Genomic DNA, 72089 nt, shown 5'->3' with positions numbered 1-72089 from the left:
CACGTGAATATCCCATTGTCACCACAGATAAGCACGGCAAGACATACATCAAGTGTTCTCAAATCCTTAAAGACTCAATCCGATAAGATAACTTCAAAGGGAAAACTCAATCCATTACAAGAGAGTAGAGGGGGAGAAACATCATAAGATCCAACTATAATAGAAAATCTCGCGATACATCAAGATCGTGCCAAATCAAGAACATGAGAGAGAGAGAGAGAGATCAAACACATAGCTACTGGTACATACCCTCAGCCCCGAGGGTGAACTACTCCCTCCTCGTCATGGAGAGCGACGGGATGATGAAGATGGCCATCGGTGAGGGATACCCCCTCTGGCAGGGTGCCGGAACAGGGTCCCGGATGGTTTTTGGTGGCTATAGAGGATTGTTGTGGCGGAACTCCCGATCTATTGTGCTCCCCGGTGTTTTTAGGGTATATGGACATATAAAGGTGAAAGAAGTCGGTCAGGGGATCCATCAGGGGCCCACGAGGATGGGCGGCGCGCCCAGGGGGTTGGGCGCGTCTCCCTGCCTCGTGGCCACCTCGAAGCTTCCCTGACTTCAATTCCAATTCTCCTGGATTGCTTCCGTTCCAAAAATAACTCTCCCGAAGGTTTCATTCTGTTTGGAATCCGTTTGATATTCCTTTTCTTTGAAACACTGAAATAGGCAAAAACAGCAACTTGGACTAGGCCCCCGGTTAATAGGTTAGTCCCAAAAATAATATACAAGTGTATAACAAAGCCCATTAAACATCCAAAACAAATAATATAATAGCATGAATGCTTCATAAATTATAGATACGTTGGAGACGTATCAGCATCCCCAAGCTTAATTCCTACTCGTCCTCGAGTAGGTAAATGATAAAAGAAAGAATTTATGAAGTGTGAATGCTAGCAGGTGCACAAGTTTGATCAATGATAATTTCAATCACCTTTTCTAGCATCATTATATGTCATAACAGTAGCTCATCTCATAAAACTTTTCATGATCAAGTAACAAGCTATTCACATGTTAAAGTATAGACCATAAACTTTCTTGAAAACTAGCAAACTACTTTCTCAATCATCAAACAATTGCAATTCATCTTATTTTCAGGAAGGGTCTATGTCAGAGCTTTGATTTAGCAAACTCCACATACTCAACTATCATTTAGTCTTTCACAATTGCTAACACTCACGTGTTATTTATGGGTCCAAAGTTTTAATCGAACACAGAGAAAGATAGGGGCTTATAATTTCGCCTCCCAACCTTTTACCTCAAGGGTAATGTCAACAATAATTTATGAATGCCTACATCCAAGTGGATATATATATCCGGATCACACCAACACAAAGTGCTTGCCAAAGAAAAAAGTATAAAAAGGAAAGGTTTTGATCACCATGACTCTTGTATAAGGGTAGAAGATAAAATCAAAAGATAGGCCCTTCGCAGAGGGAAGCAGAGGTTATCATGCGCTTTTATGGTTGGATGCACAAAATCTTAATGCAAAAGAACGTCACTTTATATTGCCGTTGGTGATAAAGACCTTTATTATGCGCTCCGTCACTCTTGTTTCTTCCCTATCACAAGTTCGTATAAAGCTTATTTTCTTCGCACTAATAGATCATACATATTTAGAGAGCAATTTTTATTGCATGCACCGATGACAACTTACTTGAAGGATCTTACTCAATCCATAGGTAGGTATGGTGGACTCTCATGGTAAAACTGGTTTAAAGGATGTTTGGAAGCACAAGTAGTATTTCTACTTGGTGCAAATAATTTGGCTAGCATGAGAGGGAAAGGCAAGCTCAACATGTTGGATGATCCAAGACAATATAACTTTTCAGATATAGGAAAACATAACACATTACGTTGTCTTCCTTGTCCAACATCAACTTTTTAGCATGTCAAATTTTAATGAGTGCTCACAATTACAAAAGATGTCCATGATAATATAGTTATATGTGAAATCTCTCTTCCTTCAATATTCTTTCATGAATTGTTCAAGTGACCAATACAATGTTTCTAACCTTCAATAAATTTACAACCTCTACTTCTTATATGTGAAGTCATTACTCCCCATGGGATAAGCATATGAAACATATATAATTTCAGGTTTATGACATTCAACTCATTCAACCATTTACTCATAGGATATAAATGAAGCACACGAGTAAATGACAAACTACTCCAAAAAGATATAAGTGAAGATCAATGAGTAGTTAAATAATTATGTAACTATGTGAAGACTCTCTCTCATTTAAGTATTTCAGATCTTATTTTATTCAAACAGCAAGCAAAACAAAACAAATGACATTTCAAGGATAGCACACATCATGTGAAGAAGCAAAAACTTAGGTTCAACTGATACTAACCGATAATTGTTGAAGAAGAAAGGTGGGATGCCTACCGGGGCATCCCCAAGCTTAGATGCTTGAGACTTGTTAGAATATTATCTTGGGGTGCCTTGGGCATCCCCAAGCTTGAGCTTTTGTGTCTCCTTAATTCCTTTAATATCTCGGTTTCCTAAATCTCAAAAACTTCATCCACACAGAACTCAACAAGAACTCATGAGATAAGTTAGTATAAAACATTGCAAAACCTTATCATTTTCTACTGTAACAAATTACTAACATTATTATTCAACATTGCATACTAACTTCCTCTACATATTTAATACTCCTATCCTCAAATAGAATCATTAAGCAAGCAAAAATATGCAAACAATGCAAACATAATAGCAATCTGCCTAAACAGTATAATCTGTAAAGAATGCAAGATTCATCATATTCCCTAACTCCAAAAATTATAAGAAAAATAATAAGCTGCCTAGTTGCCTCTTCACTCATAACATAACCTTCTGGTACCTTAGGCAATTCATATCTAGGAGGGTTAGGTCAAGAAGGTGTTTCAGGAGTTTTAGTTTCAAGCTCATCATCAGACTCAACAACATCATGTTGTATTACTCTAGCAATTTGTTCATCAAGAAATTCACCAAGTGGCACATCATCATTATCAAGCATGGTACTAGCATCATCATAACCATCATTCATAGTAGAAGTAGCATCATCAATAACTTGTGACATATCAGAATTAATAGCATGTGGTGGTGTTGCAAGTTTACTCATAACAGAAGGTGAATCTAAAGCAGAACTTGATGGTAGTTCCTTACCTCCCCTCGTCTTTTAGGAAAATATCTTAGTCTTAGGATCCTTCAGATTCTTCATAGTGATAAATTGATAATGATCCCAAGTGAGTCAACAAATATAGCTATGCTCCCCGGCAACGACGCCAGAAAAAGGTCTTGATAACCCACAAGTATAGGGGATCGTAAGAGTTTTCGAGGGTAGAGTATTCAACCCAAATTTATAGATTCGACACAAGGGGAGCCACAAAATATTTGAAGGTATTAGCAACTGAGTTGTCAATTCAACCACACCTGGAGATTAATTATCTGCAGCAAAGTGATTAGTAGCACAGTAGTATGATAGTTTTCATGATAGTAGCAGCAACAATAGTAACGGTAACGGTGATAGCAGTGATGTTGTAGTAGTAGCAACAGTAGTAACTTAGCAAGAACAATATAGGATAAATTCGTAGGCATTGGATCAGTGACTTGATGGATGATATTCATCATGTGACAGTTATAATTAACCTAGGGCGATACGACACTAGCTCCAGTTCATCGATATAATGTAGGCATGTATGCCGTAAATCGTCGTACGTGCTTTATTAAAAGAACTTGCATGACATCTTTTTTCCTACCCTCCAGTGGCAGCGGGGTCCATATTGGAAACTAAGGGATATTAAGGCCTCATTTTAATAGAGAACTGGAACAAAGCATTAACACATAGTGAATACATGAACTCCTCAAACTACAGTCATCACCGAGAGTGGGCCCGGTTGTTGTCACTCCCGGGTTGTTGGATCATAACCGTAATAGGTGACTATAACTTGCAAGATCGGATCTAGATCATGGATATAAAGGTGATAACATAAACGGTTCCAATCTAAAAGCATGGCACCCGGGCCCAAAGTGACAAGCATTAAGCATAGCAAAGTCATAGCAACATCAATCTTAAAACATAGTGGATACTAGGGATCTAGCCCTAACAAAACTAACTCGATTACATGATGAATCTCATCCAACTCCTCACCGACCAGTGAGCCTACAAAGGAATTAGTCACTCCCTGTGGGATGCGTCACGGAATTGGCCATGGAAATGGGTTGGTCATGACGAAGAACAAAGATACCCCTCTCCGGAGCCCCAAACGGACTCCATATCTGCCCTCCCGAGGAAGGATAGGGGCGGCTCTGTCTCGTGGATCGCGATAATTCTTTCTCCCTGATTTTTTCTGGAAATATGTGATTTTATAGTATCAGGCGGTCGTCTGCGGGGCCACTAGGTGGGTACAACCCACCTGAGCACGCCAGGAGAGGGGGCGTGCCCTGGTGGGTTGTGCCCACCCAGGTGCCCCTCTCCCGAAGGTCTTGGCTCCAGAAATTCTTATTATTGATATAAAAAATCCTCGCAAAGTTTCATTCCATTCCGAGAACTTTTATTTCCGCACAAAAATAACACCATGGTAGTTCTGTTGAAAATAGCGTCAGACCGGGGTAAGTTTCATTCAAATCATGCAAATAGAGTCCAAAACAAGAGGAAAAGCATGAGAAAAAGTCGATACATTGGAGACGTATCACGCCCCGTCCCGTCGACGGCCGCCTCGCCTTCCACCCCCCGCCACCCCGTCCCGAGGCGCCGACATTAATGAGAAGTAATGTCGGTGCCGGCCCGGCCACCCGCCTCCCATCGCCAGAACAACTATTAAGACCCCGCCCTGGCGCTGTCACCCCACACCCGATCTCACACCCCGCCCTCCTGTCGCCGACCAGAACCATCATAGTGCCGGCGATGTCCTACCACCACGGGAGCAGCAGCATCGGCGGCAACGACAACGCCCCGAGCTCATGGCCGTCTAGCCTCGGCAAACCGGAGATAGCGGAGCTGTGCCGGTACGGCCTGCTCGTGTCGCCGGGCTGTCGTCTTCCCCGACAATGGAAGATAAGCGCCGACGGCTATTCGACGCTTGGCCTGGGCGCGACGGCGGAGGAGCTCCGGACCTACCACGATGACCGGAACAACATCGTCGGCCGTCACGCCTTTTGGAAGGGCAAAGCGCACGACGAGGTCATCGCCGCCTTTCGGCTGGCGGAGGCCGGCGTCACCCCCGACCTCACGGGTGTGAGCGGCCGCCTTCACGCCCCAGCACCAGCGCATGGCCCGGCCATGTGGGAGCGCCATCGTGGAGCTGCCTGCCGCCAGCCAGCACCCCCTGCGGCGGCACTAGCACCCGCACCCCCCCCCCTTGAGGGAGTCCTAGATTAAGGGGTCCTCTGACAGCCGAACTATATACTTTAGCTGGACTGTTGGACTATGAAGATAAAAGATAGAAGACTTCGTCCCGTGTCCGGGTGGGACTCTCCTTTGCGTGGAAGGCAAGCTTGGCGATTCGGATATGTAGATTTCCTTCTCTATAACTGACTCAGTGTAACCCTAGCCCCCTCCGATGTCTATATAAACCGAAGGGTTTAGTCCGTAGGATGAGGACAACAATCATAATCATAGGCTAGCTTCTAGGGCTAGCCTCATCGATCTTGTGGTAGATCAACTCTTGTAATACTCATATCATTAAGATCAATCAAGCAGGAAGTAGGGTATTACCTCGATAGAGAGGGCCCGAACCTGGGTAAACATCGTGTCCCCCGCCTCCTGTTACCATTAGCCTTAGACGCACAGTTCGGGACCCCCTACCCGAGATCCGCCGGTTTTGACACCGACATTGGTGCTTTCATTGAGAGTTCCACTGTGTCGTCATCATTAGGCTTGATGGCTCCCTCAATCATCTACAACAACGCGGCCCAGGGTGAGACTTTTCTCCTCGGACAGATCTTCGTGTTCGCGGCTTTGCACTGCGGGCCAACTCGCTTGGCCATCTGGAGCAGATCGATAGATATGCCCCTGGCCATTGGGTAAGGTTTGGAAGTTTGAATTACATCACCGACATCCGTGGAGACTTGATCTTCGACGGATTCGAACCCACGACAGCCGCTCCCTGCAGCCACGATGAACATGACTTAAATCTATCATCGGACTACGCTCAAGAGACCGCGCCTGTGACTGCCCTAGCCCTAGATCCAGAACAGATCACGTCATCCGTGGATGGGGGGCTGGACCCCACCATGGAGGCTGCATACTCTACGGCCTTGGAGCCGAACACAGATTCAGCCTCTATCGAGGCATGTGTCGTCGGACCCCCGGACTCGTCTTCGGATACGGGTTCCGAACCACGTGTGTCCGCGCCCGTCGAAACGGATTGGGCGCCGATCTTGGAGTTTACGTGCGCGGACATCTTTCAGCACTCGCCCTTGGGCGACGTGTTAAATTCATTAAGATTTCTCTCCTTGTCCAGAGATTCTTGGCTGAACTATGTCCGGCTTGAGTGGGAAACGGACGACGAAGAACTTCGCTGCCCACCCATCACCCACTTGATAGCCACTGTCGACGACTTAACCGACATGCTCAACTTTGACTCCAAAGACATTGACGGTATGGACGATGATGCGGGAGAAGAAAAGGAACCACCGCCCACAAGGTGATGGACAGCCACCTCGTCATATGACATTTACATGGTGGATACCCCCAAAGAAGATAATGGAGAGGACAAAAAGGATACAGGTGAGGATAACCCTCCCAAGAAGCAGCCAAAGCACCGACGTCAGCGGCGCCGCTCTAAACCATGCCATGGTAAAAACAGCAATACCGGCATAGGAGAAAATAGCGCTCTAGACGATGCCGAAGATAATGAAGACGACCCCGCCTAGCCAGGATTTGAACAGGCCGGACGGGGGGACGGGCAAGCCAGCCCTGATGAACAAGACATGAATGAAAACTCAGAGGAGGACAACTACATGCCCCCCTCCGAGGATGAGGTGAGCCTTGTCTATGACGAATTTACCATGCCTGAGGATCCCGCCGAGCAGGAACGTTTCAAGCAACGGCTTGCGAAAATCCTGAAGAAGAAGTAGCAGCAGCTTCAAGCTGATCAAGATCTGCTAGCTAAAAGATGGACTGAAGTCCTAGCTGCCGAGGAATACGGACTCGAACGCCCAAGCAAAAGCTACCCGAGGCAGAAGTTGTTACCTCAATTCGAGGACGAGGCACTAGCATAGGATGCGGCTGAGTGGCCACCCCGTGGCCAAGATAAAGTGACGTATCAGCCCGAGCACTAGCCCGCACCACGTTGCCGAACAACTAAAAACACCAAGGCCCGGGGCTACTCACATGACCTGCATGACGAACTGGAAGACAAAGCAGGACATCCAAGATCGATCTATGGATCACGGGGGCGCGCCTCAACACGCGATGATGACCGTCGTGCCGAATACAATACATACAAAACCACTAGGGCTGAATACATACAAAACCACTGCGTCGCGAAGTGGCTCGGCACAGAGGCGCCGCACACCCCCTATGCTTCACGGATGAAGTGATGGAACATGAATTCCCAGAAGGGATTAAACCCGTGAACATTGAATCATATGATGGGACAATCGACCCCGCGGTTCGGATTGAAGACTTCCTTCTCCATATTCACATGGCCCGCGGTGATGATCTTCATGCCATCAAGTACCTCCCGCTAAAACTCAAGGGACCAGCTCGACACTGGTTAAACAGACTGCCAGAAAACTCCATTGGCAGTTGGGAGAACCTGGAAGATGCATTTCTCAACAACTTTCAGGGCACTTATGTACGACCACCGGACGCTGATGACTTCAGTCATATCACCCAACAGCCCGGAGAGTCAACCAAATTGTCAACTGTCTAGATGTCTAAGCCCTAGCGGCCTTCAAGCATAACATCCGCGCCGAGTGGCTAGCCCGACACCTCGCCCAAGAGAAGCCGAAATCCATGGCAGCCCTTACGACACTTATGACCCGCTTTTGCACGGGCAAGGATAGTTGGTTAGCCCATAGCAGCAGCACATCAGGAAAGGCTGGTGCTTCAGACACCAGAGACAGCAACGGCAAACCCCGACGCAACAGATTCAAGCGTCGAAATAATGGCGATAACGCCGAAGACACGGCCGTCAATGCCGGACTCAGTGGCTCCAAGTCCGGTCAGCGGAAGAAGCCATTTAAAAGAAACAATCCGGGTCCGTCTAGTTTGGACCGCACCCTAGATCGTCCATGTCAAATCCATGGCACCCCCGATAAACCAGCCAACCACACCAACAGAGAGTGCTAGGTATTCAAACAGGCCGGCAAGTTAAATGCCGAAAATAAGGAAAAGGGGCTGCACAGCGATGACGATGAGGAGCCCCAGCTACCGAACACAATGGGGGAGAAGAAATTTCCTCCCCAAATCAAAATGGTGAATATGATATACGCCACCTATTGGGGATATAACTATTGGTATGACCCGCCCAGGAGGGGCCGGGTTATACTTGCAAGTATTCTTGAAGCCCAAGACCCAGGATGGAGATGGCGGTTCAAGAATAGGCCCAAAGCCCAGAGGCGACTTAAGGACCGTAGTGATAAACCGCCATATGTATGTGACTTGTATTGTAAAGAAAGAATAGTTAAGAGACCAAGCCGGACACTGTTTACGAGCCGGCCGGGACTCTGTGAGCCGCTGGGCGTCGACCTCTGTATATAAAGGGATGACCCGGCGGCGGTTCAAGGCAAGTAACATCAGATCAAGAAATAGGTCAAGAGCTTTCGCTCCCTGGTTATCGATTCATAAGCAATCCCACCCAAAACTGGATCATAGGCTTTTACCTTCACCGTAAGGGGCCGAACCAGTATAAACCTCGTGTCCTTTGTCCCGTTTAACCCCTTTAAACTTCTTAGTTTCGATGGCTCCACGACTAAGTCATTACGCTAGGACATCTGACGTGACAATTCCACGACAGTTGGCGGCCACCATGGGGCCAGCGCACGGTGGATTTGAGTTCTTAAAGGGCAGCTTCGAGGGGCTCAAGGGATATGCTGTGGGCCGGATGACCAAGAGTCATCGCGGCAAGCTCTACATCAACGATGCAGGCTGGGGCCCCGATGCCGGCTCAATTGAATACGGGTATCGGGTCCCCTTCGGCGGAATCCACGTCTTCATCGGTAAGATCGGAGAGCCGAGCCCTGAGCCGGACATCTGCACCGACATCATCGAGACGGCTTAGCGTGTGAGACCCGCCCGGGCTCAACCCACCGTGAGGCGTGCCTTCGTGGGATGCATCCATGGAGGAGAATTTTCTGAAGGATCTGACTCCGGTTGTGAGACGGCCATCTACTCCGATGGTGAATCGTCCATAGGTGAGACAGATTTGTTGTATCAACTGCAAGACGGCGGGCTTGGGGTTTTTTCCGATGGCAGTAGTATTCCGGACCCCTTTGAGCCGCCAAGCAGAGTTGGAATCTTCATGGCATGTACTCAACCTGCATTAACTTCATCAACTGCGGCACCCATTACCTCCGGGACAGCAGCAGCCGGGGCAGGAGGCCCTGTGCGCTCGCCGGCTCAGGTGTTGATGGATCTCACTAATAAGTTGATGACCCTATTAACCGCCATGGTCAACTCGGCGGATCAAGCTCAGCACGATGCAGAAGTGGCACAGTTGAAGCTTGATATAGCACGGGCTAAAGAAAACCTGGCGGCAGAAGACATCAGGATTACTGCTGATCGGGCAGCTCTGGATGTCCGAGCACAGCATATTCAATCACAGGCTTTTCAGCTCACGATGGAGCAGAATGCATCCAATGAGATTATGAGGAGAAGGTATCAGAAGGCTCAATCTCGTCTGCCTCCGGTTTATGATCCTAGGAACCTTTTCCAGACACCCGAAGCGGGACCCAGTAACCCGCCGGGAGTAAATCAGGTCATAGCACCCGAGATCAACACGCCGATTCAACCACAGGTTATGGGACCCCCACGTCTAAATACTGCTCCGCCCCTTTATGTGCCGACACCAGCGGGTCATTACTCTAACCCGCTGGAGAACATGATCGCGGCGGCAGCACGACTAGCGGCTCTCCCAGCTGATGGCGACTCACCAGCGGCGGTTGAAATGCGAAGAGTCAGAGATCTTCTTCAAACGGCCTTGGCACCGCAGGAGGCATACTCTTACAGTAGAGACATGATTCATTCTACCCCATGTCCGAGCCGGAGCAAGAGTTACAGCAGGCATTTGGATCCGCCAGCCGTGTCAAGCAATGCCCAGCGCCGTAACCAGCCACGTGGGTACGTCCCGGCTCAGGGTGGGGCTCCTAATGTGCATAATCAGGAGCGTCAGTAGATTGAGCAGGCGGCTCAACAGGCAGCGGAAATAGCAGCTCAACAGGCGGCACAGCAGGCGGCTTATCAGCCCCTGTCGGTTTATCCAGCAGTGTCAGTTGAGGCAGGAATAGTCATAAGAACCGGGGGCGTTCCTTGTTTGGTGCCGGCTCTGTGCAACGAGCGGTTGCCCAAGGATTTTAAGGGGCCTCGTAAAGTACTGAATTACACAGCCGATTTACAGCCCGGAGCATGGATTTAAAGTTACGAGATGGCCATGGAGTTACTAGAGGTGAGCGATGCTGCGATGGCCAAGTACTTCACCATGATGTTGGATGGAACGGCCCGTAACTGGTTGAAGGCGTTGCCACCTAATTCCATTGGTTCATGGGCAGAGTTAAAGGAGAAGTTTATCCAGAACTTTAAAGATACGTGCAAGCAACCCATGTCGATTGTGGATCTGACTGGTTGCAAACAATAGCAGGGTGAGTCCACGACCCATTGGGTGCGCCGAGTGAAAGAAATAATACACTCCTGTGATAAGATGGATGCCGGTTCTGCAGTATTGATGTTGGAGCAAAATTGCCGTTTTGAGCCTCTAAAGATGAAGCTGGGGTGGCTCAAGCGTGAAGGTCCTGACATGGGTCAGTTGATGGCGGCTCTGGTTAAATATGCCGACTCGGATAGTACCAAGGATCCCGAGTCTAACGATGATAAGGCAGGGAAGGGAAAGAAGAGCGGCAACTCTAAGGGCACGCAGCATAACCCGGCAAATCAAGGCGGCAACAATAAACGTAAGGCGGATGGTAACTTAGAGTTTGTGTCCAACCCCAATACACAGGGAAAAAATCAGCGGCATAAGGGGAGGCCACCTCCATGATCTGGCGGGTCAGGCCCTACTCTCGAGCAGTTGTTGAATGAGCCTCGCCCGAAGCATGGCACGGAACGAAGGTCGGCTACACACCTGTGGAAGGATTGCACTATCATGAAGGCCTTCAAAAATTCCAATATGTTCAATGGAAATCACAGGTCGAGCGGCGGGTCAGGAGGCGGCGGCTTTCAAGGCCCGAACAATGGAAGTGGCGGTTCTGGTTCCGGTTTCCAGGGTCACCAGAATAATCAAAGCAATTTCAATCAAGGTGGTTACAATCGGCAATCTGGCTAGGGGCGTCAGCAGCAGCAACAACAGTCTGGTTATCAGAGCAATCCAAAGCAGTTAAATAGTGGACAGTATCATGTTTTCACCACGAGCTTATGTAAGCGGGACCAGAAGCTTCATAAGAGGGCAGTTAACACCGTTGAGCCGGCAGTTCCTCGCTACTTACGATGGTCTGAGTAGGCCATCATGTGGAGTCGGGAGGATCACCCGCCCCAGGTCGATAATCCGGGTGACTTCGCTTTGGTGGTAGCACCTCAAGTTGGGGGGTACAAGTTCACTAAGGTGCTCATGGATGGAGGTAGCAGCATCAATATCCTCTATTATGAGACCTTCCGTCGTATGGGGTTAACAGATAAAAACCTTAAGCAGTCCAATACTGTTTTTCACAGTGTGGTTCCTGGTAAGTCGGCATAGCCAGTTGGTAAGATTGAGCTGGAGGTAGCCTTTGGAGATGAATATGATTCTAGGGCCGAGAAGTTAACCATTGAGGTGGTCAAGATCAGGAGCCCATATCATGCTCTATTTGGGTGGCCGGCGTACGCCAAGTTCATGGCGCGGCCGTGTTATGTATATCTGCAGCTGAAGATGCCGGGTCATAAAGGGACCATTACGGTTCATGGCAGTTGGAAGGTGGCTCTGGAATGCGAGGAAGGTGATGTGGCTTATGTTGAGTCGGTTTGTGCCGCAGAAGAATTAAAATACTATAAAAACAATGCTGACCCGACAGATATGACATCTTTGAAGAAGCCCACCATAGAGCGTGAGCCGGAGATAAAGTTTAAATCGGCGGAGGATACCAAGATGGTCGATTTTGTTCCTGGCGATTCATCTAAGAAGTTCATTATCAGTTCCAATCTAGATACCAAATAGGAAAGCGTGCTCATCGAGTTCATCCGTGAGAATCGGGACATCTTTGCATGGAAACCTTCTGACATGTCGGGTGTACCGAGAGAACTCGCTGAGCACACTCTCAACATTGATCCAAAGTTTAAGCCGGTCAAGTAGTTCCTTTGGAAGTTTAACAATGAGAGGCACGAGGCAATTGGACAGGAGGTGGCCCGGCTCTTGGCGGCCAGGTTTATCATTGAGGTATTTCATCCGGAGTGGTTGGCTAATCCAGTCCTAGTACTCAAGAAGAAGGCCACTTGGCGCATGTGCGTGGACTACACGGACTTAAACAAAGCCTGTCCGGCTGATCCTTTTGTTCTCCCACGTATTGATCAAATTATTGATGCTACGGCGGGATTTGAGCGTTTGAGTTTTTTGGATGCTTACTCTGGATATCATCAGATCAAGATGGCAGTTAAGGACCAAGAGAAGACAACGTTCATTACTCCTTTTGGAGCCTTCTGCTATGTTTCTATGCCTTTTGGACTTAAGAGTGCCCAAGCAACTTATCAATGTTGCGTGCAGAATTGCCTTCATACTCAGATTGGCCGTAATGTGCATGCTTACGTGGATGATATTGTGGTGAAGTCCAGAGAGAAGGAAACACTGATAGATGATCTCAAGGAGACCTTTGATAATCTCCGGGTGTACACCATGATGCTTAACCCGACAAAGTGCGTCTTTGGTGTGCCGGCAGGTAAGCTTTTATTTTTTTTGTTTCTAACAGAGGCATTGAGGCTAACCCAGAGAAGATCAAGGCTATCACCTCTCTGGCAATACCCAAGTGCATCAATGATGTTCAGAGATTGGCGGGTCGTATTGCTGCTTTAAGCCGGTTCATAAGCCGGTTAGGTGAGAAGGCCATACCACTGTATCAAATGTTGAAGAAGACAGATAACTTCGTCTGGAGTGATGTTGCTGACGTTGCCTTTGAGAATTTGAAGAGACAATTGGCTAAGCCCCCGGTCCTTGTTGCTCCCATTGACAAAGAATCGTTGTTGTTGTATGTGGCTGCTAATGCACATGCTGTCAGTGTAGCTATTGTGGTGGAGCGAAGTGAATCTGATAAAGAATATCCGGTTCAACGTCTGGTTTATTGCATCAGTGAGGTGCTCATCGAGTCCAAACAAAGGTATCCACATTGGCAGAAGCTTGTTTATGGGGTGTTCATGGCCAGCCGGAAGCTTAAGCAGTATTTTCTGGGTCATCCCATCACTATGGTCAGTTCTGATCCTTTGGGGGATATCATCCAGAACACAGAGGCTACAGGACGAGTCGCCAAGTGGGCTATTGAGCTTGGGCCTCATGGCTTAAAGTATGTGCCTCGCACTGCTATCAAATCTCAAGCACTGGTGGATTTCATCAAGGATTGGACAGAGTTACAGGCCCCTGAAGAGAAGCCGGATAACACATACTGGACAATTCACTTTGATGGATCCAGGCAATTGGAAGGCTCGGGGGCTGGAGTTGTTTTGGCTTCCCCTCGAGGTGATAAATTCTGTAATGTGCTAAGATTGTTGTTTCCCTGTACTAATAATGCAGCTGAGTATGAGGCCTTACTCCATGGTCTTTGGATGGCTAAAGAGATGAACTTAAGCTGGGTAAGGTGCTTTGGCGACTCAGATTTGGTAGCTCAACAGGTTTCAGGCAAGTGGGATTCCAAAGATCCTCTCATGGCGGCTTCTCGCCGTGAAGTTGATGTTGTGGCTGGACATTTCAAGGGTTATCAAGTGGAACACATAGATCGCAGGAAGAACAAGGCGGCCGATGCTCTAAGCCGGCTTGGGTCTCAGCGTAAACCGGTACCCTCGAATACCTTTTTGAATGTTTTGCATAATCCGCCTGTCCAGTTACCTATAGAGGAAGACTTGGCTGTGCCTGACCCGGAGGCACAGTTGGTGGCGGCTCTTCACATCATCCCAGACTGGACGGTGCCATATTTGGCTTACATGACCCGGGGAGAACTGCCTGAGGATGAAACCTTGGCTTGACAGATAACCCGGCGGTCTAAGTCAATGACGATTACCAATGGCGAGTTACATCACCGTAGTGTCACTAGGGCGTTTCAATGTTGTGTATCCCCTAAAGAAGGCCAAGAGATTCTTCGTGAGATCCATGAAGGGGATTGCAGCCATCACGCCGGTTCAAAGTCCCTCGTGGACAAAGCTTTCTGTCACGGATTTTATTGGCTAACGACTCATGCAGATGCAGAAGATCTGGTCAATAATTGTGACGGGTGTCAAAAAATTTCACGGCGAGCTCATGTGCCGGCTCAAGAATTGAGGATGATACCAATTACTTGGTTGTTTGCTGTATGGGGCCTTGATATGGTTGGGCCTTTCAAAAGATCCAAGGACAAAAAGACTCACCCTTTGGTGGCAGTGGATAAATTCACAAAGTGGGTGGAAGCTGAGCCAGTCAGTAAGTGTGATGCAGCAACAGCGGTTAAATTCATGAAAAAGGTGATTTTTCATTTTGGCTTCCTCCCAAGCATCATAACTGATAATGGCACTAACTTGTCCAAGGGGGCTATGGAGGAGTTCTGTGAACGTGAGCATATCCGTCTTGATGTCTCATCAGTAGCTCACCCTCAATCCAATGGTCAAGCAGAAAGAGCCAATCAGGAGATTTTAAAGGGTATCAAACCCTGGCTTTTAGTTCCTTTGCAACGAACGCCGGGTTGTTGGGTGGAAGAGTTACCATCAGTGTTGTGGAGCATCAACACTACCCCCAACAGATCTATGGGTTTTACCCCTTTCTTTATGGTTTATGGAGCAGAGGCGGTTCTTCCTAGTGACATCCGCCATGACTCGCCCCGAGTGGCGGCTTATGTGGAAGCTAACAATGAACAAGCATGACAAGAGGCACTTGACTGCTTTGATGAAAAGCGTGACTTAGCAGCAGCTCGCTTGGTGATTTACCAACCGGGCTTGCGGCGTTATCACAGCCGCCGGGTTAAATCAAGAACCTTTCAAGAAGGCGACTTGGTGCTCCAGCTCATCCAGGATCAGACTGATGCACACAAGTTATCCCCACCTTGGGAAGGGCCCTTTGTGGTCAGCAAGAATTTGAATAACGGGTCATACTATCTTATCGACGTTCGAGAGCGCAAAGACTCACGTGAGTCAGAGGAGGAGACCCGCCGGCCGTGGAACATAGCTCATCTTCGGCCTTACTACAGTTTAGCCACCGGCTCACATGATGTACATATCTTGGTGATGTATATATATTATCAGTAATAAAGCAAGACCTCTGTCCTTTTCATCCCCACAGATCATATGTCTTCATTTTTCATATTTGCACAAAGACCATTGGGGGCTGATCGTATTCGAATCTAGCTTAACCCATTGTTGGTCCGACCCAGATCGTATTCGAATCAGAGTCATTAAATATTCTCATGGTCACTTAGGGGCTTCCTGTTCAAACATAGGTCGTATTCGAACCAAAGAGAACATAGCTGTCGGTACCCACTTGATCGGCGCAATGCCAAAACTCACTTGGGGGCTTCTTGATCGTATTTGAATCATAGCTTAACCTCTCTTGAGTCCGACCCAGATCGTATTCAAATCAGAGTCGTTAAATATTCTTAAGGTCATTTGGGGGCTTCCTATTCAAACATAGGTCGTATTCGAACCAAAGAGAACATAGCTGTCGGTACCCTCTTGATCGGCGCAATGCCAAAGCCAGTGGGGGCTACATGGTCATATTCGAACCCTAGCTTAACCCCTTTGGGACGGTTTACTGATCATATTCGAATCAGAAACCTTAAGTTTGTTTTCCTACGTTTTTGCTTAAGTCTTTTTGAAAAACTATTTTGGATTTGTCTTCTGATCTTTTTTGTCCATGACTCAAGACATATAAGATTTTTGAGCCGGTTTAACTTTGAAGCAATCAATGGCCCGGCTTTTAACAAATCCCAAGAGAAAATCATGGTTCATAAACTCAGTCATCACCCTTATTGACCAGATCAATTAAGCCGGCAGTAAGAAGCTGGATATCTCAGGTATGATGTTATCAGTTATATTGCAAGTTCTGATCAGAGTTGTTTATAACTCATATTTTACATTTATAATTATGTGGGATCATTATAACTCACCCTGCGGTAAGCCGCCGAGGGTCTTCGTGATCTAGCTCTATGCAAAGTTAATTACAAGATTTCTTATGTATAAAGGAAAACAGAAAACAAAGACAAAGTACAAATATGACGGCGATTAAAAGCAATATTAAGGCATCAAAACATGCACGAAGGCATGGCGCACTAAAGTCATCTCTACTCCTATTACATGACTCCCCGAGTAAAAATGATTAAGTGTTGTTTTTCAGCAAGGTTACAAATATGAGCCGCCCGACGGGTTAATTCCCCAGATTGCCTGAAGCCTCCTGATCAACCCTTTCCACTTCTTTGTCCTGCTCCTGGGCCTGGAAGGTTGACGATGACCAGTTAATGCCACTCAAAGCTTTAAAATCAGCTTCATCGTCAACTAGCCCGGCCGGGTCAATCTCAGGGGCAAAGGTATGCTTACGAGTTGGCGGAATCAGGCTTGTCAGGGTGTACTGAGGTGTTGGGATTCTCCGGTTCTCCGCATCATAACTTGCCTGGTACTTAGAGAGATCTACTTCTTCGGCAATTGCCGTGGCTATGGGGCTTATTGCCTTCACACAGGCAGCAAAGTCTTCTTGATCAAAGGGCACACCGTCTTCTTTGAGGCTCGGATACCCAGTGACAATGTCAGCTTGGTCTAGTTCCAAAAGCCAAGCCTTGGCCCGGCTCAACGCGGCTACAGCACCGAATCTTGCAAATGCCCTCTTCAGTTCTATAATCCATTGGGGCAGCACAAAAATCCTTCTTAACACATCCGCCTACAGGGTAGGAACTTCATTGGACAGACCCATGCTGGCTAAAGCACGCTGAGACCCGGTGTAGAGTTGCTCCACCAAGGTATAAACCGCCTTCAGCTTGATCAGAGAGTCCTGGTTCAGATTAGAGCTCCTGGGGCCTACACAGCAATGTCAGGTGCATTAAGAGACAAAATTTATATGATCATTAAAAAGTATAGTTTCTCTAACTTGCAGGGCGACTTACCAAAGATTGCGGTAACCATCTGAGTCACACGGCGGTTCAAGCCGGACAGTTCATTGGTTACCTTTTCAAGAGCAGCCTCTGAATCAACAGCCCATTGGGTTAGAACATTCTTTTCATCAACCCAAGTTTTTCTCTCTGCTTAAAAGTCGGCCTTCAGCTTCTCTTGTTCAGTTACACTGAATTCAAACTTGGAATTGGCTTTTTGGGTCTCTGTTTCTTGAGCTTGTAGGCGTTTCTTCAAATCAGCAATCTCTGTTTGCAGTTGACTAGTGGTAACCTGCACAAGGACCGGATCAAAATCATGATCATTAGGATCTTATATTTGAAAATACCAAGCACTTTGCAAGCAAGACTACTTGGTACTTGGGGGCTAATGTCTACCGCGGAAGTCTATTTACACTGGCGGTTCATAAAGATTGGTGATTCACAAAATTTAAGTCCCAAGCACCTTGCAAGCAAGACTACTTGGCACTTGGGGGCTAATGCATATTGCAGTTCGAAATAACACAGTTCATATGATTCATATAAGCATCTGAAGGACTGGCTCATTCACTTTGATTAAACCGGCCCTTGGGGGCTATGGATTAAGCCAGAGTTATGATATTTTCTAAATTCTACAACATATTCTTCATAAGCAGCAGACTAGGGGGAAAGAGGGAGTCATACCTCAAATTTATGGTGCATCTGTTTCACCGTGTCGATTTCAACGTCGCGGATATTGTGCACTTGGCTCATATAGCCGGAAAAGATGTCTCCAACACTCATATGAGCATAATTTTCAACGTCAAGCTTGACCCGGCAATGGCTCAGAAGTTCTTCTTTGGCGGAACACTTGGCCAGTAGAGTTGGCCTTCCCGGCTCAACAAAGCCAGTTCCAGTAATCTCAACATCGATGTTTTGCTGGTCATCTGTGCGGACCGGGCTAGTGGCTTCTGGATTTTCGGAGGCATCCAACGGCACACTCAGCAGGAAGGTCAGCAGTGGGAGTTGGTATGTTTTGAGCTGGCTCAGACGGCGGGTCATGAGTTGACGAGTCCGGTGCAGCTGTTTCAAGAACCGGCTCAGTCACAACGGTGTCTTCAGCCGGCTTGCTCTTTCTAACCCGTTTGCTGGGTTTGGCCTATCCACTGTGTCAGAACAAAGGTTAATACAGATACAACGGATTAAAGTAAATATAAGATAAGGAAATTATTGTTACCCTGGTACAGTCTTGAAAGCTGGCAGATTGGACTGCATTGAGTCGCCGGAGGAAGGGGAAGTTTCCTAATAATCCGAGTCAGAAGAGTTGAGTGGTTAACAAGTAAGACCCGCCAAAGGGTAAGAAATATTTAAAACGGAGGTGACCTTGTTCCGGCGCTTCCTTGGCATGTTTGGTAAACGAGAGGAGAGCTCTGCATCCTTGCTGGTCCGGGTCTGCCTCTGGCTCTCATAAATCTGTCGCTCCGGAAAACCTTACTTTCCGGGTCACACCACGGATTTTCCATCTTGGCGAAGGCTCGGAGTCGGAGGAAAGGATAGTTACCTCATCAGCCTTGTTACGGCTTTCCCCTGTGTCCTCCTACTGATAATCAGTGTCAATAAGATAATTAAAAAAGGAGCCAAGAGAGTCAAGGGCTACCTCCGACTCAGAAGAATCTTCAAGCTGAAGTAAGTCGGAGGCGGTGGCTTTCTTGCCCTTCTTCTTGGCGGCCTCTTTCCTGACGGCTTTCTTTAGTTTTCTAGCTTTCTTTGCAGCCTCGTGATCATATTTGGCTTTCCAGAATTTATCACCCGCATGTGAGAAGTTAAGCAGAGATATGAGTATGGGTAAAACATCAAAAAATCAAAGTAATATATTCAGTGGGGCAGCTTACCGTTGGAGCCGGATTAGCTTCACAGAAGGGAGCTAAGCCCACCTTACCGCAGTCTGCTAAACTCTCATTCAAAAGTCACATTGGCATATCGTTGATGACATGGCCAGGCAAGTCATCAGGACTGTGCCGTAGATGGTCATCCTTTTTGCCAGTATAAGTGCACATCAAACTGGGGCAGCGGCTCAATGGAATAACCCGCCAGGCGAGCCAAACCCGGACTAAATCAATCTCTTTCATCCCATTCCCCAGAAGAGCCTTGATCTTAGCCAGGGTGGGGGCGAGCGTTTTACGTTTGGTGGTTGTTATATTGTTAGGGAGCGGATGTGTGGAGTCCATACGGAGAGCACAATGGCCGGACAGAGGATTTTCACCAGCTGGAGAGGTGTCCTGGCAGTAAAACCAGGTCTGATTCCAGTCTTTGGGATGACTTGGTGGATTGGCATACGGAAAGATAACGTCCCTTAGACGCTGGATTGAGACACCACCAAGTTCCAAGCTCTGGCCGCTGGCGCATTCATTATGGCGGTTTAAGTAAAATAACTCTCTGAAGAGCAACATATTGGGTTCTTCTCCAAGACATACTTCACTGAATACTTGGAAGTTACAGATGTTAGACACGGAATTGGGTCCGATGTCTTGTGGACGAAGATCAAAGAAATGCAACACATCTCTGAAGAATTTTGAGCCGGTGGAGAGAAACCCCGGTTCATGTGATCCGTGAAAACAATAACCTCACCCTCTTTGGGCTGGGGAAATTTTTCTTCCGGGTCTGGGGCACGATAGGACATGACTTCTTTCTTCGGGAGATAGCCGGTCTTCACAAAATCATCAAATATGTTTTCTGTGACAATCGATTTGACCCAGTTGTAGGAAGTGGGAGCTTTTGGCGCCATTATGACAAAGCCTAAAGAGTAAAAAATCCCCGGTTCAAATTTAAGCTAGACAGAAGCATTAGAGTACAGATTCAAGATGGCGGCTTATGAAGGGGCCTAATGGTATAAGGATAATTAGGTTTAAAGTTATTTAAGTCGCCCTAGAATTAATTAAACCGCCATGAGTGGTCAAAGTTATCAAGTGAGCTTTGTCTCTTTAAAAAGCCGGTGACAAGAGTCTCCATGGCTAGATGGATTTAACAAGTTCATATTTTTTCCTAAGTGTTGCATAAACAGGTTTCACAAACTACAACTATTATTTTCGATCAAATGGTTGTTCTAAAAAGAAAAATTTCTAGACCTAAAAACATGGTAGAGAGAAGTTCATGCGTCCTAATGAGGATTCCTTGCAAAGAAAGAGGATCTGCTAATGTATAAAATGGATGCGGAATAGCTACCGCACGAGATTTATGCTATTGTTGGATCAAAAGAAGCCATAGCAGAGGAAACACAAAGAATGGGGATGAACTATGAACTATACAGAAGAACTTGCCAACCCTAGCATAGATCAAAGATGCATAAAGGGGAAACTTACAGCGCTGGATCTGGTGCGGAGGGGCGCCGCCGTTCTCTCATCGGATTCAGGTTGATGCAGCGGCCAAGGTTGACGCAGACGAGGTGCGCCCCGACGGCGGCGGAGCTCGAGCGACAATGGGGGTGCGAGAGGAAGAAGAAGACAAAGAGGAAGAATGAAGAAAGACCTGGTCGGGTCTATTTATAAGGAAAGACCACCAAAAGAGTGCGAAAAACGAGGAGGCCAAAAGCATAAGTTATCCAACTACAAGGACGCCTCGATTTTTGGGATGGTCATCAAGATAAAGATCTATTGGATACATTGAACAAAACATGCATTTATGGCAGGTGATGTCATGGCAGGTTACCCCAGATCCATAGGATAACGTCATGGCAGGTTACGAAAGTTTCAGGGCAGAAGATTTTTCTTAAGTGTCGAAGATTGACATGAACCAGTTCAAATCAATCTGGGGCCTAATGTTGGGGATATTACTATTGGTATGACCCGCCCAAGAGGGGTCGGGTTATACTTGCATCTATTCTTGAAGCCCAAGACCCAGGATGGAGATGGCGGTTCAAGAATAGGCCCAAAGCCCAGAGGCGACTTAAGGCCCATAGTGATAAACTGCCATATGTATGTGACTTGTATTGTAAAGCAAGAATAGTTAAGAGACCGAGCCGGACACTGTTTATGAGCCAGCCGGGACTCTGTGAGCCGCTGGGCGTCGACCTCTGTATATAAAGGGATGACCCGGTGGCGGTTCAGGGCAAGTAACATCAGATCGAGAACTAGGTCAAGCGATCTCGCTCCCTGCTTATCAATTCATAAGCAATCCCACCCAAAACTGGATCGTAGGCTTTTACCTTCACCGTAAGGGGCCGAACCAGTATAAACCTCGTGTCCTTTGTCCCGTTTAACCCCTTTAAGCTTCTTAGTTGTGATTGCTCCACGACTAAGTCCTTACGCTAGGACATCTGACGTGATAATTCCACGACACCACCCATATCCCCAAGCGGGAACGGAAGCGCGCATTAAGGGACGTCTACGCGATGGAGCCGGTCACCCCAAAATTCAACCCATGGTCCTCCTACCCGATCACCTTCGACCGCAGAGACCATCCGACCAGTATTCATCATGGCGGCTCAGCCGCACTGGTCCTTAACCCCATTATCGAAGGATTCCACCTCACACGAGTCCTTATGGACGGTGGCAGCGGCCTGGACCTGCTTTATCAAGACACAGTTCGCAAAATGGGTATCGATCCCTCAAGGATCAAGCCTACCAAAACCACCTTTAAAGGTACCATACCAGGTGTCGAGGCCTGCTGCACAGGCTCAATCACGCTGGAAGTGGTCTTCGGATCACCGGATAATTTCCGAAGAGAAGATTTGATCTTCAACATCGTCCCCTTCCGCAGTGGTTATCATGCACTGCTCGAACGAACCGTATTTGCTCGATTCAATGTGGTACCACACTACGCCTACCTCAAGCTCAAAATGCCCGGACTTCACGGCGTCATAACAGTCAATGGGAATATGGAGCGCTCCCTTCGTACTGAGGAGCACACCGCGGCACTGGCATCAGAAGCACAGAGCGGCCTTCTTAGGAAGAACCTCAATTCGGCAATAAAGCCCCGGACAATCTTAAACGAGTCTGAACTACGCTACAACATAACCATCTCGCGCGCCCAGAGCTCACCTAGTGTCGGGTGGTAGGTGCGACATATGTCAATGGATGGCTTATCATTGTGGGAGCTAGTAAGACATCGCCGGTGCCTAGAACCGGGATAAGGTGAAGACATGCATGCTGACGAATCTTACCCAGCTTCAGGGCTCTCCGTGGAGATAACACCCCTACTGCTGCTCTGCAGGGTCTCCGCATGATCACTAGATGGATAAGTGGCTACAAGCTGGTCCTAGAGCTCTTTGGTGAGAGGAAGAAGAAGGGCACGGCTAGCTCCTCTCTTCCCTCTATGTGGTCCCTAAAACTATCTCAGTCCAACCCTTTGCATGGGTGCCCCGGGGGGTTTATATAGGCCTACCCCCCGGGGGTACAATGGTAATCTGGCCTTGGCGTGGGCCCAGGCTGTCAGTGTCTACGTTCGCCGGCTTCTGGGGCCCGCCGACTGGTGGGTCCCGCCGGCTACCGGCCCCACCGCTTGGGGGGTCTTGTCGGGGGCTGGTTACTGTCGCCTCGCCTCTGATGACGAGGGCTTTGTCGAGGTAAGCATGGCTACAGTGCCACCGCCTTACGGGCGCTCACTGTAGCCTTGCCCCGTCCTGTCTGCTTAATGGGGCGCGCGCCCCGGAGAGGGGAGCAGGCCGGCTGTAGGAAGCCGGCCTGGCCTTAGGCCGGCTAAGTTAGGCCCGCCTCCGGATGTCTCTCTGGCCAAAGGGGCCCGCCGCCTCTGGGCCGTACCAGCGGCCCGTCGTGGATGGCGTCATGGTTCGCATGGCAACAGTGCCCCGCCGGACAGGACATGTCCGCCCTGTACGGAGTACTGTAACCATGCTTGTCCCGAGATTCGGGGGTGGCAGGGTCCACTGTAGCCACGCCCCGTCTCGTCACTGTTATGGGTGGGGGTTGACTATAGGGTACGGCCCATGGCCGCCTGCCATGGGCCGGCTTTCTTGGAGTCGGTCCTCCATAGGCCGGCTTTCTTGGAGTCAGCCCTATTGTGGCGTCCTCTGAAGATTGTTTACGGCAGGGCCGCCTTCCGCTAGCCGGCCTAAGCGATAGCCGGCCGGAAGAAGGCGGCCCCAAGTCTTGGGCGCCTTAAAGCTCCGTCGGCCCATTGTTTTTTCTGATGGCCAATGGGAGCCGGCTAGGCTACCCGTGGTCATTTACTCCGACAGTAGTCCCCGAAGTTGGTCGGGCTTCGCGGCTAAAAGAGGGAAATGAGAAGCACGGCCAGCTTCCTATCCCGAAGAGCCGACAGCTAGGAGCCGGCCTCCCTTACACATGCCTTCTCGGCGAAGCCTTCCCAAGTTCCGAAGGCAGGAAAACAGCTGGTGCACCAGCCAAGCGGCGGGCTGACCGCCCACCACCCGTGCGACGCGTGGCTCCCTTCGACTGGGAGGGCCTGCCAGCCCACGCGCGCGACGGGACACCGCCGCAGGCCGGGGCCCACCACTTCGGTGCCTCGGTCCGTGCGCGGATCTTCTGTGGCCCGAGACCAACCGCACGTCTTCCGGCAGCGGTTCCCACTCACCATCAAAGCGCGGTAATCGCAAGTCGTGGGGGAGTGGGCGCAGTTAATCCCACGTCCCCCCGCGCCTCGCCTCCTCGGCTTCGCCGCACGAGGCTATAAGTAGGGGCAGGGAGGCGGAGCAGCAGTTGTTCGCACGCTCGCCCTCGCCCCGCCTCCTCCCTTTCCTTCCTCGCTGCACTAGTCCTTCGGCGTGCCCCACCGCACCGAGCGCTCTCCGTCGCCACGCCTGTCGTCATGGCTCCGATGTCGAGCTCTTGGGACGGCTCCACCGTCCGCGACGGCCACATTGATTTCCTCCACAAGACGCGGCGGCTGCCCGGCGAGCATCTTGTGCGAGTCCGTCTTGCGCTAGCGAGGGAGGTATCGCCGGCGCCGGAGGAAGGCGAGCGAGTAATCTTCTGCTCGCACTGCCTGCGCGGCGTTGGCCTCCCCGCTAGCGGCTTCTTCCGCTCCTTTCTCGATTTCTACCAGCTTCAGCCGCACCACCTCACCCCCAACACGGTGGTGCTGCTATCGGCCTTCGTCTCATTGTGCGAGGGTTTCCTCGGCGTCCTCCCCACCATCGAGCTCTGGGGGGAGCTCTTCCAATCCAAGCTCGGCACGGTCGTCGCGGGCGTGCCGGCTCCGTGCGGCGCCTTCATCGTCATAAGAAGGTCCACCGCTGACAACCCCTTTCCTCCTATCGCGCTGATCCAGTCGGTGAAGCTCTGGCAACGTTCTTACTTTTACGTGAAGAACATTGCCCCGAACGGCGATTACGTCAATTTGCCGGCTTACATGGCCGGCCCGCCGGCTGCGAGGCCGGCTTCGTGGTCCTACCGGTCCAGGTCGCTAACGCCGGCTGGATCCGGTGCCATCGCCCGGCTTCGGGTGCTGGTTCAGTCGGAGCGCCTGACCGGGCCCGACTTGATCGCCGCCTTCATCGAGCGCCGGGTTCTTCCGCTTCAGGGCCGCCCTCATCTGATCTGTCTGATGAGCGGCCGCTTCGACCCAAGTCGGCTCAGCACCAGGGAGATGCCTCACGACAAGGTGTCGTACATGGTGAACTACATCGCCAACTGCAAGCTCACCGAGGACTGGCAGTATGGCAAGGCACCGTACTCTCGCGCCAATCCACCACCCTTGGTAAATTTTCTTTCTTCCTTTGTTGCCCAATTTTCTTTTCTGGCCGACTCTTGACTAGTTGGTTTATCTTCAATCAGAATCCTCTCCTTCACCCCTCGGCTGGGACTACGGGGCCGGAGCGCGAGTTCGCCCACGACCGCGAGGCGAACGACTCCGAGGACGCCGACTTGGGGGCGGCCGCCCTGGACGACGACGTCGTGGGGGGCGGCGGCGAAACAGGCGGCTTCGGCTTCACCGCCGGCTTTGATGATTGGCCCGATGATGACGAGGCCAACCCCATTCCGCGCCGCCAGCCGGCGACCGACTCCCCAGGTGCCGGCCCATCCGGTGGGCCGACCGCGCGAGGCGGCACACAGAAGCGCCGGGCGGCGCCGACTCTCATCGGAGGTCGGCCGAAGAAACCCAGGAGATCCGCGGCGGCGACCAAGCGGGACGAGGCGGCGGCAAAGGTGGACCGCTTCCGCAAAGTGGTGAAGTAGCCGCAGGCGGTCTCGGCGTAAGTTTTGGCCCTTACGCACCTTTTCTTTCTTTCTTTAGTCGATGTTCTTCTAAGTCCTTACTCCGTTTTGCCAACCAGGGCCCTGCTTTCTCTTGAGCGGACTACCGCTGCCTCCATAGTCGGCGGAGCGGGAAGATCTGCGGGCTCCCGCCGCATAGACCCCCACGCCGAGCTTCAGGCGGCAACGGAGCGGAACGCGCGGGAGGCGTGGGTGGAGCAGGAGGCGGAGGAGCGAAGGGCAGCCGCCGCCAAGCCGGCCCAGGAGGCGACGACGGAGTCGGCTGAGGCGCACTCCGACGCTGCAGCCAGGGCCCGAGCAAAAGCCAAGGCCGCGGAGAGGGCGGCGGAGGCCCTACGTGGCCAGCCTCCGCAACTTGTCATCCCCCTTCGCACCGCGCTCCCGGGCATCCGGGTACACCCAACGGAGGAAATCAGCCGTGACCCGCCGGTGATGGAGAGGGAGGGGCGACATGGTCGTCTCGGAGGGAGAAGTGGTGCCGCCTCCGCCGGCCGGGACTGGCCAAGGCGGCCAGCCCGAGGTGCTGCCTGAGCAGCCGGTGGGAGGAGAGTCGACTGCAACGACAGATCTTGTAGTCCTGTCACCGACTCGCCGGCGCGCGGGGAGGGCGGCTTCAGAGCCGGATCCGCAGAGGGCGGCCGGCTCCAGCTCGTTGTCGCATGATCTGGAGTCGGCCACAGCCAGCTCGCCGGGGTGGACGCCGGGCGGTGGGACGGTCGTGCTGAACTTGGCAGCGCAAGATGTTCGCAGCCGGCTTCAGGCTCAAGCCATCGCGCTGCAGCAATGTACCCGGAAGTTTCTTGCGACCCGGGCGGTCGTTCGGGTGAGTTTTCTTGCTCATGATTTTTTCCGTGGGGGCGCGTCAGCGCACCCTCTGGGTGTAGTCCCCTAGTTCCGAGCAGGCTGCTGAGCAGGCGGCTTGGAACTTCTTCGAAGACTTTGCCTTATTGATTTGCCTTTGCCTTCGCAGGATTATCACAACCGCCACGCCGCTACCTTCAACTCCCAGGTCCAGGAGGCAAATCAAAGGACCGCCGATCTGACGGAGAGCCGGCGTGAGTGTCTTTGTCTTTTATCTCATGTGGGGGCGCGTCAGCGCACCCACTGAGTGTAGTCCCCGAGATTCAAGCCGACTGCTGAGCAGTCGGGTCGGATCTTTCTTGTCGACTTCTTTCTTAACTTCTTTTTGCCATATTGGCAGGAGCCAATGCCGACTTGAGGCAACAGCTGGGTGTGGCTCAGACCGCCCTTCACACCAAGGAGGGCGAGCTCAGTGTCCTGGCCCTGGAGCGTGACCGCCTGGCCAAGAGACTGGTCGACCAGGAGGAGAGCGACAGGGCGGCCCTCAAGGCGGCGCAGGACAATGAAGCCACACTCAAAGCCGAATACGAGACCGAGGTGGCGGGCTGGGCCGAGGCAAGGAAAGCTCTGAGCGAAGCCTACGTCCGAGTTGAGGATTTGGTTGACGGTAGGCCGCCTTCTTCTTCACTCTTTGCTTGTCCTTGTAAGCCAGTTTATCTCCTGACTTGCTCTGTTTCTTTCTTCTTTGTGAAGAGTACTTTCCTGGCTATTCTGTCGCTGCCAACCAAGCCATCGAAGCTCATCGCGAGGCCCGGCGGCAGGCTGGGGTTGAGATCGCGACGGGTGCCAACTGGTCGCTTGAGGAGCAGCTTCTGGCGATCCAGGCCCGTCTTCAGCCGGCCTACCGCATGCTCCGCCGGCTTCAGCGCGCCGGAGCACAAGTGCTGGCCGCCCTCTGGCCCAGCGAAGTGATTCCTCACACCCCCAGCCATACCGCCGATTGGCTGGAGGTGGCCGTCGGCCGCCTTGAGGCCTGGAAGGCTTCATCAGCTCGATCCGGCGCCCGTCGGGCGCTAGAGTTCGTCCGGGCTTGGTACCCTGGGCTGAACTGGGACCAACTGCGCACCTGGCGGCAGGAGGCTGACGAGGAGCTGGAGGCAGTGCGGCCGGCTATCATCCAGCGCACCTCAGCGATTGCCGACTTCACCAACACCAGCGCTTTTGCTCCGGAGGTGAACGAGGACGGTGTCGTGCAGCCGGAGGAATGGTTCGGGCTGAACCCAGCCAATGGTGAGGACTCGGCGGAGGAGATTGACTCCAGCGACGAGGGCGAAGAGGAGGAGGAGGAGGAAGACGGTGAAGACGTTGTGCCGGATGTTGGAGCAGTCGGCCAGCCTCAGCCTGACCATGCCTCCAGCAACGAGGCGCGCGCGAATGCCCCACCTGCTGCCGGTGATGATCAGGCCGAGACTCGCCAGCTGGCCACTCCTCCAGCCGACACCGTCGTCTCAACCGATCTTCTTGACGCTCCGGGCGCTCCCTTGGCTTGATTTACTGTCTTTATTTTCCTGCTTGACACTCTTTGAACGAATTTTTTATCTTTGCGCAATTCCACCCACTGGGGGTGTATTCAAACTTTGTTGAATGCCGGCTTCTCAAAGGCTTTTTGCGTAAATATTAATATGTATGAGCTTGGCTTTCCATTCCTACTTGCTTTTTATCTCTCGGCTTTTTCCCTTTGCCGCCTTCCCTTGGGTGCCGCCTTCCTAGCCGGACAGCTGCTCTGCAGTCTATGGCCGGGTAAGGAGTTCAGCCGTCTGGGAAGGCAAGTACTCAAGCTTTCTTAGATTTTTGCAGAGTAGGAAAGGAAGCCGGCCAGCCGGCTGCTTCGACAGCCGCTTGGCGAGGGGGAAGCCGGCTTGTGTTATGTAAGTTCGTTAGTCCTTAGCCGTTTTTCATGTGGGCATCCTTTCCGCCTTCAACTCTCGCTAGTCGGCAGTTGATTCTTCGAGCTGTGCCTTTCGCAAGAGAGGGCTTGGATGTCGGCACACTACTTGTCTGACTACAGGTAGAACTTAGACATAACTCAAGGCGGCAAGTCCCCGGGCCGACTAGTCGGACCCGGTGCCGGACGGAGAAAATAAATGTGGTGGGGTAACCATGGGTACGATACCCGGCATACATAGATAAAATAAGGTAGTCCCCGAGAACTCCTCAGGGAGCCCATTGTCTCATACTTAATACAAAGGGTAGCGTGATACATACTGCACTGTAAAATCTTTGAAGAAGATTAGCGTTCCATGGGCGCTCCGACTCCTTGCCGGAGTCGTCTCTCTTGCGTGCCTTCGGCATCTGTGTGTCGATTAAGTAATAGGAGTTGTTTCCCAGAGCCCGGCTGACGACGAAGGGGCCTTCCGAAGGTGCTGAGAGCTTGTGCTGGCCGGCTGTTCGCTGTATCAGCCGGAGCACAAGGTCTCCCTCTTGGAAGGATCTTGGCTTCACCCTTCGACTGTGGTAACGGCGCAGACCTTGCTGGTAGATGGCGGACCGGCTGAGGGCTAACATCCAGCTTTCTTCCAGCAGGTCGACACCGTCTTCTCTTACTTCTTTAGCCTCCGCTTCCGTGTACATGGTGACCCGAGGTGAGTCAAATTCGATGTCAGTTGGGATGACAGCCTCGGCACCATATACAAGGAAGAAAGGGGTGAAGCCGGTTGACTTGTTTGGGGTAGTGCGCAGACTCCAGAGGACGGCCGGCAGCTCGTCGAGCCAACAGCCGGCCGAACGCTCCAGCGGCACGACCAGTCGGGGCTTGATGCCGGAGAGGATGAGGCTGTTTGCTCGCTCGACTTGGCCGTTTGACTGCGGGTGGGCAACGGACGCTAAGTCCAGTCGGATGCCCTGTGTCACGCGGAAACGTGCCAGTGCTCCCTTGGCAGAATTTGTGCCGTTGTCGGTGATGATGCTGTGTGGCACGCCATACCGAGTTGTGATGTTCGCAATAAATGTTACGGCAGTCGGCCCATTCAGTTTCTTGATCGGCTTTGCTTTAATCCACTTGGTAAATTTGTCCAAGGCGACAAGCAGATGTGTCATGCCACCGCGCGCCGTCTTGAAAGGGCCAACCATGTCCAGTCCCCAGACAACAAAGGGCCAAGTGATGGGGATGGTCTTAAGTGCCGAAGCCGGCAGGTGTTGCTTGGAGCCGAAGACTTGGCACCCTTTGCAGTGTTTGACTAGTTCCTTGGCGTCCTCCAAAGCAGTCGGTCAGAAGAATCCATGGCAGAATGCTTTGGCGACGAGCGCCCTGGAGGCGGCATGGTGGCCGCATTCACCTTGGTGGATGTCTTCGAGGATTGCAATGCCTTTCTCTGGCTCGACGCAGCGCTGGAAGACTCCGGTAGCATTGCACCTGACTAGCTCTTGGTTCATTATTGTTTAAGCTCCGGCTCGGCGTTGGACTTGCCTTGCCGAGATCTCGTCAGTAGGTAGCTCTCCATTTACCAGGAAACGGAGGATGGGCTGGGCCCATGATGGAGCTGTGATTTCTTCGACTGCCAAAACGGCTACTGCAACCAGGGTGGGCGGGCTGGGTTGTGAGGAGTTGGAGTCGGCCTCCGCCTTCTGTGTTGCCACAGTCCCCGGGTCGGGTTTGACTATGGCAGTCCCCGAGCCGGCTGCCAAAGTCCCCGGGCCGCCTACTTGGTCCCCGAAGTCGGATCCGACTGCGTCGGGGTCAGGCGGCACGAAGATAGAACTGGATTTCGAGGACGGCTTGACAGATGGCTTGAGGAGGCGTTGGAGGGCGACGCCGGTTGGTATAGCTTGCCGGGTGGAGCCTATTCATGCCAGGGCATCCGCTTGCTCATTGTCGGCCCGTGGCACGTGGAGGAACTCTCACCCCTCGAAATATCCGCTGAGCTGCTGGACGGGGAAACGGTAGCTTGCCATGTTTGCGTCCTTGGCATCCCAGTCACCAGGTGATTGCTGAACCACTAAGTCCGAGTCACCATAACACAGGATCCGGCGGATGCCGAGTTCCTTGGCTAGCCGGAGCCCGTGTATGAGCGCCTCGTACTGGGCCACATTGTTGCAGGCGGCAAAGTGGATTTGCAGTGTGTATCTGAGCTTGTCGCCCTTGGGAGAGGTGAGGACGATGCCGGCTCCCAAGCCGGTGCGCATCTTGGATCCGTCAAAATGCATCCGCCAATAAGTGGAGTCAGGGGCCGGTGGCAGGTACTGGGTCTCGGCCCAGTCGACGAGGAAGTCGGCCAATGCTTGGGACTTGATGGCGGTGCGGGGCTGATAGTAGACTGTGTAAGGAGCCAGCGCGATGGCCCGTTTCGCCACTCGGCTGTATGCATCCCGGCTGCATATGATCTCGGCAAGCGGGGCAGTGCATACGACCGTGATGGGATGTTCTTGAAAGTAGGGCTTGAGTTTCTTGGAGGCGAAGTACACACCATAGCACATTTTCTGATAGTGCGGGTAGTTCTGTTTTGAGGCGGACAGTACTTCGCTCAAACAATATACCGGCCTCTGGACTAGCTGAGCTCGGCCTTCTTCGGGACGCTGGACTACGATGACCGTGCTGACCACCCGGCTGGTAGCGGCGATGCAGAGGCGCATGGGCTCCTTCTCATCTGGGGCCGCCAAGACAGGTGGTGTGGACAACATCTTCTTCAGCTCGTGGAAAGCTTGGTCTGCCTGGTCATTCCACTCAAAGTGAGTGGACTTCTTCATGAGTCGATAGAGGGGGAGAGCCTTTTCTCCGAGCCGGCTCATGAAGCAGTTCAAAGACGCCATGCATCCGGTGAACTTCTGGACGTCTCGCAGCTTGGTTGGGACCTTCATTCTCTCTATAGCCTTGATCTTCACTGGGTTGCACTCGATGCCGCGTTCGGAGACCAGAAAGCCCAGAAGCTAGCCGGCTGGTACCCCGAACACGCATTTCTCCGGGTTGAGCTTGATCTGAAATCGGCGCAGATTCTCAAAAGTCTCCTTGTGGTCTTCCAGCAGGGTGACGCGCTTCTCCGTCTTCACCACAACATCGTCTACGTAGACGTGGGCATTTCTACCGAGTTGCTTGAGGAGGCATTTCTGCGTGCAACGCTGAAAGGTGGCACGGGCATTTCTCAGGCCGAATGTCATAGCCAGATAGCAGAAAGCTCCGAAATGGGGTGATGAAGGAGGTCTTCAAGCGATCAGTCGGGTTCAACTTTATCTGGTGGTAGCCTGAATAAGCATGCAGGAAACTCAACAGCTCGCATCCGGCTGTGGAGTCTATCACTTGGTCAATCCTTGGCAGGGCGAATGGATCTTTAGGGCAGGCTTTGTTGAGGCTGGTGTAGTCGATGCACATGCGCCACTGCTTGTTCTTCTTCAACACGAGGACCGGGTTGGCAAGCCATTCTGGGAAGAATACTTCCATAATGAAGTCGGCTGCAAGAAGCCGGGCTATCTCTTCTCCGACTACTCTTCTCTTCTCTTCTGACAAGCGGCGCAAGGGCTGCCTGACCGGCTTTGCATCAGATCGGACGTGTAGCTTGTGCTCGGCAAAATCCGTCGAGACACCTGGCATGTCTTTGGGGGACCATGCAAAGACGTCCCGATTCTCATAGAGGAAATCGACGAGCTCGCCTTCCTATTTGCTGTCAAGGCCTGTGCCTATGACAGCGTGCCTCTCCGGGTGCTCCGGGTCCAGAGGTATCTTCTTCGTCTCCTTGGCCGGCTGGAAAGAACCTTGAGCTTCACCTTCTTTGGGGTCAGGGGACAAGACCGACTGCTTGCTAGCCAAGGTCACAATTCGATCCAGCATCTTCTTCTCTTCGGCGATCACGAGGGACTCGGCCAGCCGACTGCTGGCTGCTGCACACTCAGAGGACTTCTTATAATCTCCGGCTATGGTGATAATGCCCTTGGAACTCGGCATCTTCATCTTGAGGTAGGCATAGTGGGGCACAGCCATAAACTTGGCCAACGCTGGCCGGCCAAGCAATGTGTGGTACGGGCTCTCCAAATCCACTACCTCAAACCATATTGCCTCTCGGCGGAAATGATCCTTGTCCCCAAAGAGGACATCCATCTTGATCTTGCCGATTGGTGAGCAGGACAGGCCGGGTACGATGCCGTGGAACACAGTTTGGCTTGGCATGAGTTGCTTGGGCTTGATGTTGAGCTTCTCCATTGTGTCTCGGTACAGTATGTTGATACTGCTCCCGCCATCTATCAGTACGGGAGAATCAGGCGGCACACCTCTCTGTCGCCAGGGTGGCATCCAGAACTAGGGCATAGGAGCCAGGAGACGGCATCACCTCTGGGTGGTCGTCCCGGCTCCAGCTGATGGGCTTCTCTGACCAATGCATGAACTCAGGGTTACTGGAGGCGACCGCGTTGACTTCTTGATGTTGTCGACGCCGGCTGCGCCGATCTTCTGTCTGGCTGGTGAACACAATGTAGGCTGCTTGCTCGTCGGGGAACTCATCTTGGATGGCTCCGACTGCAGGCCGAGGGGGCGGTTGCTGCGGGGCAGGAGGCGGCTGGCCTGCAGGCGGAGGCGGCAACAGCCCCTCGCCCTTAGAGATTCGGGTGAGCCAATGACACTTCCGGGTTGTATGGTTGGACAGCTTCGCGCCGCTGTGGAACTTGCAGGGGTGTCGAGGGTTTGCTCGTAGGAGAAAGCTGGCTGCCAAGCCGGCCTACCGCCCTTCTGCTTCTTCGGAGCCGGCCGTCCTTCAGGCTGCTCTTCTTCGATCGTGGCCACCTGCCGACTAGTGGAAGGCGGCATAGGGGCCTTGCACTTGTGGTCGTTTTCATATGGGCGCCGGCTTGATTCTCCAGCCGGCGTCTTGGGAGCCGGCGTCAGCACTTTTCCGGAGGCGTCTACCCGGAGCTCAGTCTTCATTGAGGAGTCGGCCGTGGCATACTTGTCCGCGATGATCAATAGCTCATCAAGGGTTGCCGGCTCGTCACAGAGGAGTCGGTGCTTGAGGAGAGTGCCTTCATGGCACCCGGCGATGAAGTACTCTATGGCCTGGACCTCGTGCACTCCTTTGCAGGAGTTGCGGAGCTCGGCCCAACGCGTGAGGTAGTCGCGGGTTGATTCGCTGGGCCCTTGTATGCACAAGGAGAGCTGTCGGGGCTTGGGAGCCCGCTTGTAGGTGCCGGTGAAGTTGCGTATGAAGGCTTCGGTGAAGTCTAGCCAGTTGTTGATGCTGTAAGGCTTGAGGCTGTTGAGCCAGGTGCGCGTCGTGCCTTGGAGCATCAGGGGGACATATTTCATGGCAACACGTCAATTGCCATTTGCTATGCGAACGACGGTGGAGTAGTCGATCAACCAGTCTTCAGGCTTCACGGAGCCGTTGTACTTGGGTGTGTCTCTTGGGAGCGAGAACCCTTTGGGAAAGGGCTCGTCGCGGATGCGGGGGCCGAAACAAGGCGGGCCGACATTATCTTCTTCTTCTAGGGCCAGGGATCGCGCTAGGTGGTCGATCCGATGGCGGGCATTATTCTTGCCGACTCCTTCGCAGCGACCAAATCGGCCGCTGAGAGTCGGATGCTCGACAGGCGGCGGGGTAGGATATCTTTCCCCATGAGGCGGAGGAGGAGGCGGGTCACCTCGTCGTTCCACCCCTCGAGGGCGGCCTTCTGCGCCGCGCTCGATGGTAATGCGAGTCCGGCTGCGGCTAGCAGCCGGCTCGTTCTCTTGTCTTGTATGGGCGCCACCCGCAGTCGGCGTATGCGACGTCGTGCCGTGCTCTCGGCGAGGGGCGCTTCTAGCTCGGACGTCGGCTTCATGCCGGGTTGCGGCCGCATCGATCAGCTGCTGGATGCGTCTGGTCGTGTAGGGGAGCTCGTCGGCCCCCAGTACGTTTAGCTCATCAACGATCGACTGGGCGGCACGTAGATTCTCGAGGGGCGTGGTGTAGACTGGGTGGTCCACTCCCAGCATGCTGGCGACGGCCGCGCCGTGTTTCTTGACGATGCCGACTCGGCTTGGCCCTTCTGGAGGCGGCGTGCCGAAGGCGGCGCGGTCGACTTCGCGCTGGTGGGCCTCCGTGAGGCGTCTCATGGTGGCAATCTTCTGGCCCTCCGCAAGGAGGGCAAGGCAGCGTGCCTCCAGCGCCTCAGCGTCAGCATCCGCCGGATGGGGGCGGACAGGTCGTGCAAAGTGGCCTGTAGGGCATCGCGGGCGTTCTCGTTGGAGGCGGCGCCGTGGCTGATGACGAACACTTTGGTGATGGTGCTGCCGCCACTGTTGGCTCGAGGGAGAGGGTCGTCGAAGACGATCACATCGGAGGGGAAGGCGTTGAGCGACGCTGTGTCAGAATCGACAAGCATCGGAGTGGAGCCGACCGACTCCAACTCTGCGGTAGGCTCGCCGGAGACGTGGAGTTGGTCGAGGAGGCTGACGAGGCGGCTCTCGGGTCAGCCTGTGCCCGCGTCAGATGCGGGCTCGTCGGAGATGCGAGCCTCGCCAAGAAGATCGGCGAGGCAGCTCGCTGCGCAGGCATCGTCGACGCTTTGCAGCGCGTCGGGGCAAGCACCATCGGGCGTGCCGGGTTGGCTATGCTCGCTGGGGAGGAAGAGGGTTCCCGTCCAGAGAAGGTCTCCGGACGACAATGCACCTGGCCCCACGATGGGCGCCAAATGTTGGGTGGTAGGTGCGACATATGCCAACGGATGGCTTATCATTGTGGGAGCCAGTAAGACATCGCCGGTGCTTGGAAACGGGATAAGGCGAAGACATGCACGTCGGCGAATCTTACCCAGCTTCGGGGCTCTCCGTGGAGATAACACCCCTACTGCTGCTCTGCAGGGTCTCCGCATGATCACTAGATGGATAAGTGGCTACAAGCTGGTCCTAGAGCTGTTTGGTGAGAGGAAGAAGAAGGGCACGGCTAGCTCCTCTCTTTCCTCTATGTGGTCCCTAAAACTATCTCAGTTCAACCCTTTGCATGGGTGCCCCGGGGGGGTATATAGGCCTACCCCCCGGGGGTACAATGGTAATCCGGCCTAGGCGTGGGCCCAGACTGTCAGTGTCTATGTTCGCCAGCTTCTGGGGCTCGCCGACTGGTGGGTCTCGCCGGCTACCGGCCCCACCGCTTGGGGGGTCTTGTCGGGGGCTGGTTACTGTCGCCTCGCCTTTGATGACGAGGGCTTTGTCGAGGTAAGCATGGCTACAGTGCCGCCGCCTTACGGGCGCTCACTATAGCCTTACCCTGTCCTGTCTGCTTAATGGGGCACGCGCCCCGGAGAGGGGAGCAAGCCGGCTGCAGGAAGCCGGCCTGGCCTTAGGCCGGCTAGGGGAGGCCAGGCCGCCTCCGGATGTCTCTCTGACCGAAGGGGCCCGCCGCCTCTGGGCCGTACCAGCGGCCCGTCGTGGATGGCGTCATGGTTCGCATGGCAACAGTGCCCCGCCGGACAGGACATGTCCGCCCTGTACGGCATACTGTAGCCATGCTTGTCCCGAGATTCGGGGGTGGCAGGGTCCACTGTAGCCACGCCCCGTCTCGTTGCTGTTATGGGGGGGGTTGACTATAGGGTACGGCCCATGGCCGCCTGCCATGGGCCGGCTTTCTTGGAGTCGGTCCACCATAGGCCGGCTTTCTTGGAGTCGGCCCTGTTGTGGCGTCCTCCGAAGATTGTTTACGACAGGGCCGCCTTCCGCTAGCCGGCCTAAGCGATAGCCGGCCGGAAGAAGGCAGCCCCAAGTCTTGGGCGCCTCAAAGCTCCGTCGGCCCATTGTTTTTTCTGATGGCCAAAGGGAGCCGACTAGGCTACCCGTGGTCATTTACTCCGACACCTAGCAATTCGGCCTCCGTTCTAGTCCCAATCAGGCGGCACAATTTGTGCCGCACGTACATAACTACACACTTAAAATACCATGGGCATAGACGGAGGCACAGCTAGACTGTGGTCCACATTGCGGCTCAACCGCTCTTGGATCTGCACACCCTCACTTTTTCTTCTCCTTTCAGGTCTCCTCTCCTTGAGGCTTCGTTTTTGATAACGTGATCATCAAAACCATCGCAAAAGAATACACCAAGAGAAGCCAGGGGCTTTGACGTACAAGGGAATTCCCAGGTGGTCTTTGTTAATGATCGTTATTCCTGTTTACATACCCGCACGCAGCCCGCTGTTGGTAAAACGGCATGTTAAATAGCCTTTGTTCGCTTCTCGCAGGAGTGGTATTAATACACTTTGACGTATTATTCTAATTACACTGGAAATTAACTTGATGTGTTTTGCTTTTGTGGCCCGCAATACATCGGACAAGAGTAAGAAGATGTCAGCGACAAACAAGAAAAATGCTGCGAAGAAGAAGCATCACCATCGCATGGGTCAGGTGGCTACCTCAAAGCCCGACCATTGTGCGCCAAGGCTGAGAATAACCTGATTGATAAAAAGGTCGAACCAGAGAGATTGAACTAGCCAGACCATTGCTGGACTTGGTTCTTTGGGGATGGCGAAACCTTGGACCCTGTATCAGGGAAGTGCATTTGGACGGACGAGCAACTGCGAATACCCGTCACAAGGCTTCAGGAGTATATCGAGCAGCGCAGTAAGGGAAGTTTGTTCCAGACAGAGAGAAGGACGAGCTCACAATGGCCCTCGGGAATCCTGAGCACCCTGGCGGACGCGAGGCACGCCAGGCTCCGTTCCGTGGAAGGCTGGGTTTACGGATGCAGGGGTTACAAATGCCAGGAGAGGAGGAAGAAAGTGGAGCATAGCCAACTGCAGGCGATGCATGCAAGGGTACAAGCGATAGAGGAACGAGAAGCAAATCGCAGCAAACGACCTACCAAAGCTTCCCCTAAAGCTACCCTGCCATCTCAGCGGAGAAGCAGCATGGCTTCCACCGAGCAGCTTCAGTTGGAGCATGTCTTCACGGCTCCTGCTAGCTACCCCGTGGATGCTATCAGGGAGTCTCAACACTGCCACCTTATGACGCAATGGATGAAATTGAAAGTCAAGGCGGCTGTTGGCTTTGTTTTACCTACTGAACCTGGTGCAACCTACCACTGCGGGTCGATTCCAGAAGGATATGCTAGGGTGATCGTGGATGAAATAACGGACGGATGTGAGGACCTCGAGCTTGACCACCCTACGGGTGAAGGGGAGATTTGGCTGGGTTCTTCTCTGAAGACTCCATGCCTATGGCGGATGGAGCTCATCAACCTTCCAAACTGGACGCCTCCGCCTCCTCCTCCTCCGGCAAGTCAAGGTACTCCGCCTCCTCCTCTGCCTCCTCCTACGGCGAGTGATCAGGGCACTCAGCCTCCTTCTTCGGTGCATGGCGGCACTCCGCCTCCTTCTTCGCCTACGCCGGCGTGCCCGAGCAGCCAGCCTCCTCCTTCTCCACCTCGTCAACAAGGGCGGAAGAGACCCGCCGCCGCTCCGGCTGCTCCGGCGCGTCGTAGTCCTTCTCCTACGCCTCATAAGAAAGGAAAGACAGCCACAACCGCTCCGTCTGCTCCGGCGTCTAGCAGTATAGCTAGAGGCGGGAGGCAATACAGATTCGGTCCTTCTCTAAAGACTCCAGAGAAGTTACCATACGAGAGGAGCCTGGAGGAAAACGCGAAGATCGTGCGAGCCGAAGTGAAGAACTTCTTTGAAGGGATGAAAGCAAAGAAACATCCACCTCCGGAGGAGAAGATAGATCCGGTGAAAGCGAAGCATACTCTGGCTGCCCTGAAGAAACCACCAAAGTCTCCGTAGAAAGGCAACTATGAGCACATTATTGAAAAGTCATTTATCGAAGCGGAGAGGTCAGGAAGTACTGTCAGTGATCAAAGGTTAGCAGAACGACGAGCTAGGAAAAAATTGCCCAGCTCGGCGAACAAGCGAACCAATCGTTCCCCCCGCTCCAGGTGTCTAGCGTCGTCACTAATGATCCGGGGATGGTGCCTGGTTATAACGATCTTGGAGATTACCTGCCCGATGATATACATTATGATTTCTTGGAGGTGGACGAACACAAATACGAGTACGGGAAGCCTCTCGTCAAAGATGAAAGATCTCTAACAACGATGATGCGAAGATTCCATGATTGGTACATGAAAACCTGCAGAGAGTCTGGGGGACGAATATTTTGACGCTGAGAGTTAAAGGGGAGCATGACCTCGTTGGAATTGAGCTGTTGAATGTTCCATTTGAGGAGTTCTTCTAGTTTTTCAATCAAAAGGCCCTCGATAAGTTAACGGTCACTTGCTACTGTTTGTAAGTAGTACTACTTTTGTCATTAAGTCTTTATATATAGGTCAGCTCTTTTATTGCATGTATTTTTAATTATCCTCACTATATTATGTAGATTGAAGATCGTCGAATTGAAGAAAAGACAAATCGGTGATATTGGGTTCATTAACACAAATCTCATAGATGCATATATGGTTGAATTTTAGGCCAGAGATACCGAGGCCAAGCTGCTACAATCGTTTGTATTAAATCAAAACAAAACTATAATACTCTTTCCTTACAACTTCAAGTGAGTGTTACTGTCTTGTTCATAGTTGGTTTCCCTTATTGGTCGAGGTTATAGTAATGTAATTAATGAGTTATGCATGCGTGCGCATCTTCCACTATATTCACCTAGAGATTAAGCTTGAGCAGGGACTAGTAACCGTCTTAGACTCCAGACAAAAAGATCCCAAGGAGTATGCGGACATGACTGAAATTCTAGAGAAGTAAGTTAAATCGATCATTATCGCATCATATCGACAACTTTGCTCATTTTCTGATATCAAGTAATTGTTTTCTTTGTCTGGCGGGGTTTGGAAAAATTCACCTCAAAAACTTTGGGACTGTCTGAAGCTGCAATTTAAACACCCAAAAGTAAGTACTATAGTAGCATGTTCCGCGCATCTCCTAGTGATTCAAGCGCTAGTTTCATCAATACCATTTAGCATGCTTGCTTATCAGTTTGATTGACCTCTATTTCTTGTAAAGTGGTTGTGGCGGGAACAAGGGAATGATTACTATGGATACTACATTTGCGAGTCCATCCACCACACGTCCTGTGAGCGGGGCTACTCTGACAAACAATATGAAGTGCGTAAATAATAATATTCACAATTTTATTTTATTACCATCATTTGTGTTGAGTTTCATTTATTCATATATATGTATTGACCCCCTTCTTCAAATTAGATATTTCAGATGCGGGATGAACTCCTACCACCAGATCATATGCGAGAAATTCAAGAGGAATTGGCGGCATTCTTTCTTGACCACGTGATCAATAAAGACGGAGAATACCATGTGGACCGTGAGTTCATATATAATTAGGAGATTATATTGTAAGAGATAATTATATTGTATATATGTATAACTTGTTATTCGACCAATCTCTCAGAGAAGGAGAGGTGGTCGATATCACTTCTCTCTGTATGCATATGTTCATGACGATCTTCTGTTTCCTTCATTTGCTTACTAGCTAGCGTGTCTAGTCCTCTCTATACGTATAGTACGTAGCGTCGACCAAGCACAGAGATAAGAGATGACACTTCTCTCTATTAATTAGTTAGCTAACACAATATATGAAACACCTAAATTAACCCCCCAAAACCCCCTAACCCCCCCCCCCTTCAAAACAAAACAAAAAACCCAGCCCCTGAAATGCTGACGCGTGGATTCCTATTGGTCCCAGTTGGTGCCACCAACCGGAACCAAAGGGCCTCCTACCTGGGCTCGCCGCACCGGCCACGTGGAGGCCCATCTGTCCCGGTTTGTATAAGAACCGGGACTAAAGGCCTAGGGCATTAGTAACGACACTTTAGTCCCGGTACAACAACCGGGACAAATGGCCCTGACGAACCGGGACAATAGGCCATTTTTCTACTAGTGTGAAGATGATATTCGTAGCACACGCATAGCTGGAGGAAGCCCTCCAACAACAACTTCTGGCAACAGTTCTTTCCGCCTACCATTTCTGCAAGTGGTTGATTCCTGCTCGGATGTTCCATCTTTTCTTGCTCAAGATTCGACTCCTAATTTGTTCCTCCCAATAAATATCGGTCCTCTTCTGTCTTATTTGAGGACCGAATCGAGTTCTCGGTGCAAAAATAATCAGTTTTGCATTTGTTGAGTAACCAATCAGTCATACATATATGAAGAAATCAAATTTCTTTATTACTTAAAGACTCAAATCGATTGGTTCGGTTAGACCGAGACGATGGCCAAGTCAAAACCATGGGTGTTGGTGTCAAAACTGGCAGACCTCGGGGTAGGAGGTCCCGAGCTGTGAATCTTCGGATAGATCGTAAGAAGAACAGAGAGACAATGCTTACCCAGGTTCGGGCCCTCTTAATGGAGGTAAAACCCCAATTCCTGCTCTTGTTTATATCAATAGAGATGTATAGTGTACAGAGTTGATCTACCTCGAGATCGTGAGATGTGGTCTAACTCTAAGGCTAGGTGAATGATATTGCGTTCAAATCCTCTCTACGGGATAAACCCCATGGCTTATGTACACGCCAGGTTGGGTATCTAGGGTTACAAGGTCGGTATCTAGGAGCTAGGCGGCATGAGAGATCTTGGAGTGGACGTCAAGTCTTCGGTGACAGTAATCTTGATCACACCTCCCACATACGGCCTCCGGAGTCCATGTTGATCAGAAATGAGGGCCCTCCGTCCCAACCCGATGAGACAGGCCTTCTAGGTTAGCACCCCCTAATCTAGAACACCGTCAATTGGGCAAAATCTTAAATTATACACCTCAATTGATTGTGAGAGATTCAATCCCTAGGGAGCTTGGTGAATTAAAGGATATACGATATTTATGTCTTCTAGTCGGTTCTCAGTTGTTTTGTAATGTCGCAGACCAAGTTGATGCCATGTTTAACTAAAGCCTATAAATGCACCTTCTTTGTATATGATTGATATGTTAGTTATTTGGACTTCTAGTAGCTCGTGTTTGGTTCTATCCAGCCAAGATATAGTTTTCATGGCCAAGAGTTTGTGACTACTCTTGCCAGTTATTCTTTTTCTTATGGAGTTTTCTCAATGGCCACACAATCTTTAGAAGTTCTTAATTGGATCATCATAGGATTAAATTCCTCAGACAAATGGTTGCTCATTCACAATATAATCGACATTGGCATCAATTACTTTATTAAAAAAATGAACAAGTCAATCTCATATTTCTACACATCACATACTAGAATCAACTAATATCAAAGCAAAATAACTATAATATTGGTGTGGATTTGGCTCAAACATGGAAAAAATGACATCCATCATCACAAGAATGATATATATGCCCTCAACTATGCCACAAAAAGGCATCTCCATATAGAACTATGCCAACAATGTATATGTCATCCATACATGAAAACTATGCCAACGATGCTATATAATATCACAATCATCGCATTTATGTCCAAGCAAGTTCTCCAACACAAAAATTATATTTCTCAAATCCAAGTGACATATCACACAACATTTATAATTTCCAGCTAAAACAAACTAACAAACAAATTATATTAAACATGACTAAAATAACAATATTTGCCAATAATTAGGGTATCACCTATTGCTAAAAAATGCACACAAAATAGGAAGAAACAACCAAAAAATAAGAGGAGATTTATTTTTGTTTTTGCAGGGAAGGAAGAGATTTACTTTACTTAGGCATGGGAAGGCAAGATCCACAAACAAGATAAATTGTTGAGGGGGATCTGAGGGGATTAGAAAAAAGGAAAGAGGAGCCTCCTATGTTCGTCCTATTTGACTCGGGTACAACACGTGGGTAGGTGACCCACCCCATGGCTCCAATGTGCCTTTACCCTTTTACGGGTCTACCGCCAAAGACCCGGTGGTAGGGTAACTGGTCTATCACCAGCACATTTAGCGATAGCCACCTTGCGATTTGCCATGTCAGCATGGTCAGCAGACTGGGGTCTACCATCGTTGACCCCGGCATTAGCCCGGTTAGCCTAACGCTGCCGTGAAGGGCGGTAGACCGGAGGGTCAGATCGTGCTATACTTTTAAACATGGGTCAAATCATATGCTAAACTTTTGGCCACGAGATTGAAACAGTGATTTTGGCCACTAAAGGTGAGGGAAAAGTAATTCATGAGAGAGAAAGAGAGGAAAACAAGAAGCCTTCTTCTACATTGCGGGAGATTTTAATGGCGGTTTATCTACGTGTGCACGATTACGGCTTTTTTCACCATGACCGAGCATGCTCTCATCAGACACAACCATTATTCAGAGAACGTTCATGATGTGAGGACATGCCGACATGGAACCATCACTTTCCATACAAGTACATTTTATAACACATTTTCACATAAACCGAACACCCACATTTCATCATTTGTGTTCTTCAGGAGACTAGGCTTATTTTGCTTCCAAGCTCATCGCCTGGTTCTAAGATCCATCACACTACTTAGTATGGAAGTATTCCCAAGGCCCTTCCATACTCCACGACGCTGTCGTATATCTCCTCCACGTTCTTGTACTTGTACTCAAACCCTTCCTTGACGAGCTTCGCCGAAGAAATGCACACTCTCGGCTTCTCGGGGAGATCTCTGAACCTGAAGATAAGCAATCAAAACAAAACACTTACGTACACATTGACAGTGCACGAGCTTCAGAACACGCCATGGCCAGAGTGGAGTCAAGACATTCGTGCGTACCTATGTGTATTGACCTTGTACTGCGGGTACTTGGCAGGCAAGAAGCGGGCAAGCTCGACGACGGTGGGGTTGAGCCCGCAGACGATGTACCTCCCCGACGCGGCCTCCTCCTCCGCGACGAGTATCTCCGCTCGGCAGACGTCGTCGATGTGCACCATTGGGATCGACCCCGTCGCCCTCTCGATGTGTTCCAGGGCGCCGGCGTACGCATCATCCCCTAACATCATGGCATGGGACGCACGCCATGTAAATAAAACTCACATGTATCGGCTGGGTTTTGATTCTTTACTGTTTACAGGCCTCACCGGATAGCAGGGAGAGGATGATGCTGAGGCTGGTGAGGTCGTTCGCCGCCGGCGCCTCGCCCACCGTCACGGCGGGGCACACGGTGACCAGGCTGATGCCCTTCTCCGCGAACGCGCACGTCGCCTTCTCCACAAGCACCTTCGAGACAGAGTACGCCTGCGCGAGAGAGCATGCATGCATCACCGTTTCATCTCTCGGTGAAATGATTCAACAGATCGGGAGTGCATATATATGTGTGTGTACCCAAGGACCGGTCTTTGTTGATCTGAGGAATTCCACGTCGGACCAGGATTCCTCGTCAAGGACATGGCCGTCGCCTTCCAGCGGCCGGCTGGACACCGCCGCCACCGACGATGTGAGGACCACTCGCTTCACCGTCCCGGCTCTCACGCACGACCTCATCACGTTCAGGGTTCCGTTGACGGCCGGCTCGATCACGTCTTTCTGTGAAGCGGTGCGCGATTTGGGCAGTTGATAGTTTCAGGGATCAGGGAGTGAGTCCTGAAGAGTGTGTGAGTTTGGTGGTTGTCCCTTACCTCGGGATTCTCTGGCATGAGTGCCACCGGAGCGGCGACGAGGAAGGCGTAGTCGCAGCCGGCGACGGCGTGATCGAAGCTGCCCTCTTCACTCAGATCGGCGCGGAAGACCTCCAAGGGGCCGAGCGCTGCCAGGGCCTTTAGATGCGCGGTCTTCTCCTCGTCATCTGCGAACCCAAAACGCCATGATCGGGTTCATTCCTCAGAGTACCACGTACAGAACCCCTCAACCGGAGGCAAACAAAGATTCTATTTAAATTACCGGGGTTTCTGACGGTGGTCTTCACGGCGTAGCCCCTCTCCAGCAGCATCTTGACCAGCGCCGACGCGATGTACCCGCTGCCGCCGGTGACGCACGCCGTCTTTCGCCTCGTCGCCGCATCGCCAGCCGCCGCCGCCATATCGCCGATGATCACTACCGAGCTCTCTTCTCCTGGCAATAGCTCGAGCACAGGGCTGTGTTTCTCTGGCAGCTGAGAGACAACTCGAGTGTGCTCGCACCTCCACGTGCGTGCATTTATGCACAGATGTTCGTGGCTGCTGGTCGCCACGTAGGTCGTGATGACCAGCGGTGGCAGCAACAAAAATATGCCGACGACGACCATGCGGTTGTCTCTTATCTCCAAAGTCTATATGACGCGCTGCCGATCAAAAGCGAATTGACCACGCAAGTCGTGATGACCAGAGCTAACGGAAGGAGGAGGAGAAAGGAACCACATTCCTTCTCTGTTGGCGTTGGGGCAGAACGTCTCGGTCAATGATCGATCCTTCTCAACCATTTCCTTTTTGTTTTTATCTTTTTTTTCAATACATGTCTAATTTTCTCAAAACACATTGTCCATTTTTATATACGCGTTGAAATTTTTTCAAATGCACGATGTAATTTTTTAAAATACATGTTTTGGACTTTTTCGAATAAATGTTAAACTTTTTCCATGTACACATTTATCATTTTTTTAATTGGCATGGAACATTTTTGTTAAACCACATGAACTGTTTTTACATCCCTATAAATATTTCAAAAATGCCATGAACATTTTTTTAAATGAGAGAATTTTTTTAACATCACGTTGTTTTTGAATGGTACGAAAAACAATTGTACTACGTAAACATTATTTAAAATTATATAAAAAACTTTAAATATCACGTATATATATTTTTGAAAGTACATGCACATTTTTATTTAATTGGGAAAAAATACTTTTTTGCATTATGAAAATATTTTTATATATTGTATACACATTTTGAAAAAATCACATACATTTTCTTGAAATCCGGAACATATTTTGTTGTCACTATCATTTTTCCAATGCTATCAGCATTTATTAAAAGTTGCGGAAACATTTCTTAGCATGGCAATAATATTTTTGGAATGTGTGGTGAAGATTTGTCAACTTTAAACAAAATTAGTTTCCATTTAAAATATAAATAAAATTAATTAAACAAAAAAAGTGTGCTATGGAACTAGTGCTCCTCTTGCACGCTGGGCCGGCCCATGTATGGAGTACTACAGGTGATGTTGTGTTTTCTGTCACAGCAAGAGATACATAGTCGTGCCAGGGATCTCAGCCTTGTTTTTCTTAGTTCTAGTATCTTATTCGGGGGCGGCGAGGCAGAGACTCTGATATTTAAAATAGTGTCTTTCGCCTCCTTTCTTCACTATGGCGATGTTTCGGTAGAGGGTGTGTGGAGATGTATCTCCGGCAGATCTTCTTGGATCCAGTCAGTGTTGGTCTTTTTTTTTTTTGAAACGGAGTCAGCGTTGGTCTTTCATCTGAACCATTGTTCCAAGAATGTTCCAGGCAAATCACAATCATTGTTCTGAGAATGTTCACAATGCCATATATCACTTTTCATACAAGTATGTTTTACAAATCATTTTTCATATGAACTAACACCCACATTTCATCATATCTGTACTTTAGGGGGTTATAAGCTTATTAACCAGCAAAAAAAGGCTAAGCCTGTTTTCCTTGCAAGTGCTTCGTTTGATTCTAAGATCCATCATACTTTATTTTCGACAAAGGATGAATTTTATTGACTCGAAATGAAGCATCAAGTGGATACTAGCACGGAAGGATACCCAAGGTCCTTCCGTACTCAACGACGTCGTCATATATCTCGTCCAGGGTATTATACATGAACTCAAACCCTCCCCCGACGAGCTTCTCCGACAAAATGCAAACTCTCGGCTTCTCGGTGAGACCGGCGAACCTAAAGCAAACAAACATATCGGCCATGACATACGCATCCCCGATGCACGAGCGTCGGAGCTCGCCATGGCCACAGAGATCTACTCCCTCCGTTCATAAATATTTGTCTTTTTAGATATTTTCAAATGATTGCCACATACGAATGTATATAGACATATTTTAGAGTGTAGATTCACTCATTTTGCTCCGTATGTAGTCATTTGTTGAAATCTTTAAAAAGACAAATATTTAGGAACGGAGGGAGTAGTAGAGTAGTCGTGGAGTTCGTACGTACCGGTCTATCTTGACGTTGTACTGCGGGTACTTGGCCGCCAGGAAGCGTGCAAGCCCCACGACGGTGGTGTTTTTTTTGAACCGGGCTTTAACCCCTTTCCATTGCATAGACCGGAAATACAGCAGTTCTAGAAACATGTTCAGGAAGAAAGGAAAGGGAAGAAAGCAAGTTCAAGCACTACCAGGAAACCCACCACACTTGACCAACATCATGACAAGTGCTATGGGGCGAAAACCTAGATAGCATCAATATCTTTTAAGTTCAACTAGCTATTACAGAACCGACCAACAGGGGCCAAACTGACATCACCAGACCAAAGACAGTGATCTTATCGAAGCAACAAGAACAGAAGGCTTCTAATCTTCCGGCGTGCAACCCCAACAAAATCACACTCCGGTGATTGGTTGCCTGGCAGCCTCGCATAGCTTCATCATCTGCATGGTCCCCGCCCTGATCTGCTCCGCGCCTGCCCGTAGCTTCGTAGCATCATATCCCTGTTGCAGACCTGTCCAATAAAGAAAGAAAGAACACATGGAAAAGACAATCTCAAAAGGGGTTTTGATCATTTTCTTCTCAAAGGTGGCTCGATTTCGAGCCAGCCATATAGCCCAGCAGGCAGCTGCAAGGCCCACCGTATAAAACTTCTCTCCCCCAGGAAGAAAAGAATGGCACCACGCATAGTACTGCCAATAACTGCTGGGACATCTATCAATACCCAGCACGACCCCAACGGATCTCCACAGACATTTCGCCACACGGCATGTAAAAAACAGGCGTCGAGAGCTCTCGACCTCGTTGCAGAATGAACAACAAGGATTACCAAGCCATTTTCTTCTACGCATGACTTGTCTAGTAAGCACAGCATCCTGCGACATTTGCCAAAGGAAGATTTTAATTTTGAGAGGTAACTTGGCTCTCCAGATCCATCTATAGTGGCATCCACTGATAGATCTCTCCAGCCATTTATAGACTGACTTAGTCGAGAATTTGCCATTCTGAGTAAGCCCCCAAGACACCCAATCACTAGCACTAGTCAGTGCTAGGCTACCGACCGTGTCTTGGATTATTCTCCATTGATCAGACAGTTCAGCATTAAGCCCCCGTCTGAAGAAACTGTTAGGTTCCACAAGATTCACCTTATACACCGTGCATTCAGGGTTAGTGCAAATATAGAAGAGTTGTGGAAATTGTTCCCTAAAAGGGATCAACCCATTGATGGAATCCATCCACACTCGGGCAATATTCCCAGATTCTATGTTAATTTTCCTCCCCACTAAATACACCTCTTTCACCTTCAAAAGAGCTTTCCAGCATGGTGAATCAGAAAACCTGGCACAAACCTCAGTAACAGTTTTGTTTCTAAGGTATCTAGCACGCACAATATCCTGCCACAACCCATTTTGGGTCTCCAGTTTCCACCACCATTTAACCATCAAACTAATATTTTGTTTTCTAAGGTCTTTAACCCCCCGGCCTCCTTTGTCTCTGGATCTACATATCCTATCCCACTTGACAAGATGATATCTCCTCTTTTTGTTACAACCTTGCCAAAAAAATCTGCGTCTATGCTTATCCAGCTTTTCAATGAAAGTTTTATTCATTAGCCACATAGACATGTGAAAGATGGATAGTTGAGTAAGCACTAAGTCAAGCAGAGTAAGCCTGCCCCCAATGGAAGCGGCATTGCCAATCCAGTCTTCGAATCTCTTAAGATACTTAACCACAATGAATTCCCAATCAGAATTGCGAAGATTGGTGTAGCTCACAGGCATCCCTAAGTACTTAATAGGGAAACTCCCAATATCGCAGTTGAATAACTCAGCGTATGCTCTAATAACACTATCATCTCCACCCACCGTGAGGATCTCGCTCTTTTGAAAATTCACCTTGAGTCCGGACATCATTTCAAAGGTATAGAGCAGCAACTTCAGGTTAACTGCTTTATCTATATCATGTTCTAAACAGATGGTAGTATCGTCCGCATATTGCAACACTGTGACCCCATCCTGAATCAGGTGAGAAGCTAATCCCGTGATCAGCTTATTTTTCTAGGCGTTTTTGATCATTTTAGTCAGACACTCAACCGCAAGATTAAACAGGAATGGAGAGTGTGGGTCGCCCTGTCGCACCCCTTTTGCACTCTAGAAGTAGGGGCCCACACTATTATTGAGTTTAATGCTAACTGTGCCCTTATAAAGAATTTGTTTGACCCAACCGCACCAGGTTTCGTTAAAGCCACACAACTTATGACATTCCAGGAGAAAATCTCAGTTAACTTTGTCATATGCTTTCTCAAAATACAGCTTAAGCACTATGCCAACTCTTTTTTTGACATGAGTGTAATTCAAAATTTCATGCAAGGAGAGAACCCCATCCATAATGTTCCTACCTTTAATAAACGCATTCTGGGTAGGGCTAATCAACTTATCAGCATACACCTCCACCCTACGATCCATTACTTTTGTAATAAGCTTATATGGGCACCTCAGGAGACATATTAGTCTGAACTGTTGGATTTTTTCAGCTCCCGACACTTTGGGTAGTAAGGTAATCACCCCATAATTAAGACGTTGAACATCAAGCGTCCCATTATAGAAATGCCTAAAAAGGGACATGACATCATCCTTTACTATATCCCAACATATTTGATAAAATTCAACAGGTACATTGTCCGGACCAGGAGCCATATTGGTGGCCATAGAGAAAAGAGCATCCTTAACTTCAGTCTCCGTGAATTCATGACAGAGATCTCTATTCTCATCCTCACTCAACCTTTCGTCCTCGGACCAAGTATCAGGGTCCAGATGGAATTGGTTGCCCTGAGCTGGGCCAAAAAGATCTTTATAAAACTCGGTAGCATGGGTGATCAGGTTATCTGTGCCCTCTATTTCCACCTCCCCAGCTTTAAGAGCATGGATCGTATTTTTGCGCTTACGCCCATTGGCAATCTTGTGAAAATAATCAGTGTTCAGATCACCCTTAAGCAGCCATCGCTCGTGCAATTGCTGAAGCCAGTAAATCTCTTTGTTAACCAAGATCCCATGGAGTTCAAAGCACACATCAATTTTCCTACTATACACATCCAGGGTAAGGGGCCCATCCTCCTCCAGTTCTTCCAGCGCGGCTAACTCCAGCCTGGGATCCTCCTTCAACCTCCTATTGTGACCAAATTTGTCCGAGCCCCGCCCTTTAAAAAAGGTTTTGAATCTCTTCAGCTTAATATTCAGGACATCGATGGGGTCTTTAGAAAGAACCCCTCGAGCCCAGATTTTACTGACCAGAGGCAGGAAGCGTTCATCCTTAATCCAAGAAAGATCAAAACGAAAGTCGCGTGGTTTGGGGGCCTCTCGTCCCTCTTCCCCAGAGTTAAGCAGCAGAGGGTTATGATCCAAAATCTCTCGGACCAGCTTTCTGACAAAAACCAGGGGAAATAAGTCTTCCCACTCCCCAAACATTAGGATGCGATCTAACTTCTCCAAAGTAGGGTGAGCTTCGTCCAAGTGTATTTACCCCCGCTGATATGAATCTCTCTAAGAGCCAGGGTGTTAATAATAGAATTAAACAGGTATGTGGATTTATGGCTAGTCATTTTTTTGTTTTTCTCCCCAGGGTGCCTGAGGATATTAAAATCCCCACCCACTATATAAGGGACTTGCATGTTATTACACATAGTAGCAAGCTCAAGCAAGAACTCCTCCTTATGCTCTTCATGAGCAGAGCCATATACCACCAACAACCCCCAATTGGTTTTCTTCTTCTTATCCAAAACCACCAACTGCAAGATATACTTGCCCTTGACGCAGGAGACCACCTCCAAAGTGTCCTGTCTAACTCCACACAGGATACCTCCAGATTTTCCTTCAGAAGGAATCCAGTTCCAATTGAACAAGTTAAAGGGATCAATTCTCCTCAAGCATTTGGGAGAGAAATATTTTTTCATGGTCTCTTGCAGACCCAGGAAATCTAGGGCATGGTCACTAATAAGATCAGAGAGGCAGGTGGCCATCCCTTTCTTGCCCACCCCCCTGCAGTTCTAGATGATTCCTCTCATCTAGAACGTTTTTTATGGAACTTGGACTTAGTAGCCCCACCAGGAGGCGCGGCAGGGCTACAACTCACACCTATATCTGAAACCTTTTTCTGGCTTCTAGTCACAGGCCTAGAAAGCTTGACAACATGTTTCTTAGGTGTTTTCTTTTTTGGTCTACCAGGCGCCATCTTATCATGTATTATCTCATCCTGGTCCAGCCAAGTGAGGTTCATCGGGGATATCTTACCCATCCCATTAGTAACAAAAATATCCTCCTCTTAACTCTGATCTAGACTACCTATGCTCTCTTTCTCTTCTAAGTTCTGTCTGACATTTTAAAGCTCTCTTAGCACATGAATGCAAGCAAAATCATTATCAGGAATAGCAACTCCCATATTGGACACTCTACTAATTAATTCAGCATCAGACAGAATGGCAAAGGAATTTTACGAGCATTATGGGAATTACCTTGTAGATTTTTCTTGCTTGCTAGCTTCTCAGCCTTGGCCATCACATGTTCCTGCAACCTCTGAACATTACGTTTCCTGAGTCTGGGCAGATCTCCAGAAACTAGTGGAGGAGTGAGAATCATTTCGTCGTCGCAATCAGAAGGAGGGAGTTGTACCACGTAGTCCTTCGAGATCTTCATCTCAGGATCCATCTCCCCATCCAGCTCCATAACCTGAGAGGAGTTCATTACTACCTCTGCATAAGATAAAACAGGTTGCTTAACAGGAAACTTAGTCACCTGCACATATTGTCCAGGAGTGGCTTGCTCAACAGTAGAATGTCCTACAATAGCATCCACAGGGACCAGCCAGCCAGAAGTATCTTGTTGCTCTTTGTGCCCAAAATTTTCATGATCCCTGACCATGGATTCAATCAGCAGAGAATTTTCTTCACTTTCTGACGACGACAAGTCTTCATTCTCTTGTGGTAGCAAACGACAGGTTTTGCCACCACGGAATGAAGTGCCAAGATCTTCAGACACAGGAGCATTCAGCTGTTCAGCAGCCAGCTCATGATCAGCCCGTTTGCGTTTGGCTGTCTGATCAGATTTGTTCACATTGTCATTTTGCACAGTAGTCCATTTGCCTTCCTCCACAGGGTTTCTCACCAACACCTCTTCCACTTCATAAGTGAACTTGTAAAAACAACCCCCCAACATTCCCTCAGCCGTGGCAGGAAGTTGATCCACAAACCTACATCCAATTTTGGCTCTAACAGAGGTGGGACGATTCAAAGTGGACATGTCAACTTTCAGAGTGACTCCTACAAGGCCCCCAACATAAGCCACAGTTTTATCATTACGCTTGTTAGGTGGTATCTTTCCAATCCTAACCCAGGCTATCTCAAGTAGCCCATCAGCATCCACATCTTCAGACCAGGGGGAGAACTTAACACTCACACCGCATTTTTTGAGCTTAATAAATTCTACAAACAAAGCATGGTCCACCTCCCTGGGATTAGGCATTCTCATGACAAACTTTTGTGGAGCGAAAAACCTAGCAGAGCAGCGCCAGCCTTGCCCAACATAAACACTAAGCTCATGTTCAATGTCCTTGGTGGGAGCAGAGCCCTTTATGATAGTAACAACGATATTGTAAATGCGCTCTCTAGCCTGTCTATCAATGTTCGTGTCAGGAATGAAATGGAACCCTTGCCCCTTAGATTGGAAAGCGCACATAACAGGAAGACACTCCCACGGTATGAAATCTTTGCAGATGATATAGAGACGCCCATTTTTCTTGCATCGCTCACAAATAGCTTGGGGGCATCTTACAGTAAAATGGCCGGCCAGATGACAGATCTGGCAAGCATCAAGGCGAGGGGTGATGTTACCAGTAGCAGCAGGAGGATCACCAGATCGGGGGGGGCACGTTTTTGCCCGCGATCTAGTCCGTCCTGTCATTGTTGAGGCAAGTAGGAGCAGCATGCGCTCCCCTGGGGGGAGGATCTCCCCTATGGTCAGCCACGCCGTGCTCCTCGTCCCCCCATCGATGTCGATCTCGACGAAGAGGGTCGATCCTGCCCTCCGCCGCCTCATCCCACTTCTCGAAACCTGAATAGCCGGATCCGGACGCCTTAGTCGAGGACGATTCACCCACACCCGTCCTCGTCTTGCGCTTCCACATGTTGGAATCGCGGCCCCGGCCGCGGCCGCCGCCGCGGTTGAAACGACCAGACCCCCGGCCATGGCGACCCGCACCGAAGCCATCCCTCTCATCTCGGGTCTATGATTGGTGTGGATTGGCTTAGGAGAAGGAGGGTGAGGTGTGGAATCAACTACCTGCGCAAATGATCTACAATCACCATGGATTTTCCCCTCCCACCACAAAAAGGATTGAGGAACCCTAGATCTAGTCTCTCGCGGCGCGTCCCAGAAATGGGCAAGACACTCGTCAAGGTCCAAATGGGGGGCGAGGGCTCGGGTGCGCGATTTATACCAGCGGCGCCCGACGAAACCCTAGGCTCGCACGATCCATGGCGGTCGGATCCAACCTCCACCACGTGGCGAGCATCAACCGTGCGCTGAGCCGGGCCACGCCCTAACAGGCCTGCCCCATCGAACAGGGGCGGCGGACGTGACCGTGCAACGCGCCGCACCACCTCCACGTTACCATGCACCGCATCGACCGAGTCAATTGCCCGAAACAATGGGACGTGCCGGGGATCGACCACCACGGCGATCACCGGAGCCCTGTCCCGAACCCTAGCAAAATGACATGGGAAGGAGACAAACTCGCCGATGTCAATCGAATACCCGACACGAAGGTATCTCGCATCGATCGTGACGCCATACTCGTCGAGAAGCACGAGCCGGAGCGCGTCCTTCCTGAGCCAGACCACGCCATCGTGTAACGAGATCCGACGCGCGGTCCCCAGATCAGCCGCGTAGAGCACCGACCACCGCTCGTCGGTGCCGTCCCCCAGGGCGGCGTCGGCCCTCACGCTCGGCCTGCTCGACTCGCTTGCCATCCCTCACATCTTATGTATGTATTCCAACAGGAATATGAGATCGATTCACGACAGTGGTGTTGAGACTGCCGCAGTTGTACCGCCCCGACGCGGCCTCCTCCTCGGCGAGGAACAGCTCGGCATGGAAGAGGTCTTCGATGTGGACCATCGGGATCGAGCCGGTCGCCTTCTCGATGAATTCAAGTTTGCTGACCCTCGCATCATCGCCTGACACCATCGCACGCACGCCATGTTTCTTTTTCGAAACGGAGGCAAAAGATTTGCCTCATCAATTAATTAAGAAGAAGAGAGTTGTCCAGTTAATTAATGGAAAACCGGGCGAAAACCAGTACAAACAAATCACATGCGGACTACTCCCAAAGTCTAAAACCCCAAGATCGCACTGTCGACCCTACAGACATTTCCAACAAGCAACAGACCCAAGCCCACGCGCATCTACATGGCAAAGGAATCCCCAAAAGAACACCTCGGATGTAGACAAATGACCCCCCAAAAACCACGATGATAAGCTAAACCATGAGGACGGCCCATAAGACCAAGGAGCAACCATTAAGCAGCCGCAGACGCCTTCCCTAAGGCATCACTCTTCTTGTTTTTGCTTTTGAGAGACTTCTCCACCTTTTTGATCTTGTCTTTGTTAAACTTTTCGGTCAGGATGCATGCAACCGCTTTACCAGACCCAGGGCTAGCCCCCTCCAAGCTAGAGAGCAAGCTGCAAAGCTCTTTTGCAAAGAGAGCATCGGAACAAGGTGCCAACGTATTTGTCCCAACAACATCTCCACCTAGGGGCACCACGTTCCCAACGGTCACAGGCGAGCGAGTGACCGAGGCATCCAAACCTGCACACACCACAAAGTCAGTCTGGCTAGACTCCAAGGGCGGTGGTGAGGGTGTCGTGGGCACCGCCAAAGCCCCTAGCAAGCCATCTCCTTCGGAATCGCCACCGAAAGAGGTGGAGTGGACTCCTCACATAGCACTGTCAACTCAGGCATAATCTGTAGAATTGGAGCCACAACCTCAACAATCACTTCACCCCCAACGTCAGTTGACACCATAGAGCAGGGCCTAGCACGAGGAGAGAACCCTCCATAGAGGTCGACTTCCTCTCCATCTGCAGAACCAACCTGAAGCTCGGGAAGTAGAGACCCAATCGGCACAACCTGAAGTTTACAAGAGCAACCTCCGCCCTTGCCAAGACACTCTCAACACGCACAAGACATTCGCGAAGCTCAACGCAAAGTAGCTCAGCCTGCTGCTCAAGGACGGGTTGTAATGGCACATCAGCTTGGATGACGGATGCAGGCGGTGGAGCAACACATGGTTGCAGCATAGCCTCGTCGACGGGTTGCTTCGCACGACAAAAGCGAGCAATGTGGCCGAAACGGAGGCAATTCCTGCAACGGATTGGATCCCTGCAAGAGTGTGCTCGATGACCCCGACACAAACACCGGAAACATCTATCTCTCAGCCATGTCGGAGGAGGCAGCCGTGCATTGAAGGTAGGGCGATAAAAAGCCGGAGGAGGCACCGAACGACGCCCCTTCGAGACGAGCTGCCAGCCCCCCATCTCATCCCCGCGCGAAGCGGCCGCACAACACTCAACGGTAGATGCGTCATCCCGACTAAAGCATCCACGCCAATCCCCCCAACCAGGGCGCACAGGCAGGGCGAATCCGTCGCCTCCAGCAATGATCTGCGACGCAAGAGCAGTGGGCGCAGCGTCCGAGGATGTCGTTGCCTTCCGCCCCCCAATGGTCGGGTCTGGCCTGCGGGAAGCAAGGGCAGTCGCAGCCAGCGCAGCAGCGGTGGGTGGCGGTGCCGAAGAATCTGCAGTCGCAAGCTCGGGGGAGAGAGAGTGTGGCGGCGACGGACGCGGGATTTGTGGCGCAGATTGTTGGAGCAGGGCCGGTGCCGTCGCCGGGACGACGTTGCCAACGGCAGTCGCGTGGACGCACCGAAGAGACTGTGGCGTGGACTCCAGTTCCAGAATGGATGCTTCACTTGATGGAATGCTGCTGGAGAAGCCGAACGGTGTCGAACCTCGGGGAACGACGGCGGGTGGCGGCCGCAGCTTCACCACGAGATTGGAGGTGGCTGGAGGGGCGGCGTCCGACGGGGCCGCAGGGGCCGTTGCCGGCGCGGGGGAGCCGCCTGGTCGCGGGCATCGGCTTGGCCAAGGAAGCATCCTCTGCCCATTGGTATCCGCGCCCAGCACGGCCGGAGCAGCAGCCGGCGCCGATGACGACGGGGGTGCCGAGCATGGTGAAGCGCAGGAGGCCGAGAGGGAGGCGGACCGGGCTGGGGAGGCCGCGGCTGCCGCCGCCGACGGTGGCGCAGAAGCCGGCTTCGGGCGTGGAGGAGGAGCCATAGCGGAGGGAGCCACCGCGGGAGAAGAGCAGCCGCCGAGAGAGGACGTCGAGGGGATCCCGGATCTGGTCGCAGCTGCTGAAGGGGAGGTCGGAGAAGGGAGATCGGGGCAGCGCCGCCGCGCGCTCACCCGTCTTCCGCGAGGTCGCCCGCCATTCACCTGGGTGGAATCTAGTGCATCGCCGGCCTTGACTTTTTTGTAAGACTGATCTTTGTAAACACGCACGCCATGTAAAGCACATGTACCGGTCGCGCACGTAATTTAGTTTCAGGCCTCACCGGACAGCAGGGAGAGGATGTCGGGCACGCTGGTGTTGACCTTCGCCGCCGGCGCCGCGCCCACGGTGACAACGGGGCACACGGTCACCAGGCTGATGCCGTGCTCCAGAGCGAACGCGCTCGCTGCCTTCTCCAGAAGCACCTTGGAGACAGGGTACGCCTGCGATACGCCACGAGAGCACGGCGGTATGCGTCATCGTTTCATGACTTTGATCTGTCACTGAACAGGTTGAACTCAAAAAGCGTACCCAGGCACCGTTCTTTCTCGATCTGAGGAACTCGACGTCGGACCATGACTCCTCGTCCAGGACATGGCCGTCGCCTTGCAGCGGCCGGCTGGAGACCGCGGCCGCCGACGATGTGAGGACCACGCGCTTCACCGTGCCAGCTCTCACGCACGACCTCATCACGTTCAGGGTCCCGTGCACGGCCGGCTCAATCACGTCTTTCTGCCATCACCGTACAGAGAAAAATGTGTCAGTTCTTGACTGCCACTCTGAATTTGGTGGAAGACGTGATGGCACAATGAGTTTGGTGGTCGCCATTCACCTCAGGGTTCTCTGCGTAGAGGTTCACCGGGGCGGCGACGAGGAAGGCGTAGTCGAAGCCGGCGACGGCGCCGTCGAAGCTGCCCTCTTCGTCTAGGTCGGCGCCGAAGACCTCAAGGGGCCGAGCGCCTGCAGATCCTTGAGATGCGAGTTCTTCTCCATGTCATCTGGAATCCATAAACCAAACCATAGTGCCAATCACCCTCTGAGGCTAAACAAATCAATCACCCACTGAGGCTAAACAAACCCGTCTGATCAAAACTGAGAAGAATCAATCGATGGTCAAGCCGGGGTTTCTGACGGTGGTCTTGACGGCGTAGCCTTTCTGGATTAGCATCTTGACGAGGGCGGAGGCGATGTACCCGTTCCCTCCCGTGACGCACGCCGTCTTCCTCCTCGTCCCGTCGCCCGCCGCCGATGCCATGTCGCCGGTGCCCGGTGATCACTTGTACAGCTCTCCTGGCAACTCAAGCGCCCGGAGTTCGCTGCCCCTCTGGTGGAATGGGCTGGTGGAGTGGCGCGGTCGATATTGTGGAAGCATTTGGTAGCTGGTGGCTGATCAGTGTGGGTTTGTGAGTCGTGACCATGAGCACTCGGCGAGGAAGGCAGGTCGATGGGGCCGTGGCAGATGCCAAGCACCATTGACCGACAAAGGCAGGGCACTACCTGCTCGACATCCCAAAAAAGCTTTAGCTCGTGCATAGCCTATTCTGTATTATTGTATTTTCTGGAAACCGTCAAAGATGTCAAGGCCATAAGATGTAGAGTACTACCTCCGTTCTGTTTTATTGGTCTTTTTGCATTTTGTGTCAAAGTTTCACCGTAGATTTAACCATCGAAATGTTTATGCATCTAACAAAAAATTATATTGTTGAATTCGTATTTGAACACAGTTTTCGATGATATTATTTTTACTATGTATAACTTATATTTTATTAGTTACTAGAAGAACGCCCGTGCGTGGCAACGGGCCATATTAACTTTAAAAGTTCAATATCAATTATGTTAATATTACATTTAATATTCTCGTACATATTAAGTGACATTGATGACCTTTTTTACCATCAAATTCTCACACACACACCCTCTCCCTCCATGTTCCTCACTCTCTCCCCCCCTCTCCCTCACTCGGGAGGTGGGACGAAAATAAACCTGGAACGAAGACTACCAACTAAGACATTAGGAGTAGAGATCATTTAGTTGATAAGAATACATAGAAAACGGTGTTAAAAAAGAGAAACAGATTAGAATACATTGAAGAACCAAAAGGACGATGTAAAAGGGGATTCGCCTTGCCCCCCCCCCCCCCCCCGGGCCTTGCCATCGAACCGGCTTAGTGGTCTAGTCCCTGCGCGGTCGTCTTCTCCTGTTCCCCGAGCCGCGTCGCTACAGAGCCGGGCTCCCACCCGACCACCTCGCTGGCATCGAAGGGGAATGGATAAGGGTGACGCCCTTCCTTCCCTGCCACCATGGCCTCACTCCTCCTCGACGTCCCCTCCCAAATCCACTTCTCCTCCTCGCTCGCTCGATCCCGTCGATCTGAACGAAGTCAGACGCCACGGCCACCATGACCGACCCCGTCCACATGGCCACTGCCCTCCCTGCGGGCTAGGAGCTTATCGAGCAGCTCCGAACGCCTTCACTACTTTGTCTACGCCAATGAGATCAAGTCCAGCACCCCCGCATCGACGTCGCTGCCGTCTTCCTCAACCTTGGGCCACCACGACATGTCATTCGATCCGCGCCGCCCCGAGCTCCCATGTCTTCCCCTAGGGCGCCATTGACACCGCCATGATCTCCTCTTGCCTTTCCCCTGTTTCCCCTCTCGTTTGCTCTCGTTAGGTATTTCGCCGTGGCCGAGAACCGCCGTCCGCCATGGCCATTGCAGGGGTAGCGACCGAGCTCCTCGGAGTGACCCCGTGGCACATGCCCTCTCCTATGCACGCCCATGCCCGAGCCTGCCGCTCTTCTTTCGCGCCCGCGGGGCCACTCCCTCTCCATGCCCACGCCCGTGCTACACCGTGTCGGTCGCGCCCGCCGCTGCCGTCGCGCTCGCCTCAGCCACCGCACCATTGTGCCCCCGCGCGACACACACCCTGGCCGCGCGCCACACCCTCGCTGGCTACGCTCCCCCCGTCTGCTGCCGCCTATCCTTCGCTCGCCCTGCTGTCGTGCCCCTGCCTCGCGCCGCCTCCAGTCGTGGCCATCTTCTGTCGGCCGCCCCCTCAGCCACGCCGGCCGCTCTGCCCTCCATCGCCGGCCACTCGCCTCGCCTGCCACATGTTGCTTCCTGCTGCTATGCGCTGCTCTACCGCTGGTACTCTACTGCGTCATGCCCTCGACACCGCCGTGGACAAATGTGGTGGAGGGATTGTTAATGGAGTACGAGAAGGAGGTGGCGGAGAAGGTGTAGAAAGGCAGGAGGTCCGGGGCGGTGTCACCTGGCTGTGGTGGAGGTGTTTATGCGAGAAGGAGCCGGAGTGGAAGGAGAGGACACAATTGGAAAGAATCGAAAAAAAGAAAATCATAACCCGAAGATCTCAATTCAAAAAAATACTAATATCGATGGAGGGGTGATTTCTTTCAATAGGTGGAAAACATAGGAAATGTTGGTTGTTGTCAAGGAAAGGTAAAAATTTAGGAAAGTTAGGATTTTTGAACTGATTTCTATGAAAATGGGGTTTTATTATTTGGTAACGTAATATCAGTACCTGCCCGTTTGTGACGTGTCTGATTAGGAAAGTTTGCAAATGTTAAGAAACTATTTATTGGGAGGAAAGTTGTGATGTGTCTGTTATTTGTTTCCTAAAACAAATTTCACTAATAAAAGAAATCGATTGATTTAGATAAGTTAGGAAAGTTAGATTAAAATGTATTATTTGTTTCTAGAAAATGTGTTATTTGTTTCCTAAGACAAATTGAACCAATAAAAGGAATCGATTGATTTACATAATTTAAGGAAGTTAGATTAAAATATATTATTTGTTTCCTGAAAATCTGTTATTTGTTTCCTAAGACAAATTGAACAAATAAAAGGAATCGATTGATTTGCATAATTTAAGGAAGTTAGATCCATGCTTTGTTATACGTTAGGAAAGTTCTAGTTGTAATAAAGAGTACCGAGAAAAATAAACCGATGGACCAGGGTGGGAGGGGGTGGTGGGAGGAGAGACGGAAAAAACCAGCGAAAGAAATCATAACCCGGAGATCTCAGTTCAAAAAATGCTAATATCGATAAAGGGGTGATTTCTTTCAATGGCTGGAAAACATAGGAAATATTGGTTGTTATCAAGGAAAGGTAAATTTTTTGAAAAGTTAGGATTTTTGAAATGATTTCTATGCAAACGAGGTTTTATTATTTGGTAACGTCATATCAGTACCTGGCCGTTTGTGACCTGTCTGATTAGGAAAGTTTGCAAATGTTAAGAAACTATTTATTGGGAGGAAAGTTGTGGCGTGTCTGTTATTTGTTTCCTAAAACAAATTTTACTAATAAGAGAAATCAATTTATTTAGATAAGTTAGGAAAATTAGATTAAAATGTATTATTTGTTTCCTGAAAATCTGTTATTTGTTTTCTAAGACAAATAGAACCAATAAAAAGAATCGATTGATTTGCATAATTTAAGGAAGTTAGATTAAAATGTATTATTTGTTTCCTGAAAATTTGTTATTTGTTTACTAAAACAAATTGAACCAATAAAAGGAATCGATTGATTTGCATAATTTAAGAAAGTTAGATCCGTGATTTGTTATATGTTAGGAAAGTTCTGGTTCTAATAAAGAGTGAAGAGATAAATAAACCGATGGATCAGGATGGGAGCGGGTGGTGGGAGGAGAGACAGAAAAAACCAGCGAAAATAAACCGCGAAGACGATTCATCAACTCGTTCATTAGGAATAAAGAAAATCATAGTCAAAATATGACCATAAATACAAAGGGACTAATAAATCAGCACAGAGATGGTAGTATGAGCGTCAAGATTCGTGTGCGTATGCAGGCTGGCTCGCACGCGCTCCTTTTTTGCGGCCTTGCTAGTTTTTCTTGTTTGGTCGCTGCATTAGTCTTAGTAGCCCGCAGGTCGCCCGCGAGCGACCTGGCGCGCACACCCCCTCCGGTGTTAGTATGGGCCGGCCCATTTTTCTGTTTCCTTTTTTCTATACTTTTTTACTTTTTTGTGAATTTTTTTTTCAAATTGAGAATTTTTTTCATTGAATTCAAAAATGTTAAACAATTCAAAAAAATACCAAATTTAGATTTTGTTCAATGGATTAAAAATTGTTCATCAAAACTAAATTTTGTTCATCAAATTAAAAAAAGGTTCATCAAATTCGAAATTTTTTCATTGATTTCAAAAAAATTGGATCAAATTCGAAAATTAGTTCATCATTTTTTAAATGTCTTGAAGACGTCATCAACTTCAAAAAAATCTTTATTGAATTGAAAGTTTGTTCATTAAAATTCAAGAGAATCTTCATCATTACTAAGAAATGCTAATAAAAATTGTTCATTAAAATAAAAAAATGTTCAATAAAATTCAAAATATGTTCATTCTTTTGAAATCATGAATAGTTTTTGAATTGAACAACTGGTCTTGGATTTGGTGAGTCAATGAACGTTTTCTGAAAGCAGATTTTTTTGAATCAATGAATGTTTTTTGAAATCAAATTTTTGAATCAATAAACGTTTTCTGAAAGCAGATTTTTTTTAATCTAAAAAGATAGGGGGCACCTCGCGCCCCACATGGTCCGGCCCAGAAGGCGCGTAGGGGAACGAGGGAGGGGGGAGGGTGTGCTTCTTTGCTGGCGCGCAAGTTGCTAAATAGGAGCACCTCTAGTTTTTTAGGAGAATAGGAGCACCCCGAGTAAGATGGCTATTTTCAGCAGGTGGGGTGACGGGCCGGTGGGACCAAAGGGACTTTTTTCATTTTTGCTTCTAGGATTTGTTCTTTTTTCTCCTTCAGTTCGAGTTTTTGGGCCGTGCTTTTCCCTACACAAGAAAAATTATGTGGACTCATGAAAGTAGAAGTTTGAATTTTGAAGCAGACTCTTTAGCTAATTTTCGTTGTCTTTGGATATGGGTAGACATGTTTGGTTCATTCAAGCACATGATATTGTAACGATTCCTCTAAACTTATTTGAATAAAAAATAATTATTTCCCTTTTACATAAAGAAAGATTATGCGGATGCGGCAGTTTCAAGGCAAATAGGGGTGCAATAGCTACAATTTGTCCGATGGAAGATGGACCTTATATTGGATCTTTAGTGGTGATCATCGGGGTCAGGGATCTTATTGAACCTGAAACTTTAGAGGCTTTGGCATGCGCAGAGGGACTGTCTTTGGTTAGTGATGTGTACCTACAAAAAATTCAGATTGCTACTGACTGCATGTCAACCGTCAAGCGTCTTCAAGGAAGCTACTTAGGCCATAACAATGAAGCTCGGGTTCAACATGAGAAGACGGGTCACAACTATGAGGCACACAATCTTGATAAAACTGATGTTGCTTTAGATTTTGGACACAACAGCATATGTGTCTTTTGCCCAAACATGTTTTTTTATATCCTTGACTTCACTTCGTGAGTAATAACCACTGAAAAAACTGAAGGAAATATGCCCTAGAGGCAATAATAAAGTTGTTATTTATATATTTCCTTATATCATGATAAATGTTTATTATTCATGCTAGAATTGTATTAACCGGAAACTTAGTACATGTGTGAATACATAGACAAATAAAGTGTGACTAGTATGCCTTTACTTGACTAGCTCGTTAATCAAAGATGGTTAAGTTTCCTAGCCATAGACATGAGTTGTCATTTGATAAACGGGGTCACATCATTAGGGAATGATGAGATTGACTTGACCCATTCCGTTAGCTTAGCACTTGATCGTTTAGTATGTTGCTATTGCTTTCTTCATGACTTATACATGTTTCCTATGACTATGAGATTATGCAACTCCCGAACACCGGAGGAACACTTTGTGTGCTACCAAACGTCACAACGTAACTGGGTGATTATAAAGGTGCTCTACAGGTGTCTCTGATGGTGTTTGTTGAGTTGGCATAGATCGAGATTAGGATTTGTCACTCCGATTATCGGAGAGGTATCTCTGGGCCCTCTCGGTAATGCACATCACTATAAGCCTTGCAAGCAATAACGCGGAGGTGCCGTTGTTTGGCGCTTAGATCGGAATCCACCGCGATCTGAATTGCTACGAGTACGACTCCTTCATCCGCGTTATTGCAACACTTCCGTTTCGCGATCTTCAAGGGTATGAATATGAACTCCCCTCTCTCTCGTTGCTAGTTTCTCCATAGATTGATCTTGGTGATGCGTAGAATTTTTTTAATTTCTGCAACGATCCCCAACAGTGGGATCACGAGCTAGGTCTATGCGTAGTTTCTATGCACGAGTAGAACACAAGTTGTTGTGGGTGTCGATTTTGTCAATTTACTTGCCACTAGTAGTCTTATCTTGTTTCGGCGGCATCATGGGATGAAGCGGCCCGGACCGATCTTACACGTACGCTTATGTGAGACAGGTTCCACCGACTGACATGCACTAGTTGCATAAGGTGGCTAGCGGGTGTCTGTCTCTCCCACTTTAGTCGGATCGGATTCGATGAAAAGGATCCTTATGATGGGTAAATAGCAATTGGCATATCACGTTGTGGTTTTTAGCGTAGGTAAGAAACGTTCTTGCTATAGAAACCTATAGCAGACACGTAAAAAACTTGCAACAACAATTAGAGGACGTCTAACTTGTTCTTGCGGCATATGCCGTGTGACGTGATATGGCCAAAATGATGTGATGAATGAAATATATGTGATGTATGAGATTGATCATGTTCTTGTAATAGGAATCAAGACTTGCATGTCGATGAGTATGAAAACCGACAGGAGCCATAGGAGTTGTCTTAATTTATTGTATGACATGCGTGTCATTGAATAACGTCATGTAATTACTTTACATTAATGCTAAACCATTAGCCATAGTAGTAGAAGTAATAGTTGGCGAGACAACTTCATGAAGACACAATGATGGAGATCATGGTGTCATGCCGGTGACGATGATGATCATGGCGCCCCGAAGATGGAGATCAAAAGGAGCAAAATGATATTGGCCATATCATGTCACTATTTGATTGCATGTGATGTTTATCATGTTTTTGCATCTTATTTGCTTCGAACGACGGTAGCATAAATAAGATATTCCCTCATTAAATTTCAAGAAAGTGTTCCCCCTAACTGTGCACCATTGCCAAAGTTCGTTGTTTCGAAGCACCAAGTGGTGATCGGGTGTGATAGATTCTAATGTTCGCATACAACGGGTGTAAGCCATATTTACACATGCAAAACACTTAGGTTGACTTGACGAGCCTAGCATGTACAGACATGGCCTCGGAACACAAGAGACCGAAAGGTCGAACATGAGTCGTATAGCAGATATGATCAACATGAAGATGTTCACCGATGATGACTAGTCCGTCTCATGTGATGATCGGACACGACCTAGTTGACTCGGATCATGTATCACTAAGATGACTAAGGGATGTCTATCTGAGTGGGAGTTCATTAAATAATTTGATTAGATGAACTTAAGTATCATGAACTTAGTCTAAAATCTTTGAAATATGTCTTGTAGATCAAATGGCCCACGCTAATGTTGCCCTCAACTTCAACGCGTTCCTAGAGAAAACCAATCTGAAAGACGATGGTAGCAACTATACGGACTGGGTCCGGAACTTGAGGATCATCCTCATAGCTGACAAGAAAGCATATGTCCTAGATGCACCGCTAGGTGAAGCACCCGTTTTCCCAGAAACTCAAGACGTTATAAACGCCTGGCAGTCGCGTAGTGATGATTACTCCCTGGTTCAGTGCGGCATGCTTTACAGCTTAGAAACGGGGCTCCAAAAGCGTTTTGAGCAGCACAGAGCATATGAGATGTTCCAAGAGCTGAAAATGGTTTTCCAAGCTCATGCCCGGGTCGAGAGATATGAAGTCTCCAACAAGTTCTATAGTTGTAAGGTGGAGGAGAATGGTTCTGTTAGCGAGCACATACTCAAAATGTCTGGGTTGCACAACCTCTTGTCTCAGCTGGGAGTGAATCTCCCGGATGACGCGGTCGTCGACAGAATCCTCCAGTCGCTTCCACCTAGCTACAAGAGCTTTGTGATGAATTTCAACATGCAGGGGATGGTGAAAACCATTCCTAAGGTATATTCAATGCTGAAATCAGCGAAGATGGAGACCAAAAAGGAACATCAAGTGTCGATGGTCAATAAAACCACTAGTTTCAAGAAAGGCAAGGGTAGGAAGAACTTCAAAAAGGACGGCAAGGGACTTGCCGCGCCCGGTAAGCCAGTTGCCGGGAAGAATCCAAAGCATGGACCCAAACGTAAGACTGAGTGCTTTTATTGGAAGGAAAATGGTCACTGGAAGCGGAACTGCCACAAGTACTTAGCGGACAAGAAGGCCGGCAACACCAAAGGTATATGTGATACACATGTTATTGATGTGTACCTTACCAGTACTCATGGTAGCTCCTGGGTATTTGATACCGGTGCGGTTGCTCATATTTGTAACTCAAAACAGGAGCTGTAGAATAAGCGGAGACTGGCGAAGGACGAGGTGACGATGCGCGTCGGGAATGGTTCCAAGGTCGCTGTGATCACCGTCGGCACGCTGCCTCTACATTCACCTACGGGATTAGTTTTAACCTCAATAATTGTTATTTAGTGCCAGCTTTGAGCATGAACATTGTATCTGGATCTCGTTTAATGCGAGATGGCTACTCATTTAAATCCGAGAATAATGGTTGTTTTATTTATATGAGAGATATGTTTTATGGTCATGCCCCGCTGGTCAATGGTTTATTCTTAATGAATCTCGAACATGATGTTACACATATTCATAGTGTGAATACCAAAAGATATAAGGTTGACAATGATAGTGCCACATACTTGTGGCACTGCCGCCTTGGTCATATTGGTGTCAAACGCATGAAGAAGCTCCATGCGGATGGACTTTTGGAGTCTCTTGATTACGAATCATTTGACACGTGCGAACCATGCCTCATGGGCAAAATGACCAAGACTCTGTTCTCCAGAACAATGGAGCGAGCAACCAACTTATTGGAAATCATACATACTGATGTATGCGGTCCAATGAGCGTTGAGGCTCGCGGTGGCTATTGTTATGTTCTCACCCTCACTGATGACTTAAGTAGATATGGGTATGTCTACTTAATGAAACAAAAGTGTGAGACCTTTGAAAAGTTCAAGGAATTTCAGAGTGAGGTAGAGAATCAACGTGACAGAAAAATAAAGTTCCTACAATCAGATTGTGGGGGAGAATATTTGAGTCACGAATTTGGTACGCACTTAAGGAAATGTGGAGTTGTTTCACAACTCACGCCACCTGGAACACCTCAGCGTAATGGTGTGTCCGAACGTCGTAATCGCACTCTATTGGATATGGTGCTATCTATGATGTCTCTTGCCGATTTGCCGCTATCATTTTGGGGATACGCTTTAGAGACAGCTACATTCACTTTAAAAAGGACCGTCTAAATCCGTTGAGACGAAAACGTATGAATTATGGTTTGGGAAGAAACCTAAGTTGTCGTTTCTAAAAGTTTGGGGATGCGATGCTTATGTCAAGAAACTTCAACCTGAAAAGCTCGAACCCAAGTTGAAAAAATGTGTCTTCATCGGATACCCTAAGGAAACCATTGGGTATATCTTCTACCTCAGATCTGAAGACAAGATCTTTGTTGCCAAGAACGTGTCCTTTCTGGAGAAAGAGTTTCTCTCGAAAGAAGTGGGAGGAAAGTAGAACTTGATGAATTACTGCCTCTTGAACCGAAAAGTAGCGCAGCTCCAGAAGGTGTTTCTGTGGTGCCTGCACCGACTAGAAAGGAAGTTAATGATGATGATCAAGGTACTTCGGATCAAGTTGCTACTGAACTTCGTAGGTCCACAAGGACAAGTTCCACACTAGAATGGTATGGCAACCCTTTCCTGGATATCATGTTGTTAGACAACGGTGAACCTTCGAACTATGAAGAAGCGATGTCGAGCCCAGATTCCAACAAATGTCTTGAAGCCATGCAATCCGAGATAGGATCCATGTATGAAAACAAAGTATGGACTTTGACAGACTTGCCCGATGATCGGCGAGCGATAGAAAATAAATGGATCTTTAAGAAGAAGACGGACGCGGATGGTAATGTTACCATCTATAAAGCTCGGCTTGTCGCTAAGGGTTATCGACAAGTTCAAGGGGTTGACTACAATGAGACCTTCTCACCCGTAGCGAAGCTGAAGTCCGTCCAAATCTTGTTAGCAATTGCCGCATTCTATGATTATGAGAATTGCAAATGGACGTCAAAACGGCATTCCTTAATGGTTTCCTCAAGGAAGAATTGTATATGATGCAGCCGGAAGGTTTTGTCGATCCTAAGAATGCTAACGAGGTGTGCAAGCTCTAGCGCTCCATCTATGGGATGGTGCAAGCATCTCGGAGTTGGAATATTCACTTTGATGAAATGATCAAAGCGTTTGGGTTTGTGCAGACTTATGGAGAAGCCTGCGTTTACAAGAAAGTGAGTGGGAGCTGTGTAGCATTTCTCATATTATATGTGGATGACATACTATTGATGGGAAATGATATAGAACTTTTGGATAGCATAAAGGCCTACTTGAAGGACCTTGGAGAAGCTGCTTACATATTAGACATCAAGATCTACAGAGATAGATCGAGACGCCTCATCGGTCTTTCACAAAGCACATACCTTGATAAGGTATTGAAGAAGTTCAATATGGATCAGTCCAAGAAAGGGTTCTTGCCTATTTTGCAAGGTGTGAAATAGAGCACGGCTCAATGCCCGACCTCGGTAGAAGATAGAGAAAAGATGAGTGTCATCCCCTATGCCTCGGCCATAGGGTCTATTATGTATGCCATGCTGTGTACCAGACATGATGTAAACCTCGCCGTAAGTTTGGTAGGGAGGTACCAAAGTAATCCCGGCATGGAACACTGGACAGTGGTCAAGAATATCCTGAAGTACCTGAAAAGGACTAAGGATATGTTTCTCGTTTATGGAGGTGACGAAGAGCTCGTCGTAAAGGGTTACGTCGATGCTAGCTTCGACACAGATCTGGATGACTCCAAGTCACAAACCGGATACACATATATTTTGAATGGTGGGGTAGTAAGCTGGTGCAGTTGCAAGCAAAGCGTCGTGGCGGGATCTACATGTGAAGCGGAGTACATGGCAGCCTCAGAGGCAGTGCATGAAGCAATCTGGATGAAGGAGTTCAATACTGACCAAGGAGTTATTCCCAATGCGTCGGGCCCGATGACTCTCTTCTGTGACAACACTGGAGCTATTGCCCTTGCCAAGGAGCCCAGGTTTCACAAGAAGACCAGGCACATCAAGCATCGCTTCAACTCCATTCGTGAAAATGTTCAAGATGGAGACATATAGATTTGTAAAGTACATACGGATCTGAATGTCGCAGATCCGTTAACTAAACCTCTTCCACGAGCAAAACATGATCAACATCAGAACTCTATGGGTGTTCGATTCATCACAATGTAAGTAGATTATTGACTCTAGTTCAAGTGGGAGACTGTTGGAAATATGCCCTAGAGGCAATAATAAAATGGTTATTATTATATTTCCTTGTTCATAATAATTGTCTGTTGTTCGTGCTATAGTTGTATTAACCGGAAACCATAATACATGTGTGAATACATAGACCACAACATGTCCCTAGTGAGCCTCTAGTTCACTAGCTCGTTGATCAACAGACGGTCATGGTTTCCTGACTATGGACATTTGATGTCATTGATAACAGGATCACATCATTAGGAGAATGATGTGATGGACAAGACCTAATCCTAAGCATAGCACAAGATCGTGTAGTTCATTTGCTAAAGCTTTTCTAATGTCAAGTATCATTTCCTTAGATCATGAGATTGTGTAACTCCCGGATACCGTAGGAGTGCTTTGGGTGTACCAAACGTCACAACGTAACTGGGTGACTATAAAGGTGCACTATAGGTATCTCCGAAAGTGTTTGTTGGGTTGGCACGAATCAAGACTGGGATTTGTCACTCCGTATGATGGAGAGGTATCTCTGGGCACACTCGGTAATGCATCATCATAATGAGCTCAATATTACTAAGTAGTTAGTCATGGGATCATGCATTACGCAACGAGTAAAGTGATTTCCCAGTAACAAGATTGAATGAGGTATTGGGATACCGACGATCGAATCTCGGGCAAGTAACGTACCGATTGACAAAGGCAATTGCATACGGGATTGCTTGAATCCTCGACATCGTGGTTCATCCGATGAGATCATCGTGTAACATGTGGGAGCCAACATGGGTATCCAGATCCCGCTATTGGTTATTTGCCGGAGAGCTGTCTCGGTCATGTCTGCATGGTTCCCGAACCCGTAGGGTCTACACACTTAAGGTTCGATGACGCTAGGGTTATAGGGAAGATTTGTATGTGACTACCGAATGTTGTTCGGAGTCTCGGATGAGATCTTGGACATCATGAGGAGTTACGGAATGGTTCGAAGGTGAAGATTTATATATGGGAAGTCATCATACGGTCACTGGAAGTATTCGGGGGTTTACCGAAATTGTACCGGGACCACCGGAGGGGTTCCGGGGTCCACCGGGAGAGTCCACCTGCCCTAGAGGGCCATATGGGCTGCATGTGGAAGGGAACCAGGCCCTAAGTGGGCTGGGTGCCACCCCCTAGGGCCCTTGCGGCTAGGGTTGGGGGGACCCTAAAGGGGGCGCCCCCCTTGGCTTGGGGGGCAAGCCCCCTCGCCTTGGCCGCTGCCCCCCTCTAGATCTCATCTAGAGGGGCCGGCCCCCTTACCCCTTCACCCTATAAATAGAGGGGAGGAGGGAGGGCAGCCACACCACATCCAAGGCGCAACCCTCCCCCTCTCCAACACCTCTCCTCCTCCGTTTGAGCTTAGCGAAGCCCTACCGGAGAACTGCTGCTCCACCACAACCACGCCGTTGTGCTGCTGTTGGAGCTGTCTTCCTCAACCTCTCCCTCCTCCTAGATGGATCAAGGCGCGGGAGACGTCACCGGGCTGCACGTGTGTTGAACGCAGAGGTGCCTTGTTTGGTGCCTAGATCGGAATCCACCATGATCTGAATCGCTACGAGTACGACTCCTTCATCCACATTATTGCAACGCTTCCGTTTCGCAATCTTCAAGGGTATGAAGATGAACTCCCCTCTCTCTCGTTGCTAGTTTCTCCATAGATTGATCTTGGTGATGCATAGAAATTTTTTAATTTCTGCAACGATCCCCAACAGTAAGATACCGACGATCGAATCTCGGGCAAGTAACATACTGATGACAAAGGGAACAACGTATGTTGTCATGCGGTTTGACCAATAAAGATCTTCGTAGAATATGTGGGAGCCAATATGAGCATCCAGGTTCCGCTATTGGTTATTGGCCGGAGACGTGTCTGGGTCATGTCTACATAGTTCTCGAACCCGTAGGGTCCGCACGCTTAACGCACGGTGATGATCGGTATTATGAGTTTATGTGTTTTGATGTACCGAAGGTAGTTCGGAGTCCCGGATAAGGTCACGGACATGACGAGGAGTCTCAAAATGGTCAATACATAAAGATCGATATATTGGGCGACTATATTTGGATGTCGGAATGGTTCCGGGTGAGTTCGGGCATATACCGGAGTACCGGGAGGTTACCGGAACCCCCGGGAGGTATATGGGCCTTATTGGGCCATAGTAGGAGAGAAGAGAGGGAGGTATAGGAGGGGGGCACCACCCTCAAGCCCAATCCGAATTGGGTGCACCCCCTTTCCTTCCCCCTTTCTCCCCCTTCCTTCCACTCCTAGTCCAACTAGGGAAGGGGGGAATCCTACTCCCGGTGGGAGTAGGACTCCCCATGGGGCGCGCCATAGGAGGGCTGGCCCTCCCCCTCCTCCAATCCTTTATATACGGAGGAGGGGGGCACCCCATAGACACACAAGTTGATCATTGATCTCTTAGCCATGTGCGGTGCCCCCCTCCACCATAATCCACCTCGGTCATATCGTTGCAATGCTTAGGCAAAGCCCTGTGCCGGTAGCTTCATAATCACCATCATCATGCCATCGTGCTGACGAAGCTCTCCCTCGACACTCTGCTGGATCGTGAGTTCGTGGGACGTCACCGAGAAGAACGTGCGCAGATCGTGGAGGTGCCGTACTTTCGGTACTAGGATCGGTCGGATCGTGAAGACGTACGACTACATCAACCGCGTTGTCATAACTCTTACGCTTACGGTCTACGAGGATACATGGACAACACTCTCCCGCTCATTGCTATGTGATACGTCTCCAATGTATCTATATTTTTTTATTGTTCCATGCTATTATATTACCTATTTTGGATGTTTAATGGGATTTATTATACACTTTTATATTATTTTTGGGACTAACCTATTAACCGGAGGCCCAACCCATATTGTTGTTTTTTTTGCCTATTTCAGTGTTTCGCAGAAAGAAATATCAAACGGAGTCCAAACGGAATGAAACCTTCAGGAAAGTTATTTTTGGAACGGAAGCAATCCAGTAGACTTGGAGTAGACGTTAGGGAAGCTTCGAGGAAGCCACAAGGCAAGAGGGTGCGCCCTACCCCCCTAGGCGCGCCCCACCCTCGTGGGCCCCTGGTGGCTCCCCTGACCGACTTCTTTCACCTATATATGTCCATATTCCCCGAAAACATCCAGTAACATAATAGATTGGGAGTTCCGCCGACGCAAGCCTCGGTAGCCACCAAAAACCAATCGGGACCCTGTTCCGGCACCCTGTCGGAGGGGGGATCCCTCACCGGTGGCCATCTTCATCATCCTGGCGCTCTCCATGACGACGAGGGAGTAGTTCATCCTCGGGGCTGAGGGTATGTACTAGTAGCTATGTGTTTGATCTCTCTCTCTCTCTCTCTCGTGTTCTTGATTTTGCACGATCTTGATGTACCACAAGCTTTGCTATTATAGTTGGATCTTATGATGTTTCTCCCCCTCTACTCTCTTGTAATGGACTGAGTTTTCCCTTTGAAGTTATCTTATCAGATTAAGTCTTTAAGGATTTTAGAACACTTGATGTATGTCTTGCATGTGCTTATCTGTGGTGACAATGGGATATTCACGTGATCTACTTGATGTACGTTTTGGTGATCAACTTGCGGGTTCAGTGACCTTGTGAACTTATGCATAGGGGTTGGCACACGTTTTTTTCTTGACTCTTCGGTAGAAACTTTGGGGCACTCTTTGAAGTACTTTGTGTTGGTTGAATAGATGAATCTGAGATTGTGATGCATATCATATAATCATGCCCACGGATACTTGAGGTGACATTGGAGTATCCAGGTGACATTAGGGTTTTGGTTGATTTGTGTCTTAAGGTTTTATTCTAGTACGAACTCTATGATAGATCGAACAGAAAGAATAGCTT

The 72089-nt window shown here is 49.5% G+C and overlaps 1 protein-coding gene and 1 pseudogene across 1 annotated transcript; both read right to left on the bottom strand.

The window, feature by feature from the left end:
* Positions 1 to 42579: 42579 nt before the first annotated feature.
* LOC123046886 (anthocyanidin reductase ((2S)-flavan-3-ol-forming)) lies at positions 42580 to 44356 on the bottom strand. Its single transcript, XM_044470322.1, has 6 exons — positions 44144 to 44356; positions 43882 to 44048; positions 43589 to 43789; positions 43345 to 43501; positions 43040 to 43256; positions 42580 to 42937 (listed from the first exon to the last, which is right to left on the bottom strand). Exons 1-6 carry the CDS (start codon positions 44280 to 44282, stop codon positions 42790 to 42792), a joined length of 1029 nt encoding a protein of 342 aa, XP_044326257.1. The 5' UTR covers positions 44283 to 44356; the 3' UTR covers positions 42580 to 42789.
* Positions 44357 to 45947: 1591 nt separating this feature from the next.
* On the bottom strand, positions 45948 to 57103 carry LOC123046887 (anthocyanidin reductase ((2S)-flavan-3-ol-forming)-like; annotated as a pseudogene).
* Between the last annotated feature and the right edge of the window lie 14986 nt (positions 57104 to 72089).

This window comes from Triticum aestivum, chromosome 2B (genome assembly GCF_018294505.1).
Source record: "Triticum aestivum cultivar Chinese Spring chromosome 2B, IWGSC CS RefSeq v2.1, whole genome shotgun sequence".
Taxonomy (NCBI): Eukaryota; Viridiplantae; Streptophyta; class Magnoliopsida; order Poales; family Poaceae; genus Triticum; species Triticum aestivum.
Note: the sequence above shows the minus strand (reverse complement) of the source record. Positions and strands in the feature narration are given on the sequence as shown.

Excerpts from the sequence above, each read along its gene's own strand:
- LOC123046886 (XM_044470322.1), bottom strand. The coding sequence starts at position 44,282 with ATGGCGGCGGCGGCTGGCGATGCGGCGACGAGGCGAAAGACGGCGTGC. Across the intron at positions 44,049-44,143 it reads GACCACCGTCAGAAACCCCG|ATGACGAGGAGAAGACCGCG; the intron begins GTAATTTAAATA and ends TTGGGTTCGCAG. Across the intron at positions 42,938-43,039 it reads TACAAGGTCAATACACATAG|GTTCAGAGATCTCCCCGAGA; the intron begins GTACGCACGAAT and ends GCTTATCTTCAG.